Source organism: Coturnix japonica, chromosome 3, assembly GCF_001577835.2.
Source record: "Coturnix japonica isolate 7356 chromosome 3, Coturnix japonica 2.1, whole genome shotgun sequence".
Taxonomy (NCBI): Eukaryota; Metazoa; Chordata; class Aves; order Galliformes; family Phasianidae; genus Coturnix; species Coturnix japonica.
The window spans coordinates 97,805,109-97,875,924 of record NC_029518.1 but is presented as its reverse complement, the minus strand read 5'-3'; the positions used below and the strand labels follow the sequence as shown (position 1 = coordinate 97,875,924).

General features: G+C 47.3%; 2 protein-coding genes across 4 annotated transcripts; one reads left to right on the top strand and one right to left on the bottom strand.

The window, feature by feature from the left end:
* Positions 1-14,579: 14,579 nt before the first annotated feature.
* BLK (BLK proto-oncogene, Src family tyrosine kinase) lies at positions 14,580-47,983 on the bottom strand. 3 transcript variants are annotated; one of them, XM_015859871.2, is made up of 14 exons: positions 47,515-47,983; positions 34,474-34,576; positions 33,148-33,196; positions 27,325-27,418; positions 26,446-26,544; positions 25,659-25,762; positions 22,883-23,032; positions 22,254-22,406; positions 21,671-21,850; positions 21,052-21,128; positions 17,488-17,638; positions 17,011-17,142; positions 16,331-16,583; positions 14,580-15,214 (listed from the first exon to the last, which is right to left on the bottom strand). In XM_015859871.2, exons 2-13 carry the CDS (start codon positions 34,573-34,575, stop codon positions 16,375-16,377), a joined length of 1,500 nt encoding a protein of 499 aa, XP_015715357.1. In that variant the 5' UTR covers position 34,576; positions 47,515-47,983; the 3' UTR covers positions 14,580-15,214; positions 16,331-16,374. The 3 variants fall into 3 exon arrangements, with proteins under 3 accessions (XP_015715357.1, XP_015715356.1, XP_015715358.1); XM_015859870.2 differs by lacking the exon at positions 14,580-15,214 and having other exon boundaries at positions 16,008-16,583; positions 47,515-47,982; XM_015859872.2 differs by lacking the exons at positions 14,580-15,214; positions 47,515-47,983 and adding an exon at positions 40,395-40,636 and having other exon boundaries at positions 16,008-16,583.
* A 4,678-nt stretch (positions 47,984-52,661) lies between these two features.
* On the top strand, positions 52,662-70,332 carry FAM167A (family with sequence similarity 167 member A). Its single transcript, XM_015859869.2, has 3 exons — positions 52,662-53,121; positions 59,952-60,447; positions 67,833-70,332. The coding sequence occupies exons 2-3, from the start codon at positions 60,076-60,078 to the stop codon at positions 68,094-68,096; spliced, it is 636 nt and encodes a 211-aa protein (XP_015715355.1). The 5' UTR covers positions 52,662-53,121; positions 59,952-60,075; the 3' UTR covers positions 68,097-70,332.
* The last annotated feature ends 484 nt before the right edge of the window (positions 70,333-70,816 follow it).

The window sequence follows — 70,816 nt, the reverse complement described above, 5'->3', positions numbered from 1 at the left end:
ACATTTGCTAGTGGTCAGGGTTGGGAAAGAGCATGCAAGCAGATAGAGCTCTGGTCTCACTCACTGCGGCTGCTCAGATGTTTTTGCCCTTCTTTTCATGCAGATGAGCTCAGACCATGGCAGAGGTCAAACTAGCATATGCTATCTTTAAAAAGCCCAGAAATAAACCAGAGAGTTCTTCCCCAAAGCCCTTCCTGTAAAGTGCTTTCTTCCTCTTGGCCTAGCTGTGTGCCAGTGTTTCTGTTTGCAGTACATGGAAAACGTAGTGAGTGCACGTCAAAAATGCTGAGGAAGGGTGACCAACCAAAGAAACGAGCAGATAGCATGGGGTAGCTCTTGTTTATCTCTCACTTGGCTGAGGAAGAGAGCTCTGTGAGCTCCATTGGCTTCATTGCCCATGTGAAGTCTTTCTCCCCACATTGCCACCCCAGTCCTCCAGTGCTGTCTCTGCCCCCATCCCCATTAGGGCCCAGTGGGCTGTCGGAAGCGTAATGGAAGAGAGAGCTTTCATCCATCATAGACCTTGAAGAGTTCAGCGAGGCAGAGCCATCAGAGAGGAGAAACATTCCTCCGTGAATCCCCTCTTGTCTCTCGGGTGGGAAGGGGGAGGAGGAGGGAGAGATAAGGCCAAACTAATTTGTCTTTTTTAATTGGCTCAGAATACTTGAACGAAAGCTGGTTTGTTATCCTTGGCTTTGCTCTGGCAGGCGTCCAGGATGTAGGGCAGAGACGGAGGCTTCTGAAGAGTTAACCTCTCCTAAATATCCTATTAGGATCCTCTCCATTTAATGTAAGGACAATGTAAGCAGAGACAGAGTGGGAGGGCCTCCTCTCTTTTTTTTTCCCCCTGTTCCTATGAGGAACCCAGCCTTGGAAGGGACACGGGGACATGCAGAATAGCAAAGGCCCAAGGGTGAGATTCTTCTGGTCAAATTCTGCTGTGCGCGTTGTAAACATCCAGAGCTGAGCTAATCACCCGGGGCTCCCTTTGTAGTCGGAGCAGAGAGGCAGGCACTTCTAAGGCACAGCTCGTCTCAGCCTCGGACAGGCATCTTGGAGAGGTCAAATGGTTCATGTCTGCAAGGGGCTGCGGTGACTGGAGACAGAGCCTGGAGTCATTAGCTTGAGCAGAGACATCCATTTAGCTGCTCACATGTGGGCGCTTGGTGTCTTCTGAGATGTTCTTGTGCTGCTCAGACACATGTGCAGGATGGAGGGATGTGACACAAGGATTGTGGGAGACCCATACCAGTCCTGGAGAGCAGCTGGAGGCTGAGGGCAGCAAAATCATGGAGTCATAGAATAACAGTCATACAGGTTGGAAATGACCTCTAAGATCACTAAGTCCAACCATCTACTAGCACCAATATTACCACTGCCCACGTCCTTCAGTGCCATATCTCCACATTGAACCCCTCCAGGGATGGTGGCCCCATCACCTCTCTGGGCAGCTGTGCCACTGCAGCACTGCTCTTTATGAGAAGAAATTGTGCCTTATATCCATCCTGAAATGTGAATTGATGCCTATTTGTGTGAATCCCACTTCTCAAATCAAAGCCTATTGCTTGGGCTCTGGATGTTTTGTGTGCACAGCTGGGAAGAAGAAGTTCCAAAGGTAGACTTGAGGCCAGACAGAATAGCAAGCATATAGGGCTGAGTTCAGGGCTACATGTGCATGGACTGCTGGCTTTCAGAACAACCCTGAGATTTCCATTGTGTTTCTCACATGCAGAGCTCAGGCCCAGTGTAGACATGAGCAGAAAACAAGCAATGCAACTAGCTTTGGTTTCCCCTCATGCTCAGATTCTTGGTCTCTTTGTAGTTAGTTACAGTCACAGGTCAAGGCTCGTGCCCTCAACACGCCTTGGAGCATCAGATTTGCTTTGGTCTCTGACAGCATTACTGCAAAGTAATTTCTCTCTTCAAGACATGCAGCTCTACCAAGGCAGTGCTCAGCAGCATGACATACAGTTTGGAGGCCTAGGGTTAATTCCATGCTCAGTTATAAATTTCTCTACATAGAGTTGGCAAGACGAATTGATTTAGATGCCAAGTTCCCACTTCCCCCCCAAATAAACCACCCCAAAAAACGTGGAGCTTTGTTTCATCCCTGAAATGGGAGAATTTACATCCCTTCTAGATGATATGTCATCTTAAATCATATTAATTAACAATGTTGTTTAATTCATATAGAGGTCCAAAGCCCACCACTTGTGCTGTTCAGTTGTGTTCACAATGATGGAATCGGGGAACCATAGAATGGTTTGAGTTGGAAGGGATCTGAAAGATCATCTACTTCTGTTGCCTTATACAAAGGATAGTGAAGAATGTAGATGTCAGGGGTGGTTTCTTTTGTCATAGCTTTGTAGGACAGCCAGGGCTGGAAACCCCTGCCCCCCATTGTCAATGACAAACGCCTGTTAGATCTCACCCACTGCAACCCAAGCAATGCCACCATATGACAGTCCCGATCCCAGAGTTTTGCTCTTCTCAGATCTCTTAATCTGCTTGTTTGACAGATCCAGGCAGATACAGAGGGTGACCCCTCAACCAGACGTGGTGTGGGTGCCCATGGAGCTGGATTGCATCCCTCGCTCCTCCCCAAAAGCCCTGAGATGCCTGTGGTGAGTCACATTGGGTGGCAGCTGCCATAGTGTCAGGCACCGTGGAAGGCGACATTGCAATGGAGACTCTCAAAAGCATTTCTCCTTCTGAACCACCTTGTAATTAGAAGTCCCTTTCCTTCCCTCCCCTCCCCTCTCCCACCTTTCATGTATCTGAAGGAACATCTCTCCCCGAGTGTCTGCTGGCTAACCAATACTTCCTCCTTAATCTGTTCTTTCTATTTCTTTAGTCATCATTCTCTTTGTATTTGGGTTGGTTGGGTGTTTTTTTTGGGTTGTCCCCAGTTTGACCCCTTTTCCCTTGCAGCCAAGGCCTGGGAGGGGGCCCAGTCTTTCCAGCACCAAGGAGATAACTCCAGAGCTAACCTCAGAGATAATGCCAGGACCCCTCAGAGCTCCCCAAAGGCTCAGACACTTCCCAGCCTCTGTGGGGCCTGGGAAAAGCATTTCCCATTAAAAATAGAGACTGGGAATGGTTGTCAGTGTGCGGAGGTGGGACATCCACATTTTGGAGACCACAAGTTCCAATTGTCAAACCTAGGTCTCTGCAACTGTGACAGATACAGCCAGTACTGGAGTGGGATTTGGTTGCCAAAGGGGTGGTTAAAGAGGAATTAGGCACATCTAAGGATCCTGCTTTGGGGGTGGTGTAAGTTCTGTGCTGTATCTGCTGGCCCTGTGTTGATTCATCAGCATCTGTGATGTTTTTAGACTTCTCCAGCGCCTTTGCTCATCCAGCTGAATGCAGCATAGGGAGTCACTGGCACAGGCTGCCCAGGAAGGTGATAGGGTGACCATCCCTGGAGGGGTTTAAGACTGTGGAGATATGGCGCTGAGGGACGTGGTTAGTGGCCAATATTGGTGTTAGGTGCACAGATGGACTGGATGATCTTGGAGGTCATTTCCAACCATAAAAATTATATAATTCTAAAGCTATTATGAAGAGAATTTAGACATGCAGCTCAGAAGAAGACATTGTTTTGGAGACATATATCAGCCTTAATCCAAGCCTGAATATTGGCTTAGCATGACAAGTCTCCTACACAGCTCCACAGCCTCCCCTGCTCTGTTTCCACACCTACTTTCCCTATTTCCACCTCTTCTCCTTGTAGAATCATAAGATCATCCAGGTTGGGAAAGACCTTTAAGATCACCAGGTCCAGCCCCAGCCCAGCCCACCATGCCCAGTGTATCCCTCAGTGCCACATCCCCATGGTTCTGGAACACCTCCATGGATGGTAACCCCCCCACCTCCCTGGGCAGCTGTGCCACTGCATCACTGCTCTTTATGAGAAGAAATGTTTCTGAATATCCAATACATCTCATGCAAAGACTCCCCTTGCCCTGCTTGGTGGAGGCACTGCAGGACCCAACTCCCCTATGGCCCTGAGCATCCCTTGGGAGCAGGGCACTGAGTCACCACCCATCTCAACCTCAGAAGAATCTCCACATCTGACAGTGGGGCTGCAGAAACAACTTCCCTCATCATTATTAGCACTGCACTGAGCAGAGCCCATGGCTCTCACAGACCCCTCCTTCCCCTTCTACATCTGGCAGAGCTGGGCACCCCCAGCCCCCTGAGGGCTCTGACAGTAACCATACCGCAGGGGCTGTCACTCACTGCAACGTTGGCCAGTGTCAGCCACAGTTCGCCGTAATCTCCCAGTGCCAGAAGTGACAGCTACCTTTATCCACATCCCGGGGATATAAACAATATTGTGAAATAATGACAAGGGGAGCATAAGCATCAATATCCTTCAGCTGCTTCAGCCTCCCCCCCCCACCACACCACTCTGCCCAGAGTAAGTTCCTGAAAAGCCTTGTTTCCTAATACCTGAGGTTTTTTTTTTGCTTATTAGCCTTATCTGCTGGAGCAAAGTACCTCAGTGAAAGACATTTTTGGGGGCTGGTCTTTTTTTTTGGGGTGGGGGGTTTGGAATGTTTTTGTAATCCTTGCATTTATAGGCAAAGACAAGGAGATCAAAGCCACCCGGGGTTTATAAAGCATGTCAGGCTGAAAGTTGGACATCAATTACAGTGATATACACATTGTCTGGACTCATGAGAAAGCACTGATTTCGCCCCATCCCCTGCCCCAAAGCTGGTGGGACTCTGTGTATGACTTGTAATTCCTGCTAAGTGGCCAGGGATACACAAGCAAAGGGAAGGGGATGTGGTGGTTCCTTCCAAGTCCTGGCACCATGTGCACTGAGTTTCTTGGTCTCTGCTACATATGTGCACCCAGCCACATGAAACAGTAATTCAGAGTGAAGAAATAATTGAGATTTTTTTTGCTTGAGGTGTTTTTGTTTTTTTTTAAGCAGAGGGGGATGCAATACTGAAATTCAGTTTTCCTCGTGCTTTTGGGGAGGTGAAATGCCCCTCTTTTGCAGCATAAATTGTTTTGTTGTGACCTGAAGGAGTGACTGAGCATTGTAAACAGCTTGCAATTTCTCCTTGATTTCCTACTGAGAGTGGTTTGGATTCTGATCCCCAGCAGGATCCCAATACTGTCCCATAGTGGACAGTCCCTCTGTGGCACTGTGGAAGGGGCAGTAGAACCCTGTGGCTGGATGGACTGGGAGAGGAGATTTCAGTTCACCACCCTTCCTAACCTCAGGAAATGGAAACCAAAATCATTTGCTTCTCAGGAAGGAGCTGTGACCCCCCCACCTCCAACCTCTTTGCTGAAGTTGAACAACTGGATGTATCAGAGAAGAAAAGTGACTTCTAGACTATAAGGATAGCCAAGGGAAGGGAAGGCTGGCCGTGCATTTCATCTTTATGGCACTGGCAATCCCTGATCTAAAGGATTCCTTCTCTCTCTGGTCTTCTGTAGTTTCATAGAACCATAGAATCACTGCAGTTGGAAAAGACCTCTGAGATCATCCAGTCCAACCCCAGCCCACTCCCACAATGCCCACTGACCACGTCCCTCGGTGCCACATCTCCACCTCCCTATGCCAATGCATCACCACTCTTATGGAGGTCTCACGCTGAGGGATGCTGGATGCACATCTCTGTGGTATGAATTTCCTTCATGTCTTGTTTCCAACCAGGCTAGATCACGCAGGATCATTCTCCTGTAGGTGACTGGAGTAAATATGAAAACAATCCTGAATATCTGAGACCCTAATAAAAGATCCTGGATCTAAATATGACCAAAGGGAAGGCAAGGGGGTGAGGATAATGAATGCAAATTGGATGATTCATCCCTAAATTAGGTCCTGCTTTCATCTCATTTTCCCTGCTGTGGTTCAGATATCCTCCAAGTGTTTCCTGGCAATCCCTCTGCATTTTTAACATCATCATTTCATTCATTTACCCCAGCGTTCAGTGCTCTTCCTGTGTCTTGTGACCCATAGTTGATTGCAGTGAGAGTTATTCCTCAAGAACAGAACAGGAGACAGTTGTCCCTTTAACCCTCCTGGAAACAAAACCAAACCAAGAAATACTCCAAACTCATCGATGAAAAGTAGTGCCATGTCCTTCTGTCCTGCTCCAGGAGCTTCATAGATGGGATGCTGTTTGTTGCAGATTTGCTGCAAATTCCCTGTGCTTATTTGAAGGTTTCCCCAGGGACTTGATATGTGGCACATGGGAAGGAGTCACAAAGCATTGCCTTGCCTGTGTGCTCCCCAGTGTCCTCTACTCCAGGACACCACTGGTCCAATGAGGTGGCTTCCTCTTAGCAGCCAAATTTGGAGAGAAGAAAGAAATGGAAGTGGACTCAGTCTCGGAGATGTTCTTTTGGCCAATGCCATTTCTGCATCTTGCAGGCATGTGGGGATGATCCCTTCCAGATACTGAGAGTCTTGATCAAAGTGTTTCTCTCTGATCATGAGTCATATAATAGAATTGTGGAATCTTTAAGGTTGGAAAAGACCTCTATGATCACCAAGCCCAACCCCAGCCCACCCTCACCATGCCCACTGACCATGTTCTTCAGTGCTTTATCTCCACAGTTCTGGGACATCTCCTGGGACAGTGACCCCACCACCTCCTTGTGCAGCCTGTGCCAATGCATTGCCACTCTTGAAGAGAAGTTCTTCCTAATATCCAACCTGAATGCCAGTCTGAGGATATCTGACCCTTGTGGTTTACCCCAGGTCCAAATCTACAGATACACTGATGACAAAACTTCTACTGCTGTGTCAAGTTATCACTGATATTAGTATGAAAGAAAATGGAAAATAAAGGGGTATGACCTGATCTCAAAACAATAGGATGAGAGCCTTTGCTTCCCCTCTGTTCTCTATATACTTCTCTTTGACTCAACTAACCAGCTTTCCAATCAGAGAAAATGTCACCTGTGTAAGACGTGGAACAGATCCTTCTCTGGATAGACGTGTGCATGGGGATCCGGTGGATCAAACTGAAGACCATCGTGGAGAAACTGGGCTTTCATCATCTACTAGGAGCTTCCTTAAATTACACTAAGGTGTGGCGTTTGGTTATCAAGAATAAACTCACTGTGACTCAGCAGAAGTCTTAGTTTATGCTTAGACCACAGGGTTCAGGTGCTGTTGAAGCAATACATGTTGTGAGGAATGGACTGGGAGATGTGTGCTGTGATCTCTACCGTTGATTCGAACACAAGGAGAAGTGGGAGCAGAGTGGTCCATGATAAGGATTTAACGTCCATTGTGGGAAGCTTGGCCTTAAGGTCCATATTGTCACAACCTGCTCAGCTGCTCTGTGCCACAAGAACACAGCAGCTTCCATTGGCCCCACAGATGTTCCACTGCCTCCAGCTGAAACCCATTGCTACAAGGAACTTCTCTAGTCTCAAGGCAGTGAGATTCCTCCTACATGTTCCAACACCTCAAGATCAGAATCCAATCTAAGGACAATATCTAATCATTTATACCTTTGCATTGAACAATATTGTGGCAGAGCACTTTTTTAACTCTCCTTTGCTCATCGCGTTCCTTACTACTACAAGCAGTGGAGGTGAGATCAAAAGGCATGGAGGCATTCAGGTCATGCTAAAACAGACACCTGTATCCATCTGAACGCTCTTCATGCTCCACCAGTTGTACCGACTAAGAGGAAGAACCAAACAGGCAATGAAAGGCTTGCTCCTATACAAACACAGATCCACTTTTTCAGGAGAAAAAGAAATAATAATGTCAAATATTTCATTTTCTCTTGTTTTATTACTTCATCTCCAAGGAGCTGAATTAAGGATGCACAGCTCCTTTCTGAGGCTCAACCACTACACAAGAAAAGGCAAGAAAATAATCCTTGCAACTCAGGGCAAACTGCTTCCAAGTTTTCCCAATTTTCCTTCTTTTGGGGGCTGAAAATGCCTTGCCAAAACTGACCTGAACTCGCAGAGACCGGATCTGCCAAGAAACTGCATTTTTCAGTGAATTAATGATTGTCATGAAAAATTTCAGCGAGCTCAGACAAAGCCCAGAGCAGTTTTGAAGAGATAAAGTTAAAATGGTGCAAAAAGTCTTCCCAGACAAGGCTTTATGGCGAGCTCCTTAAAGGAATGCGCGTACCCAACTCCCTCTCAGATCATGGAGAGTGAGCACTTAATTCCTGGATGGCATTTCGTGCCTGAATGGTGACGACAGCTTCTGACAGCAGAAGGGACCGAAGCAGTGACCACAGAGAGCAGAAAGCCTCATCCAATGTTATGCACACATTCCCTCATGGTGCACCAGCCAATGTCAGTGGATCTGTCCTGCATGGTTTGGCCTTTCTCCCTAGGAGCAGATTTCTGCACGCGGCAGCTTCCTTTAGCTATAAAATGCACATTCTGCTGAAAAATCCCAGCAACCAGCTCTTCTCTTTGACCTTGCTTCATTTTCAAAGCAAAGAACAGCCCCAGCATCCTCCCTCATCCTCCCTTCCATTTCCCTCTTGGCAAAACAGAAGTGCATATATTTTTCCTAGGACTCTGGTATCTCTGCCCAGAACATGCCATAGTGATATTATTAACTCTATTTTCTCTTCCTCTTTTTTCTTCATGGAAGAGCTTTGAAAGCCTTCTTTTTTTTCCTCTCTCTCTTCCATCTGCATCCACATCTGCTTTGCCCTTTCCTTCCCTTCCTCACTCTTTGATAAAAATCCCTGGTCTGATTCCAGCAAGCTGCCAAATGCACGGAGCTGGGCAGAAATACCTTGGCCCATTAAATCACCCTTTTTAAATAGCTCGAGCAGCGAATGTCAGCTTTCCCTGCCAAACAGCTCCTTGCCTACCCATATCCGTCCAACCGTGCCACAGCCAACCTCCCTGCTGTTGTCACTCTTGTTCTTGACTTGTGCTGAGAAAAAGCAGCTCCAAAGCCAGCCAGATATGTAGATGTCCCCTGCAACAACAGGAGGAGGTGTAAGGGAATAGAGAGAAGCCAGGGAAGGTTCAGGTTAAGTATTAGGGAAAACTTCTCCCAAAGAGGGGCGATGCAGTGGAACAGAATGCATAGAGAGGTGGTGGGGTCACCAGCCCTAGAGGGGTTCAGTGTGGAAATGTGGAACTAAGAGGCGTAGTCAGTGGGAATATTGGGGGTGGGCTGGTGTTGGGCTTGGGGGTCTTTTCCAACCTGAGTGATTCCATGATTCTGTGATTCTATGATTGCTGAGCAGGTTGGAATATATTTCACCAACATGCTGAGTGTGGGCTGTGTGCTGTGTTCAGGGTCCTATTAGGGGATGGATTGTTTAGTTGTGGTGTGCCTGGGGGCCCCTCTCCTCTCCTCTCCTCTCCTCTCCTCTCTCCTCTCTCCTCTCCTCTCCTCTCCTCTCCTCTCCTCTCCTCTCCTCTCCTTCTCCTCATCCTCTCCCTCCTCCTCTCCTCTCCTTCTCCTCTCCTCTTCCTCTCCTCTCCCCTCTCCTCTCCCTCCTCTCCTCTCCTCTTTCCTCTCCTCTCTCCTCACCTTCCTCTCCTCTTCCTCTCCTCTCCTCTCCTCTCCATTGGTGGTAGGTGGACAGTTAGACTGGATGAACTTAGAGGTCTTTTCCAATATTAATGATTCTCTGAGTTCTCAGTGTCCCACAATTGTAGACAACTCACATTAAGGCAACTTTGCTATGATGAGACTTCAACTCATTTCCTCTTACCATACCTCTCAACTATGGAGACAGAAGGGAAGAATGTGGCTTTAATTTTTGAGTCTCCATAGGGAATTAGATCTGAGTGAGCTACAGCCTGAACACTGCATGGGGAAACAGGTGATCAGTGCCACAAGCCAGGGGGAATCCTTTCCACCAGAACTAACAGGGGGCTCAGATCACAGTGGGTTAATAGTCTGTATGGAAACAAAGTGGGTATTTATTTGGACTACATGAAAATCCAGTGTTATACCAGTAAGACCATGCTCTGTAAGGCACACAGTGCCTTCTGTCTGAAGGGAGTAGGCAAATACACCCATATTGCTGCTAATCTTGATGCTGGCACCTTCCTTGGACACAACTGCTCCATGGAAGCCAGCAGCTGGAAGAGGGGGCTCCAACCCATAACATCCATCCCCCCCAGCCCCCCAGTGGCCCTCTGGTCTGAACACACAGCACTGTCCTTCCCACTGCCAGCCAGAAGCCAAGGTCCCTGCGGCAGGAGGGCCTGACGCAGGCATCCCCCCCTTACACCCGGGTACAGAACATTCCCGTGATGGGGAGGGGGGGGTCTGGGTGCAGATGCGTGCCTCCTGTTACCTTGAGCACAGGGGAACGGCTCCGGAGCGAGCGGGGGATACGCTCAGCTTGTTTTGCAGTCCTCCTCCGGGCTTGGGAGGAGGAGGAGAGGGGACGCCAACAAGGATTGCATGGGAGACTGCGTTGGAAAGAGGAGGCACAGCTGGGCTCTGTCCCGTGGCCTTCACCTCGCCGCTTTGCTGGGGAAAAGGAAAGGGGAGGACTTGGCTGGGGAGCGCTTTGATTTCTCCTTCAGACTTTGTTCTTTCCCAGGTGGAGGATAATGGGAACACAGCAAATTCACTCCAGCAAATCAAGCATTCGCTGGTCACAAATGCAAGCTGGGCAGAATGAGTTGAATCCATCCTATTAAGCTCTCTTCATCTTGAGAAAGCAGTGGCCACATTCAAACTGACTGTGTGGAGATGATAACCCCCACACCATGCCTGGGACTCACCTGGGTCAGTGTTAGTTGAGCCAGAACTGTGCCAGCCTCAGCACAATGGTCATCTTGGAGATAACATCTTAAAGGGTTTTTTAGGTGTTTCAGCATGAGATAACACAGCAAAATGAGCTGCAATGTGGTGGTCCTCTTTCTCCCTGTCCATCTTTGTGAGTTCTCCATGCTTCAGAGGGGACAGTGGTTGGGCATCTCCCCTGTGCTGAGCAATCCTGACATCCAGTTCTTCTGCACCCAAGGGGGACGAGGCTGTGAGAAACCCCCTGAGTAGAACACAGCCCATCTCCAGTGCTCAGACCCCTTTATACCTGTGTACAGGGAGCTAAGACTGAGATGCAGGCAGCATGATTTACCCATTAGCCTGAGTTACTTCTGCCTCAAGAGATAGCTCCAGCTTGGCAGGTCTCTCCTTGGGACTGGGGTAGTGTAGGTATAAGGTGAAGGATTTAAAGTATCCCCCCTTTTGTTTTAGATCAAACACATAAGAAAGAGACTGTGTCAATGCTTAGTGATTTTGGCTCCAAGCATGCATCTCTCTCAGGCTTCCAATGCTGTGTGAGTGAGAAGAGGGATGCAAGTTTGGGGGGGAAGGGTGTAAATTGCTCACTGAGGATGCTATCACATCAAGCTCAGTGTTTACAAGCTGCTGCCAGGTTATTGAAGATCAGAGAGTCGCTGGCTCTAAACACAGCTACTCCTGGAGTGCAGCATGTCGAAGCTGGTTGATACATGTCCACTCACTGCCCTTGGGTTGACCTTTCAGACCCCAGAGTTATCAGAGGGAAGCGACCATGCGGTGGGGCTGGGGGACCACCTATGGTGCGACATGAGCTGTGCAGCGATCTTGTCCAGCTCAGGGAGACAGGATTTGGAGATACAGAAAGAACAGGGGGCTCCCCATCCATAGAGATCCAGGGATGGGGGCCTATATGAGCTCTTAAACACCTGAGGAAAATGTGGTGACAGAGGTGCTTTGTCCCAGTCTGTCTGGTTGGGTTTGAGTAACCCCTTCTGCAGTGCTGGTCCATGAAGTGTGGTGACTCAGTCCACCAGATGAAAGACAACATCAGTGACTTCCAGCAAAACTGGGCTTAGCTGGTCTCTCTATACCAGTCAACTCAAAGCAGCTGGCAATTAGATTGTCTATGCTGTAAAACTGTTAGCATACTCCCATCATCAGCTTGGCCCAGGTCAACCAGCTCTGATCTGAACAATCCTTGGGAATGAGTCCGGAGACAGCACACACCAGACACCATTGCCAAAACATCTTCTGGATGTGTCCACTCTGCTCTTGAGGCTGTGAGGGTTTAATAGTACAGACATGAGCAAACCAGACCAGCTGGCCTCAGGGTCAGAGGACGAGCCCAGTACTTTTTCTGTTTACCAGCACGGCCATAATGAGTGTGCTCAAAAGTTCAGCGTACAGAAGAGTCATCACCACCCAGAACAACCTTAACGGGGTTTGTCCTGCAGAAGGGAGGCCATCAAAGTCTTTGGTTGACGATGGCGAGGGTAGAGGTCATTAGATGAAAGTTGCAAAGGCAAATTGCTGGTGGAGGTGGAAGGTTGGATCATACGTGCTGTATTGCAGGCTCCAATTTCCAGTGTAGAAAGGCTTACTATGATGCTCATAACTGACCTCCTGGATAGTACAGGCCAGTTGCTCTGCAGGGTAGGTTTGGAGAAGTAAATGCAAGGCAAAGGCTCTCTTCCCTCTTCAGAGCAGGTGAACATCCCTCAGCTTGCAAGAGCACATGCCCACATCAGCTACCAGTGGCTTGTGCACTGACATTTGAGTTCAGGGCTGAGTTCAGCCTGCATGAGATGCCCTAACTGGTACATTAAGGAAACAAAGATACTCTTCTTCTGATGGTTCCTGCTGCAAGAACAAATGTTTCCTTGGGCTGAGTGGCAAGGTGGGATCAAGGTCCTGACTCCATTTACCAGCCAAGCCCTTTGCTGGCAGACCGAGCATCACACCCCTGAGCATCCCCAACCCAGGGCAGAGGTCTGACCACACCACTGCCCATGGCTGCCTTTCCTGCTATCTCCACCCTGTGGCTTCAGCCTGCCCTGGAAAATAAATAAATAAATGAAGAGAAAAGAAAGATAAGGAGAGCAGGAAGAGGGATCAGGTGAGGACGAGTTAAATATAGATTCAAAAGGCTGAGGGAACTCTCTTGCTATCACAGAGACAATTAGGATGAGTGAAATGCCTGGCTTGGGTACAAGCTGGGTGACAACTGGCATGCAGAAGATGGTGGTGGGAACTAGAGGGTGCTCCAGGGACATTCTCTTTCCTTCTGCTTTGCTGGCACTGCTCTGGAGCACAGTCTTATGGCTGAGAGGTTGGCTATGACTCCTTATGAGCAAAAGCACAGGCTGGATGGGAAGCTGAATGCCCTGGTGCCAGCTCCCAGCACCATGAGCTCACCCTCAGGCTCGTGCTGGAGCAGGCTGTGGGAAGTTGGCTGGCCCTTCTCTCCTATGCTGAACAAGCTGCTAATTTTAACTGGGAGTCACCTTGAGCTGATGGTGGGGAAGGAAACACTGGAGAAGGGATGTTTGGCAGCACCCCTAGTGGGGTCACAGCAAAGCCTGTCTCCAGTGCTGTGTGAGTGTGGATGCTGCAAGATGAACAGAGAAAGAGTGCAGGAAGAGTCCTGGGAGAAAAGAATAAGAAAATTGGTGATATAGGGTCCTGAGTGTCAAGAAGAGTGCTCCCCCAGGACCTTTTCCTGATGTTCTTCATCACTGAGACTCTTTCTGTGTGTTTGTAGAGCCAGAGGAGCCTTTCCTTGGGTGGATTTCCTGGAGACTCTGTCTCTGCTTTGCATCAGTATCACATCCCTACTCCCTGTCACCTACACAGCCTGGCAATGTCACATCGCCACCCCTCTCCTTTGGTTAGAGAGTGCTCAGAGATGGCCACCCACATCTTTCAGACCCAGCCCTGAGCATCCCCACCTCTGGGGGACTCTCTGTCCTCTCAGGGAAGCAAGCCAGATGAGGTCCTTGGGCTGCCCTGCCCTCCCACTGGCTCTCCTTTGCTGTCTCTCTTGCTCCCACCTCTCCCCTTTGGGCACCTGCTGATTTTTCCATGTCTTTCTCAGCCCTGGCCCAGACTCCAAGTTTCCAGATGCACTTTCCACTTTGCTAACATGTCCCAGCACACAGCTGTCACCTGGAGAAAGTGCTACGTTTTGGCCAGGGGAATATTTCCATATTTACAAGGTGGACAACTGAAAAACACCAGAAACTTTCCATCCGGAGCCTCCAACCACTTGTAGGCAGGGAGTTAACACACACCTCCACACCAATATAAGAACATTAGCTGCACAGGTGGAATTTTTAGGTCAAGGATGTGGATGTAGTGATGAGACCAAGACCACGTGGGGTAGAAATAGCACAGACAGATAATGGAGGTCTGGGTCTTTCTGTATGAGGAATGGAAAGGCCATTTCAAAGGTCTTCACAAAGACCGGCCGGCACATGGGGGTGAAATGAAAGGACCCTCCTGGTTGTCCTGTGAAATATATATCATTAAGTACCTCTTTAAGCCCTTGTCTGGGCCATTCAGAGAGCTCATATTCTTTCTAAGGCAAGGATTACCTCTTATCTTGTAAAACACCTTGCAGAACCTGATGCCTGCACAAAATAAACAGCATGCTCTTGTTGGGAAGCTTCACTGCCTCCTTGTGAAGTGAGCTGTTTGGGTAGCAATACCAGTGCTGCAGGTCAGCAAAGGATCACAGAGTGTGAGATCCCCAATCACTTGCAGCACCTTTGCTGCCCATGGAGCTCAAGGTCTCTCTTAAGGCTATGAAGACTTCTCAAGCCCCATTCGCCTTATGGAAGGAAGCAATGCAAGTTGTTTCTGTACCTGGAACTACGAAGCCAGGTGAGTGTCTGTCCCATCCATTTGTCACAGGTGTGGCAGGGAACAAATTCAACACATAGTTAATTGAGGTCATGATGTCCAGTGCAAAGGAAATGCAACTTTCTGCCTCTACTTTGTTATGTTCACCCTGGGCTTGGCCACGTGTTGTTACTGGCCATAAAAATACCCAGTTCCTTTCTAAATTGAGCTACAATACTTGACTCTTTGGCCTTGGGTGATAATGAAACGCACAAGTGTTTTGCAGATACCCTGGAACTCTCCTACCCTGTTTGTTCCAGCATAAAAGATCCACAGGAGTCGTTTCTATTTCAGCTGTATTTATTTGCAGCGTGCCTTATCATTAATAAAAAACAAGTGGACCAAGACTGTTTAATCCCAAGTTAGCACCAGGCTCTGCTCACATATTGCTCAGGAGGCCCAGGAGCAAGACTGTGAAGATGGAGATGGTGGGTTTGTTGGACTGGTCAATGTAACCACAGTTGTCTGCTCCCACTAATGCTGATTTGGAGGGTTTCTTCTGATGTCCTGGCAAAGCTGCATCGTCCTCCATGAGGGGCAAAGCTGCCTGTGGTTCTGCTGTGAAAGGCACTGGCATAGCATACGTGTGATAAAGAAACAGCTGAGACACCAGGGCTTGTTTCACCTCCAGGTTTGGACACCTGGGAGGATCCCACTGTCCAACTAACAGCATCTAATGCTCTTTTATGCACCCTGTGCTTCCCCATCCAGCTGCAGTTGCAGTGGTAGAGGGGTGTATGTCTCCCATAGACCCCTACTCATCAATCCTAGGGCAGGATGTGGAGATGTCCTATAGCATGAATCACCAGTGATGTATGAAGAGCTTTGCAAAGCAGGAAGAGTGAGGGAGGATACTATTCTATTTTATTTCTTATTTTTATTTTATTTTGTTCCGTTTTTATTTTATTTTGGGGCATTTCTGTATCATTTTTTCCCCTTCCCCGCTGTGCTCGGAGCTCTCAGATTCACGGGGAAGTGGGGACATCTGGTGGCCACACCACAAACCTCTCCCCTTCTCCTCCCTGGGCTGGGAGGAGGAATCGAAATCATCAAGGTTGGAAAGATCAATCAGGATCACCCAAACCAACCATCATCCCGTACCTGTGCCCACCCTAGACCGTGTCTCAGTGTCACATCCATCCTTCCCTGGAACACCCCCAGGGATGGTGCCACTGCAGCACCACTCATTATGAGAAGAAATACCTCCTAATATCCAGCCTGACCCTCCCCTGGCACAACATAAGGCCATCACCTCTCATCCTGCCTCTGTTACCTGGCAGCAGAGCACAACCTCCTCCCAGGGAGCTGGGAAATGGGAATGGGAAATGCAGGAGCACATTGACATCCTGATGGAGGAATAAAATAATGGAAAATGGTCTCTCCAGTTCTTTATTAAGGATTCAGGTTTGTCACCCCATGCAAGGATGACTCCAGAGTTTGGAGGCCTGGTGAGACCCCAGAAGGTGCAGAGAGGACACATCCCTGTTTTGTGGAGGGGTCAGTGGCTTTGCATGCAGCCCTGTGCTATCCTCCAGGCAGTGTTCCCCCCTTCCTGGGGGCAGAGGGATGGCAGCTGGGGGCTGTGACACCATCGTCTTCCCTCATGTCCCTCCTTTCTCCCCATCTCCAAATCCATCATAGAAGCGCACGGGAGAAAGGGAGATCCTGACAAGAGCCATCACCAACCTGTGCAGGATGGTTGCTTTCCTCTGTCCCCAGGTGCCGGTGGCTTATGGCTGAGGTTCTGCCTCATACTGCTTCTCTGTGGCTGTGTAGAAGTCCTCAAGGACAGACTGCAGGTACTCGAAGGTCGGGCGTTCCTCAGGTTTGTTTCGCCAGCATCTCAGGATGATGCTGTAGAGCTCAGCTGGACACAGGTCCGGGCAGGGCATGCGGTAACCCTGCTCCAGGTTGCGAATCACCTCAGGGTTGGTCATTCCTAGAGAAGAACACAGCACAGCATGGGTTATTCAGCATTGCGGGGATGTGGGGACAAGGAAAGACCAGATGCTGGGCTACAGCTGAGTATCACCCCTGTCTGCAGTCCCTCATCCATCCAACCACCCCACTCCCAACTCTCTTCTTCAGGCTTTGTCTGGATTGGAAGTACCCATCTGCATTGTCTCCAGGCATAAAGCACCAGAAGCCCCCATTAGATGCTTTTAAGCCGTCACTAGATTCCTTGAAGCCATCAGTAGATGCTTTGAAGACACCACTAGGTTCTTTGAAGGCACCAGTAGATTCTTTAAAGCCATCACTAGATGCATTGGAGCCATCAGTATATGCTCTAAAGAAATCAACAGATGCTTTGTAGCCATCACTACATGCTTTGAAGCTGATGGATGCTCATCCCCTACTCACCATACCTGGATAAGGGATCCTGCCGTAGGTTATGATTTCAGTTAAGAGGATCCCAAAAGACCACACGTCAGACTTGATGGTGAAAACTCCAAAGTTAATGGCTTCTGGTGCTGTCCATTTGATCGGGAATTTGGCTCCTGCTCAGTGGAAGCAAAGGGAAATATAGGATGTGAAGGTGCCCATGGGCATGGGCAAGGTATTCCCCAAAAGCTGAGCCCTGAGGAGCTGCAGTGTGACTTACTGAAGATATTATCAAGTTAGGAAGATGTGAACAGACAACAGCAATTGTTGCTTTAATTAAAAGGTTTTTTTCTACCTGACAACAGTTTGTATCTCTCTGTTCTTTCCCCAGTAGAATCAAAGCTATTCAAGCTTTAATGACTTTTTGACATGGTCCCAGCCCAGCCCTTGGATGCCCCATGGTAAGAGGACTGGAGATAAGGGAAACGAGACAGTGAGGCAACGCAGGGAATGACACCCACCTTCTTGTGCCAAGTATTCATCCTCAATGATCCTGGCCAAGCCAAAATCAGCAATTTTGCAGCAGAGTGTCTCTGAGACCAGAATGTTGGCAGCTCTCAAGTCACGGTGGATGGAGTTCATTCTCTCAATGTATGCCATTCCCTCTGCCACCTAGGGGAGGAGAAAAGAGCCCATCTTCAGCTGTCACCTTCCCATGGACCACTTTGTAGCCTGTCTGCATCTCATCCACCTTTTATAGATGCACAGCTTGTATGTAGGGTTGCCCAAATGCCTTCACATGCATCCGACTGCATCTTTGGATGGATGGGTGGATGGATGGATGGATGGATGGATGGATGGATGGATGGATGGATGGATGGATGGATAAATGGATGGATGGATGGATGGATGGATGGATGGATGGATGGATGGATGGATGGATGGATGGATAAATGGATGGATAAATGGATGGATAAATGGATGGATGGATGGATGGATGGATGGATGGATGGATGGATGGATGGATGGATGGATGGATAAATGGATGGATGGATGGANATGGATGGATGGATGGATGGATGGATGGATGGATGGATGGATGGATGGATGGATGGATGGATGGATGGATGAAAGGATGGATGAAAGGATGGATGGATGAAAGGATAGATGAGTGGGTAAATGGATGTATGTATGTATGTATGGATGGGTGGGTGGGTGGATGGATGGATGGATGGATGGATGGATGGATGGATGGATGGATGGATGGATGGATGGATGAGAGGATAGATGAATGGGTGGGTGGATGGAAGGATAGATGGTCAGATGGATAGATGGACAGATGGGTGAATGGGTGGATGAACAATCAGATAGATCCACAGACAGGTAGATAAACAGGAAGACAGAAACATCTGCATGTACACAGATATTACCCACATATCTATGCATATGTGCAGCTCTACCAGCATGCAGCCAGTCTCTCAAAGCTTTGAACAGCCAAGTCAAGTAGAGCAGGAGCATCATTCTGTTTTGCTCAGAAGTTGTGACTTTGAGTTGTGTCTGTAGTGAGCTGCAGAAAGTTGAAGTTAACCTGAAGCCACATCACTGGATTCTCAGTTTCTGCCACAAGACTGTTGCTTCTAGTTGGGATTTTAATAATCATTACTACAGATTAAATAAGTGATATTTTTTATATATATAAAAAAAAAGAATTAAAAAAAAACAAACAACATTGAGAGAGCTTGTCTGTCTCTCAAGTCACAATACTGAAATCCAGACAAATCTGGGACAATCAGAGGCTTCTCAGCATCCTCCTCTGGTCTCCCAAGTAGATCTGCTTCCAAGTAGGGTGCAGATCCATGGAGAGACTTCCACAATACAGATCAGACTCATGTTTTAATCCTTTGGGTTGGATCCAGATTAGGAACCAAAGACACAATGTAGCTGCCCTCAGATTCCTATGGGTTGCAATAGAGCAGAAAACCCAGGTATGTGTAGCAATACGACTGATATAGATCCCTTGTCCTGGGCATACATTGCCTTCTTCAGTCACCCTACTTTGGGAGGTTCTGGCTCCTGAGATCATCCTTCAGTCTTTAGCTTGTTGGAGCAGCCCTGGGGTCATATCTGGTGTGAGATGAACCCCCATAAATGAGGGCAGTGATCTTTTACCACTGAGTGCTGGATGATGTGACACGTGGGATTCCAAAGCTACTGTATTAGCCAAGTCCAGATTTGGGCCAGGCATTTTTCAGGAGGAGTGGATGCACACAGCCCTGCTAATAATGGTTAACACCTTTCAAAGCTTTTAAACGCCTGTGGGTGATGGCAGAGCAATTTTCCACCCCATACAGATTCACATCAGCATCTTGACTTAAATGTGGTTTCAAACAGGATACTAACACATACTTTCCAATGCTGCATTTCTAACCTGCATCAACACCCCTTCTGTGCATGTGCTGCCTTCTGTAGTGGAAAATGGAAGAATTGATGTCATTTCCTCTCCTGATCTAATGAGATAAGAGCTGGTGATAGGCTCGTTCCAGACCAGAGATCTTTCAAGCTTTCATTCTGAAGAGTGACCACAGGGTCAAGTGCATCAGACCAGTGTTTTCTAATCTTAGCCCCAACGGATGCTAGTGGATCCAAAACTATGATTGATGGGGCTGGATGCCTGTTGGGTCATGCTGTCATCCCAATACCACTGATAGTCATAGACTGCAAACTGTCTCAAGAGACTGCTCTCTTCCTCCTCTTCCTCCTCCTCTTCCTCATCTCAGAGCTACTGAGTGTCTGAAGTCAGCTGAGGAGGGAAGGGAATGATGAAATCTTCAAACTGACACCCACAGCATGAAGGATGGGCAGAATCCTTCTCACGCACTTCAGGCAGCTCATGTTGGGCACCACATTGCTCAGATGTCTGGGTTTTGGCTTTCCTGATCCTGGAAGCCATGGGCAGTTCAGGGTCATGCAAATAGTGTGGAGGGGTTCCCAGAAAGGTGCTTCCAGGTGAGCATGGAAAGAGGATATCAACATGAACCCAAGTGTCAATGCCAACTATATGGGGACTGTTCAGCTTTCACCTCTGAAGTGGATGGGTTTTTGGGCAGCTCAGACCACCAGGTCACGTTCAGGGCTCAAAGCCTGAGCTCAGGGAGATATTTGGGTTCTCAGCTCTGGAAGTTGCATTGGAAAAGGTCTCTGTCAGGGTTTCCTGCAACCTCAGTACTGTCAGACTTATACAACCCTGGTGCTGGGGCCAGGCGAGACTACTGCCTGGAAATGCTCTGTCATTCCACATGTTCAGTATTGCTCTCCTCTTCCACAGTGGCATAAATCTCCTGTCAAATCCAATGTTTCTCAAATAGTGATGGATTTGGATCATATGCTTCTCATCAGATGTTTAAAACAAACCACAGGCGATATCTTTCAAGAGATCAAATAGAAGAATGAAAAAAGGAAAGGAGAAAAGTAGGGAAGGGAAAAGTGAATGAGAGAAAGAAAGAAGAAATCAATGGAGAAATACTAAACAAGGGGGCTACAGATGGGTCTATAACTATTTACATTTACAGCCTGGGGATGCTTACAAGGCCAAAACCCTATAAAGGCAGAAATTATCTCTCAAAAGGAAGGTCATTTGCAGTTTTGAGGGGCACAACATCTTTTATGCCCCATCATCAGGAGGGAAGAACTGAGGAAAGCCAGCACGTTTCTACAGTGAAAGTCTCTTTGTTCAGCTTTCTTTTCCTTTTGGTCATAAGAGAAACAACCTTCTTCCTGCTCACTAAGCCATAAAAACAAAACAAACCAAAAACAAACAAGCAAAACTATAACAATAAAAAATAAGCAAAAAAGAAATGTCCTTCAGAACTGCATAAAGTTCCCCTGAGGGCCAGCAGAGCGTTGCTGATGTGACATGCACATTAAGATGAGGGCTGAGAGAGGAGCCCTCTGACAGCATACCAGGAGGTGCTGTTTTCCTCTGTGACACTCGATGCTGGCACAGATGTACTTCAAACTTGCAACGATTTCACTGGGACAAAAACAAACGATGGCCTCCATTTCATTGCCAGTGGATGATCACTAACCTGAGCAGACATATCAATGAGTTTGGGGAGATTCAGCTGACTCCCTTCCTCTGTCTTCAAATAATCCAGCAAGCATCCTGCAAAAAGAGAAGAGACCGCAGTGAGCCTTCAGAATACATCTGTGCATGTTCTTTCTCTGGTGCTTCTCTGAATGGGCAACAAATCTACCCACATCCTGGAGAGAATCCAAGGGAGGGCAGTGGGTGTCCCCTGCATCATCTTCTGTAAGTGCTCTGAAAAGCAGCCAAGTTACTCCATGCACACACCTTTGCAAAGTGTTAGACATTCTTCACCTGATGCCTCGTGGTCAAGAGGGGCAAAAGGACAATTTCACCATGAGGAGAACAAACTTCTGCACTTCCAACACGAATGGGGGGAGATCAGAACTTGAAATACTCTTCAAGTGGAGTGCCACCATCTTGTGAAGGGGCTTATGGAACATGTAATCATGTATTTAACCAGAGGGTCCCTTCCTTTTCCAGAAACAGTCCCCTAGATCATTTATTGCTTTTCTTATCAGTTCAGCACAATGTCCACCCATTATACGTGGGAGTACCAGCCAGCTCATTGACCTGATTTTGCAAGAAATCCAACAAAAGCATTTGGTAAGGCTCCTTACCATTGGCCATGTACTCTGTCACGATGTAAATTGGCTGCTTTGTGACTACAGCATAGAGACGGACCAGCTTGTTATGCTGGAGCTTCTTCATCAAGTTTGCTTCTGCCAAGAAGGCATCAGGGTCCATGCTGCCCTCCTTCATGGTCTTCACTGCCACCTTGAAGTTGTTCTTGTAGTAGCCTGCAGGGAGATAACAATGCACTGAGGAATCCTGGCCTTTCTGCAGGCTCTGCTGGGCCACGTAAGGAAAAGAGCTTGTGGAGCAGGGAGCAGAAAACCATAGCAAGAGTTTTCAGCCTCCCAGCAAAAGGGAGTGGTAAGTCTCAGACCAGTAGGCTCTGAGCAGCCAGCGGGTATAGGAGGAGATTGGAGAGGCATATCAGTCACAACTTCCCTATGAAGCCCACTCTGAACCATGCAAATACAACCTCTCTGGTCCTTCCCAAGAGTACATCATCTACTGCTGCAGATGTACCCACAAATTAGCTGTTCATTCTTCAGGATGCCCATGCCCAGACCAGCCCTGTCTTCAGGAAAGAGACTTTTCTGTCTCCTCTTTCCTGAATGGGGTTACTGTACTTACCCATCCACACTTCCCCAAACTGCCCACTGCCAAGCTTCTTCACAAGTTTCAGAGATTCCCGTGGGATCTCCCACTCATCCTGTGCCCAGGGCCTCTGGGGAGCCAGGGATATGCAGGGAGCCATGAGCCTCTGGCACAGACCATCTCCCCTCTCTGTGTGAGCAAAAACCATAAGACAGTTCAATGGGCAGTTCATCAGCAAACCTTCAGCCTCAGAGCTAACCTGCTCCTCCTTGAAGAGGAAAAAGCCAGCTTGTGGGACAACTCCATAAACCCACAGTGTTTCAGCCACAGGGATCAGCGCAGCCAAAATGGATCCAATTAAAGGAGGAGGCTCAAAAAGAGTCATAAAGGAGACTATTGTCTTGCTTAATAAGTCTCAAACCTTCCCAGACATTCCTCTTGCATATCCATTCAGTGCTCAGTTCTCTTGGTGACTCCCTGGTTACACTGCAGTCGGCAGAGCTCACCCTCATAATGCCCAAGGACAAAAGACAGGGCATGGGAGCCCAGTTTGAAGAAGAGCATCTTGCTCATGAGGGTGGATGGAGCAATGGTGGTGACTAGCAAGCCCACCCTTCCTCTACCCACCTCCTGCTAGGAGTCAGTAGGGAAGGAAAGCAACTTACGGCTGTAATGATGGATTAGCTCTGGCAGGGTGGCAAAAGTCATCCTTGGGGAGATGTAATAACCTCCACCATCTAAAGAGCGGATCCTGTAGTGTTTGATGATATCCCCATGAGCAGAATCGCTGTCTCTCACAGACAAGGAATAGGCACCTGGAGGGCAAGCAAGAGAAGAAACAGTGAGGGCAAGCAGCAACTCAGGGACCAGCAACCCTCTCTTTTCTCAGCTGTCTGCAGCTGTAGGCACTTCTCCCAGCCCTTGCTGATTCCTTCTCATCAGGCTCCAAAGCTGCTAATTTCCACCTCTCCAATGCATGTGAAGAGGGTGAAGTTTCACCAGAGCTTGACTGGGCCTGTTGAGGTTTGGTTGGGTAAGACTTGTCTATGTGGTAAACAACAGCCCTGTGGAAACCACATGGTCATCAAAACCCCATCTTTTTAGGTCATTATAGACTTTCCACAGCTTCCCTTTTTCATCTGAATTCTCTCATCCAGACAAAGCAAGTGACTGCAGACCAGCTGGTTTATAGATACAACCCCTTGGTACAACCACAATGTTGGTTCATGGGAGAAAGAAGGTAAAGAAATAAGTGTCCCTTCTCACTGCTATCCAAGGTCCTCATATCCCTGTCTTTCCCTATAGCCTAAACCCCAGTCCTACTCTCATCTGTTTTCTCCTTGTAATGGGGTTATAATCCAACACATGTTTATATATATATATATATTTTACACAGAAAGAAACCAAAACAACCAGAACAAAATGCTGCTACAGAGCAGCAACTTCATGCTTATGTCAGGGTAAATTTCAATACAGCTTAGCAATGTTAGTTTTTCCCCCCTTAGCCTGGATCATATTTCCAGAGAAAGTTGTTATAAGCCTGCTGGGCTGTTAAGAATCCAATACGTCAACTGGGTTGATAGGTTGCCTTTTTAACATCTGAAAAGGCAAGGCTATACATGTTAAAAAACATGTATCTGTCATATAGGATCATAAGCAGAAGTGGGGCATTCCATGCTGACTGTGAAAGCCTAATCCTCCACATGAGGGGAAAGTCTGGCAGCACGTAATGCTCCCTGGCTGGTGTTTCTCCATCACAGCATCAGTTCTCACTGCAGTTTCCTGCACTACATCTGGAAACATTCCTTGTGCTGATAATTTAAAGGAAATAACAATAGAAAATCACTTCTGTGGACATTTGCTCTATTGCTGTTTGATTATGTGCCTTGACAAGTAGGTCCTGGGAGGGTCTACAAGTTTTCCATGTGCAAGCAGTTGCTTTGGGATGAATTTTGTTCCAAACTATGAAATGCAGTCACATAAACTTCATGGAAGACCCGCTGGTTTATATGCAGAGCAAAGGAACCCCAAGACTGGAAGCGGAGCACTTGGGTTTTATGGAGCCCTGCAGCATCCTCAGCAGTGCAACAAAACACTCCGGCAAAGAGCCGAAGAATGGCTCATTGTTTACAGCCCTTGTCTTGTTAATTAAGGTCTATAACTACACAGCTAAGAATGTCTTTCCCAGAGAGAGATGTACGGTTCTTGCTGGGTGCAGAGAGGTGATGCTATAGGGCTTGTGTCTGCAGTGCTTAGCATAACTGGCTAGAATGGATTAACCACATTCATGCAATATTATTATTGTCATTATTATTATTCTATTATTGTTGCTGTGGCTGCTGGTGATGTGTTCAAGAAATGTTTGGATATTGTGTTGATGAATATGATTCCAACCTTGATAATTCAGTGATTCTGTGATTTAATTTCATGGTGACTGAAATAATGTACAGGCCAGGCTACAGCTCATCCAATTTGGGCCTATAAGGCACGAATCCAGAAGAGCAAGTAGCATGCATGGACATGGCTTGGGGCATGTAGGGGTTTCTGCAGAGCAAGGTCTGCAAAAGGAAGGAGCCAAACATGGTGTGAACCCATCTGCAGTGACAACACACAGCCCTGCAGAAGGGAGTGCAGGAATTAAATCCCTGTATCTTTCAGAGCAGTGATGTGCAGAATGCAGCAGTGACAGGGGCTCCAGGCATCCTCCAGGCCAACCTATCACCTGCCTACTACCTGGCTAATCCTCCTCCTGTCTTTAATGCTAATGATTGCATTTCACCCAAAGCCAGAGTTTGGTTTGCTGGAGTGAGTGCCATGGAGCTTTCCCTGTCATTCACTGTGGTTGGCTCCTGTTCCCCTGGGAAAAGTGGTGTAAGGGCAGAGCACAAGAGCTGGGAAGCATCTGTTCTCTCTTCTCTCAATGAGAGCAGAACATTTAATACGTTACATGGAGCCACGTGGATGGCAGGAGCCTCATCCTCCCTAGCAATAATTAGGATGGACAAAAGGGGTTACAGCCTCTCAGCCACAAGGTCTTTCCTTGTCCTGCAGTCCTGCATCACATCCCAGCACAAACCTGGGCTTACAGATAGGTCCACATTCTGTGCTGGGCACAGGCTCAGAGCAGTGTGGGCAACACCAGATCTTGCTCTAAGTCTCAGAGCCTCCTGTTTCGGGCTTGGGATCATCCCACAGGGGCTCTCAGCTCCTTTCTGTTTAAAGAGTAGCAAGTTTGGAATGGGAAAAGCACAGAAGGTGCAAAGGATTCTGCTTCAAATCATACCAAGGGCTGTTTAGTCCCCTAAACACAGGTATCGCATACCTGTGAGATGTTATGGGACATCTGCATGGGGCTGGCAGGTATGCTGCAAAACTATATCTATATATTATGGAGCATCTGGATAGCTCTGAGATGTCCAGCAGTTGCTCTGTATATCTCACCTGTGCTGGTCTCGCTCTCTCGAACAAGGAAGGAGCCGATTTTGTTACCAGAAGACAACAGCAGCCGTTCAGCATCTTTTCTGCTCAGAGTCTTAAAAAACCACCTAGGAGACAGAAAAGGTAAAGCTCAGAATAAGAAAAACGACATTCTTTCCAGTTGATTTGTTTTGTTTTTTTTTTTTTACTATTACACTCTGAAATGGAGGGTTATTTTTATCAGTAAATAGATTTCCATTTGCTGGAACGTGGCAGTAATGAGCTGTTTTTGGTGTATAAACAGCAGATTTCTGTCACTTCGGGCTTGTTTCACTGCCTAGCAGTTTGAGCAAAGCAAAGAGCAGAATTTGTTCCAGTGTTGCTATACACAAGCCCAGCCAGAGCAGGGACCCACAGGCCATGTGTGAAGCAGATACATGGGTTAGAGGTGCTAACTGCCATTAAAACATACCCCCTGGATACAAAGAGCATCTATGCTTTGATCCCATTTCTGCATGCTGAACTCAGTAATGGCTGGGTCTCTCCAAGAGGCGATTGCCAAGGTGGATCCCAAGAGGGATTACTGGGGCTAATCCTCTGTAACTGAATACCATCAAGGAGGATAAAAAATAGAGAAAAAGCTTCTCCTTCTTCTGCTTTGATACAAAAACAACATTGGATCAAATCTTTCTTTGCAGGGAGCTAGACACAAAGTCCACATCTCGGCTAAAGCAACAATTAGTGTCAAGATGCTGTTTTGGGAAGGAAAGCCCTGCATCAACCTTCACCCCTCATCAGCTTATGCACTTACTTTTCCTGTTCCAGGCTGTCTACTAGTGCAACGAAGTTGCTGGGGATATAGCCTTTCTTCCCACTTCGTAGGGATTTGGCCAGCCACCAGTCCCCCTCACTGCAAAGCAAGAAGAAAATGTGTCAGTGCCTGGAGGAGGTTTCACAAATAGGTAAGGATTAGAGGACAACATGGTGTATGGGGTTCTGAGCACTCCTTAGGGGAGATGTTAATATGTGAAGTCTCTCTCATTCTCCTAGGATCACCACTTGGTTGAAGGCTGCTGAGAAAAACTGTGTGGCCTGTCAGCAGCTTCTTGAGGTCACGGCTTCTTTCCATTGATGTAGAGGAAGCACAGACCATGACAAAAAGCCATCCCCCTCCAGAGGGACCACTGGTTCCAAGCTCCATGTGTCCATTAGGTCTCTTCAGGAGGCCACCTCACAGGACAGCCAAGGACAGAGCAGCCCTCCAAGGCTAAATGGGACCAAACCTCACTGCTGCCCTATTATGGGTTGGGTAGATGAACAGCTGGCCTCCTCTCGTGAGTTTTACAAGAAGATGAAATGAAATCATTCATCTTCCTGGCTCAACTCTGTCCTTTCCTCTGACTACACCCAACCCACATCCTTTGCAAATGCACGATCAGCACAAAATATGCAATGGGCTGCGTTAGTTGCACTCATGCAACTTCTGCACCCAAGTGTACTGGCAGGGGAGAAGGTCCCAGCAGCAGCCAGGCATGGACACAACCTGACCCCAAAGTGCCTGCAATCCCAGGAAAGCAGTATAGTGTCACCTTCTACATCTCCACAGCTCTGATGGGCATCAAATTCATGTCTGATCCCAAAGTCCCCACCTTTGCCAGCCTGGTTGTGCTCAACTTTGAGCATCCCTTACTTGGAGAGGATCTGGAGTTTCTCCCCCTTGACCAGCTCCAGATCACGGTCACTTGAAGCAGCAAAGTCGTACAGTGCAATCACAATGATGTCATCTACAAGAAGAAGCAGCATATTGAATTCAGCTCTTTACTGGGGGGTGACACACAGTCAGCGGTGCAGTGAGGCACTTCCCCCCTCGCACCCATGACCCCAAAGCCAAGATTTCCCCCAGCCCATCTTTCCTGCCAGCCACAACCTCTGCTCAGAGCTTAAGCTATTTTACCTGTGTTTCCTGTGCTTGTCTTTTTAAAGCCCTCCAGATCCACACATACACAAAACCCAGAGTGTCAACAAGGAAAAAGTGTTTGTGTGGAATAAGAAAAGTCGTAAATAATCTGTCAGTGCTTGGCCTTGGTTCTACATAACAGAAAATGAAATCTGCTGTGGCAACATTGCCCAGGGATTCTGACTCAAAAAGAGGAGGTTTTCTTGTCTAGAGAAAGGATGGTGACACCTCAGTTCCTGCTAGTGGAGCCCATTGCAAGGGTCCAACTCTCCCTCGAAACACTCTCTGCTCGGATCATGTCTCTCCATCCCTTTTACATGCTGTTTCTTGCAGATGTGTCACCACATGTAAGTCATGCTGCTGCCCTCAGCTCCAGCACTCAGCTGCTCACTTTGGCTCAGCTACAGTTCCCAAGAGGGCAGTGGTTGCTTCAGCATTTCCTCTCTCCAGACCCAAAGACCAGTGCTCTGTGTCTCCCATTTCTCTTGCAACTCACTCAGGCCAAGGCTGTGAGAAGGACTGAGTCCCCACCCCCTACCCTGACACTCTGTGTTAACTACATCCGTGTTGGTCCAGCACATTTTGGGCAGAACCAAATGAATTTCTGCACTCTCTTGCACACAAGCTGCACTGTGCATGGCATTGCATGTGTGCATGAGGCTGCTGAGGGAAGATCTCTGTGGGATGGGGGATCTCTGTATGGGAGCAGAGCTGCTACATGTGCATCCCAGGTTGTGCTGGTGCTGCTCGTGGAGAGGTTGTGTGACCTTTCATGTGCGCTCGCAGCTGCTGAACCAGAAAGGAGCAGCTATTTTGGGGCAGAGCAAAACCTATGAAGGTGATCGGCATGCATGCACAAACACAATCACTGAACCAAAACGTGGTAGAAAAGTAAAAGGGAAAGGAAAAGGGAAGAGAGAAGGGAAAGAGAAAAGGGTAAGGAATGAGCAAAATAACAACAAGAAAAGAGGGACAAAAAAAAAATGGAAAAGGGAAAAAGGAGGAGAAAGAATAAAGAAGAGAAAAGAAAAGGGAAAAGGGAAAAAGAAAAGGAAAAGGAAAAGGAAGAGGAAAAAGAAATGAAGAGGAAAAAGAAAAAGAAGACAAAATAGATGCTTGGCCATGGAAAGCTTTCATCTTGTCATCAGCCTAATGAATGCACCAAGAGCCACGGACAGGCTATACATAGCATTTTTCAAAACAGACTGTCAAGCCACTGTCTCTATGTGACCTTTTCAAATAATGCCACCAGCAAGAGAGCCAGACTGGCCCTTTGTCATCGGCAGATAAGATGTCTCTGGGGCAGCTCGGGTGCTGTGTCTGGGCAGGACCCGCTGGCGACTGGCAGGCAATGAGGGATGCGGAGGGTCAGCGTGGGAGGGCTGCAAGGAGGGAAAGGCAGCAAACCAAGCTGTGAGCAGTTGCAAGGAGGAACTTGGAGGTGCAGAAGTTTCGGCAGAGCCATGCTCTTTCCTACAGGAGGGGAAAAGCATGGCTGGCTGCAAGGCTTTGAAGTCTTAAAATAGCTTGCACGGCTGGGAGCTTCCCTCTGAGGGATCTCAGAGCATCTGGCATTAGCACTGCATCCATCTACTTGCTGCCTCCGTGAGAAAGCAGGTGTTATCTCAGCTTCTCCAACACAAGAGGTGCCAGGCGTGCACTGCTGCAAAGTGGCTGGACAACGTGCCATCCATGTGCACTGTCCCACTCCAATTGTGAGTGAAATCATGCAGCGGTTCTGCTTTTCCTTTGAAAAGTAGAAGTAAATGTCAAGTACGGAGTGGCTGCATGTTCGAATAAAAAAAAAATAAAAAATAAAACACAACAAAAAAAAAAAGGAAGAAGAGTTAGAAAAAAAGGTAGTTTTGAACTTGAATCAAGCAAGGGAAGTGCAAATAAACAAAACCAAAAAGCAAAACCAACCAACCAAAAAGAGAGAAATCGAGAAAGAAAAGGATTACATTTTGCAAGGACAAGAAAAGGTTTTGCACGGTGAAACAATTATATGACTCCCTCTTATCCCCTTTTCAATGTTTGCATTCAGAAACACGGCATGCTGAAGTGAGCAAGAAGAAAAGTGCTGTCTCTGGCCAAGCCAGCAGGACTTGCCGTCTCATGATGAAAGCAGCTCCTTCCCTCTCTGAGTCTGTCACCCTGCTGGGAAACAGCGCCGATAATGCTTTCTTGGCCCATTTGACTGAGTTAGGTCATGAAGCTGTCGGGGCTGCTGGGAGTGACTGCTTTGCAGATAGTGCTAGCAGCACAAGGGCTTTGATTGCGAGCCAAACGCGTCTTGGCTCAGTGCTGCTGTCAGGAAAGTGAGATACCAGCTCAGTTTGCATAGGCCAAGTGCCAGTTTGATGGCTTAATGGAAATGATTCAACCAGGCTTCCCACCACTGCCCCATCGTGAATGGACAGTGTCTGCAAGCATCCTATGGTGGTGGAACCAGGCTATGGTTGTGCCAGTGTCTTACAGAAGATGGTGAATTGGTTTAGAGCTGTGCTAAAGTGGCAGCAGGGTTAAATACAGTTGTGAGGCACTGAAACAGAGAGAGGTGGGGGGGTGACCTTGGGTTGGAGACAGCCATGGTCAGTCTGGATGGGGCTGTGAGCACTGATGGAGCTGTGGGTGTCCCTGTTCACTGCAGGGAGTGGGACAGATGGCCTTCAAGGGTCCATTCCAACTCAAATGATTCCACTATTCTGTGACACTGTATTGGCTCAACTAAGAGATATGCTGTTAAAATTGGGTCCTGTCTCCCAGCTCAGCAAGACGTGGGCTGGTTCACCAAGGTCTGCTTGGAAAGTGTGCCTTCAGAACATAAGCTTGCAGTGAAGGAATGCTTTCTGCCAGATACGTTTCTGCCTTCTGCATCCATGCACCATTTTGACTCAGTGAATGTTGTTGCAGACAATTTCTGCTTTCCTCATAACATCATATAAAACTGTAATGTCTAACTTTTAATTAGGAATCTGGAGCATTCACTCTTGTCTTCCTTCCCTCTCTTACTTTTGATTGAGAATGATAATTTTTGTACAAGAACTCCTCATTTCTCAATGAGAAATAAGCCTTCCTCTTTTGTTTCCCAGTGAAGCTCACAGCCACATTTCTTGTTGCATCCTTATCAAACTCAAATCCATCTTCAGGGAACAATAAAAATGACCAAGAATTTGGATGTTAATTTTGCAGTACTTCAAAGGACTTCAATTTCCAGAGCACACCCAGCTTCCCCCTTCTGAAAATGAGACCTGCTTATACTATGGTTAGTCAAAAGCAAGGCCAGAGGCTGAAGAAGTTGCAGTTCCTCAATTGGAAGAAATGTCCTCGTGGAGAAGCTGATTCTTTGTGCACTCTTAGGTTATGATGATGCATGATGAGAAGCATCCGAAACAATCAGTTGTTTCCATCAGTAGTGCTTACATTCAGCTGTGAGCAGCTGAAAGGGCGATCGTGGGTGTTATTCTTCCTATCTTCTACATCTTATCTATCTAAAGCAAGCTGAAAGCAGCAGCTCTAGAAATGGAGCTGGTGTGCTTGGACCTGGACTTTGCTGTGCTGAGGGTTTTGGAAGTACAGAATTAAAGGTAAGTTTTGACTTCACAGAGTGGAGGAAAGACCCAACACCAACCTTAGAGGCACTGTGAGTGCTTAGGGATGTGTAGTAAAATGAATGAGAGGCTCACACGATGGAATAACCCACAATAAATAGTGTGTTTGCAATGCTGCCAACACAGTTATACACTTCTTGCCTATCTTCATGCTACTTCCATTAAGACAAATAATGACACCTCCTGTCATTATTAGGATCTATTAACAAAAAATAGATAATTTCTGAAACGTCAGTGTGAAATCTTGAAGCTGTGAAACAAGATGCACTACAACAAGAGCAGAAAGAGAAAAAAATCATAATGAAAGGGAAAGAGAAAGGGAAGGGGAAAATAGGGAAAAATTCAAATGTCTCAGATGGTTCCTATCAGCTCATGTTGCTGCACAGGACAGAGGCAGACATAGCATCATCTCTGGAAACTTAGGCACCAATAGAGAAAAACAAGAAGTTCCTGAATTTTTAGTGAGAGTATTCCTCCAAAACTGGAACCATACCCAACAAGCCACAAGATTTTTGACATCTACAAATTCTAACATGGTATTTTTTAGCATCTTTCCACTTCTGCCTTCTGGCTTGAAGCAGAAGTAAAAGGCGCCTCTGAAGACTATGTCTGTCATGCTTCTAACCAGAGCAAAAACTATGCTAAAAAAAATAAGCACAAAAAACCCAGTGATGTCTGCTCAGTTGTGGTGGTAGAAGAGTGTGACCATTTGGAAATGTGCCCTGATAACCATTTCTCCAAAGGAAATATTGTTTCTGGAAAACAAATACTTGGACAGAAATGCACTCAGATTCCCATGGATGAAGAGCTACATTCCACCACGTGTGTCAGCACAGGTGTGGGACTGAATAGCACCAAACCACATCATACCAGAACATTTTAATGTTTCCATTTTGACGTTCCTCTGGTCACCTCAAAGCAGAGGCATCCAAAAGGACAAGGAGAATGGTTTTAAACTGATACAGGGGAGGTTTAGGTTGGATCTTAGGAGGAAGCTTTTCACCCAAAGGGTGGGGATGCACTGGAGCAGGTTGCCCAAGGAGGCTGTGGATGCCCCATCCCTGCAGGCATTCAAGGCCAGGCTGGATGTGGCTCTGGGCAGCCTGGGCTGCTGGTTGGTGACCGTGCACACAGCAGGGGGTTGAAACCAAATGATCATTGTAGGCCTTTTCAATGCAGACCATTCTTTGATAAGACCATGAAGGCCAGGTCTGCTGTTACACTGATTATATCCATCATCCCTCTTTTTCCTTTCCCCAGGCCTATCTCCCCTTCTGCTCTTTCATACATATGAGAAAATATTGTGATTTACTAACCGCTTCCCTCCAACCTTCCTCTGTATTTTTACCTTCTTTTAATTCTCTCGGTCTGTAATCTACAAAATCTCTTTGACACAAATAACTACAAGCTGCTTTCAGAGGCTGGGCAGAGGTAGCAGAGGGCTTCCTGCTGAAAGGCAATCATCGACCAAATGCCATCTGCAATCTGCAGATAATTGCAGAGGTGGCTGAAGCCAACAGCCAGGATGCTCCGAGCATCCTTATTTTGTACTTTCCTTTCTTCTCATTCTCTTTGTAGTCTCTCTCTGCTATTACCTCTGAAATCTTCAGCTGGCTGGTTATGGCATTCACGGGTTCTTGTGCTCCAGCAGAGGGATCTCATGCAGTCAGCACCTCAGATCTCACTTTGCTCAGCCAATGAAGGAGTGCATTTCTCTCTTAATTTCTTCAGTGAGTGGGAGAAACTGGCCGCTATCAACATGTAGTGATTTAAACTGATTCTTTCAAAATGAACCAATAAACTCCCTGCCTGGCAACACTAAACTTACAAAAACCACATGGCTGTAGCATGAGACCTCATTCTCAAGACCTGCTGATGGAGGACCACCCCTTTGCAAAGCCCCACGGGAAGGTGAAGGAAACAGCAATTGAGCTCAGCATCTTACCTTGTGCAGAGGCTTGGTTTAGATGAGAGAGGCTGATAAATTGTCTGCCCTTTGGTAGAAATAGAACAAGAAAAGAAGACATAATTACTTCGCTGTGTTTGCAGGAGGACTTGCTTTCAGCTTCAGAGATGAGTGGGAACCCACTGCAGCCAGTCGACCACCCCCACACCCAGGTCCTTACACGTCTGGATGGTTTTAATATGTTTTGCTGTGAGGTATTCTTAGATGGCCTGACTGTCAGCTTGCATAAACCTTGACTGCCTTGTAAATAAAAACATAACTGCCTACCCATTCATTCAGACCCTGCTCTGTCTAGCCCTGATGCCCAGTCTTGGACCAGTGGAGGATGAGACATGAATGGCCCCACTGAGAAAAAACTGTTGCAGTGTTATTCAAAGCAGAAAACCTGGGATGCTCTTTGCTGTGATTGTCCCAAGGCTTGTGGAATATGTTTTGCTCAGGGGTCTGTTTTAAAAAGAGTCAGTGACTCTTTAATAAACTAAGACCTATTGAAGGGAGTCTTTAACCACTGCTGGGGATATTTATACGTTTGCCAAAGAATTGAACTACAGACAAAGAATTAAAAAAACACTCACTGCTTCCAATCCATGCTACTCTTTGACTTCCTGCTTAGCAGCAATGCATGGAGGAAGGAAAGGAGGACTGCTAATGCCTCCCTTCTGTACAAGCTTGAGACCTGAGAAGTTTTTCACATCCTAGTTGCACCCAGAGTTTCTCTTGTGCTGGCATCTGACTGCACTACTGACAAGGGCAGGAAGAGAGAAAACATCTTCATGTTCCACACAGTGAGAGGCAGCTAGATTAAGTGATTTCCCAGGCCTATATGTGGAGTTTATTATTTGAGGGCGCCAAAATCTGAACCCAGTAGCTCACTGATCTGTGCTCATGCAAACATGGGCTGTTTGATTTCACAGGGAGCAGCAGGAGCTCAGCATTTCTGATTCTCAGCCCAACACAGATTAGATGCAGACCCTCTTTATCAATTAAGCTCCTTGCCCTCCCTGATAGTAAAGCTTCCTCTGTGGCTTGCAGCTTTGAATCTTAGCTCGAATCTGACCCATCTTTGTGCCACTTGCAAGTCAGCATCATGAGCCTGTATTGCAGAGAGGTGAAGGCAGCAGAGTCCAAGTGATGCTTGGCACAACACAGTGCTTCAGAGCACCATCACTGTGAGCACACTCAGAACAAACACATCCATAACATGAAGAGAAAATGGAATCCACTTTACAGAGAAAAAAAAATAGAGTAAGAAGGTGATGATGGAACTGTTCACCCCATATTAAGGACACAAAACTGGAGACTTACTTTGGGTGGGGCAGGAGGAGGTCTACTCCTGGTTTTCGGATTGCTTCCTGACGTCAGTTTCTCATTGGACATCAGCTGGTTTTTGCTCCCGATCAACCCCATCCTGGAAGAAAGAACAGAAAGTATTTTATGATCATATTGCTCTTGGGGAAGGATGTCAGCAGTGAGAGACAAAGCAGCCTTCTCACTCATGAAGAAGAAACTAAAGATGTGAATGAGGGGCAATGGGGCAGAGGATGGATGAGTCTAAAACCATCCCATCCATTGTACCTATAAAGTGTGAGCCTAGAGCTTGATTCAGTTGGCCACGTGTAATGCCCCAGTACTATTTGAGATGCTCTAAGGTATCCCAAGGTGTGGTTCTCCTGCTCATCCTGAATTATGTTTTCCAGATAGATGCGGGTTAGAGAATGCACATCTCAGGCACCTGGAGAAGCACTAGACACAAGTTAATAATCTCTTTCCATGAGATTCCTCTGGTCCACTCTAGGTCTTTCCATACTTGCGCTTGAGGCCTAGTTTAATTTGCAGCCCTGAAATGTAATTTCAGGTCTGATCAATAATCCCAGCATAATACTGGGTGTAAGTAGGCAAAATAGCCAAATGACAGCAACCTTAGGCTTCTCAGCTCCCTAAACATGTAGAGAGCAGTCAAAGCCACCATTACTGAAAAGCTATTAGTATAAGCATATAAAATATCTACATCACTACATCATCCAGCACCAAATTTTGCCCTGGTCCCAGGGAGAGAAGGTGAGGACTCCAAGAAGATGCAGGCTCCAAGAAGATCAAGAGATTCAAGAGAAGGGGAGAAGATGGAGACTCCAAGGAGGAGGAGACCACAAGCTCTTAGATCATGACCCCAAGAAGATGAGCAGAAGATGATGAGCCCCAAGAGCAGAGAAGTTGGAAGACCAGAATTTCTTTTTTGAACTGCCTTCTCCCTTCTACCTCTGCTAAAATGAGGAAAATGGGTAGACCCATATGCATTATTTTCCCCAAACAAAAGCTTTACAGCATCCATCCATACATCTCCGGTCTTTTCTCATACCTGATCCTTCAGGTGCTCCATCTACCTGTAGACAGACCTCAGCATCTCTCAGGGCAGAGACTCAGTGCAGCTAGAAGGTGGCCCATTGAATCAGCCACAGCATTTCCTGCAGCAAGTTCATTTACCTCCAGGTTGCAACCAGGCTTTGCTTTGCTCAGAAGATCTGCTTGTCATGCAATGGTGCATGGTTTGTTAAGTGAGCTTTTCCTTCTCTTCCACTTGCAAACTGCTAGAAGATAACTTTCTGCCTGTGTCTTTGATTCTGAATGGTGTTATTTACCAGGATAATAAATGAGAGTAACTCAGGTTCTCTTTTCGCCCAGGGAATGGAAGGGCGTCATTTGAAGTCAAGGCTGAATGACAGTCAAGGTTCCAGTACCAAGGTTACCAGTCTTAGAAAATCACCTCAGGGTCTGCCTTTGCCTTTGATACACATCTATGATCTTTGTTAGCGTTGTCTCAATACCCACCACAGGATCTTTGATATGCTTTGCCCCTAAATGGGAGATGCTGACCTGGCAATTGCTATCCTTTCTATGGAGTTGGGGTATATGAGAAATAGCAGAAGTCCACTATAGTTCAGCCATCAGTCATGTCACTGGGACTGTTTCATGAGAGGATCAATGAACAATATGCAGGATGGAGAATGCACATTTTAGGGTCTTGAGTCACTCCCAGGGATGGCACTGGTGGAGCAGTGTCAAGGGAAAGCATGGAGAGATGTCAACTACAGCAAGTGCCATCAGATGACAAAGGGCTTTGTAGCCATCCTATCTATACTGACAAGGACTGAGGAGAGCAGGGACCATGCTCTGAGCTCTGTGTCCACAAAGTGTTTCTGTGTCCAGTGGAGCATCCTTGGGACATCTGGGTGTCACTGAATGACTTGGGTTGAAAGGGACCTCAAGGATCATCAAGTTCCAACCCCTCTGCTGCAGGCAGGACAGTGTCCCACCACAGAGCTTTCTCCTCACATACATACAAGTGTCAAGGACACGTCTGTGCAAAACCAGACCAAGAAGCAAACAACTTGTCCCATCTCAGGCGGGAAATAGAACTGGTGAGAAATCTCCGGTAAAGGTCATCCGCTCCCACCCACGTCTTTTCCTGCACTGCACACAGAGATTTGCACAGCTCTGGGTAATCATAACCCCTACAAAACCCAACGTTCACACTGCCAAGGCCTCTGGTATCCAATGAGACGATCCTTCACATCTGAAGGTCCTAGATGTATCATCAAGTAATGCCGCAAACAAACAGTGGCCAAAACAGAACGCTGCTTGTCATCTCCCAGCACACTGCTGGTGAAGCTTTCATTTGTTTAATTTCTTTTTGACCCTCGAAAGAAGGTGGCTGATGGGAACACACACTGTTCAAAGCATTACTGCTTATGGTTAATTTCTTTTTAAATCAACATTGCATACAAAAAAAGAGAGAAAGATTGAGAAAAATAACTAAAAGTAATTAATTGCCCTGGCATTTTATTTGCTCTTTTTTGTTGTTGTTTTGTTTGGTTTGGTTGTTTTGTTGGTTTGTTTTTTCCTGGAGGAAAAGAGTGCTGAAGAGAAAATAGTAAGTCAGAGAAACATGAAAACTTCCTCTTCACCCATCTAAAAATGTTTGTCTATGGGGCTGTGAGCAACCTGGTTTAGAGAGAGGTGTCCCTGCCTACAGCATGGGGTTGGAACTGGATGACATTAAAGGTCCTTCCCGACACAAACTATTTTGTGACTCTATGATTTTTAATAACTGAATGAGAGGAAATCTTTCTTCTTTCTAACAGTCATTGAGTACAGAGAACAAAATTATTCATCGCATTGCTAATACTCAACCAAAACGTTCTCGCGTTCACTCTTTTTTTCACTCATTTCCTCAAGTCTACTCAAGTTCAAAATCGAGACCATTATTTATTTTAAGAACATCTTTTTAAAGCAACCAGAATTCAAAACCGAATAAAAGTATTTGATGCAATGCAAAATGTTACAGATGTCCAGCTCAGTTGCTGGTATATTTTGAGAGAGTCAAGTGAGCCCTTGCTGAGCAAACTGAAAGACACGGGACGGTGAGCTCTGTGCAGCATCCATCTCTGAACAAATGCACAACACACATGCACATCACATACATGTTGGATGCTTGGATCAGACAGAAGGTAATTTTAATGGTCTTTAGAGGGGACATTTTGGCTCAAGAGAGCTGGATGCAGGTACAGATGTTCCTGAAACAATGGTCCAAGGGGGAGTTCTGAAGATCTCATCAGAGCTCAGCTCAAGCAAAGCTTCCATTGACATCTGGGTGACAGATCTGTGGTGGAGAATCAAGGATGTGACTGAAGGCCCTATCAGTGCCCATCTTGGAAAGGGTTTGGAGAACATGTCCTACTGGAACAAACCATAAAGCTGTGCCTGAAGCCCCATTAAAGAGTCCAGCAGAGGTGAACACAAGTCTTTGCTGATCACAAGCTTTGGAGATCTGCCTTATCTCAATCCTCAGCCTTCTCAGTGCCTTACGGTATCAAGAAAACAAGATAGTGACAGAATGGACCTGCTGTATGCACACACTCTGTATCTGTTGTAGCAGATAAGAATAGGACAGAGGTACCTGTGCTAAGCCAGGTGCGGCAAGCATGACCTAATTTTCCTATCCTCATTATGATAAGCAATCCTGCATCATAGGCATGCCATCTCCTGCACTTGGCTTCTTTCTGCTACCCAAACAAATGTTGCTTCTGATGTGAATGCAGTAATGTCTTCTGCAGTGGGGATGTGGATAATACAGATGAACAGCCTTGGGATTGCATGGGCGTGCATGGGGAAACAACAAGACCGAATCTTGCAGAAAAGCAGAAGTCTCAGCTCTTTATTTGCCTCACCCCCATGAAACTGTGCCATGGAAAAATAACTTATGGCCTGAGCAAGCCAATAGTGTTTTACTTTGGGGGCAGCTCCAAAAACCCCTAAGAATGGTGAGATCACAAAATGAGCCCCTTTACGTTCAGACTTCAGAGGGGGTCCAACAGAGTGTTTTCATAGGTGACCAAGATTAAATATTTCACTTTGTTTTAAAATATCAGAGAGTCTTTCTTAAGAAAATGCACTTAAAAGGAAATAATAGCATTAAAAACAAAGAAACAAACAACAAAAAAGCTATAAGAGCATATTCTAAAAATGAAGGGTCTTCAGTGCTGAAGTTCTCTTTCTCCTACCAGAAAGGATGAATGAAATCATCTCACTTCAGATACAGTGATTTAGTTATGCCAGATTCACAGTTTTGCATAAGTGAGGAGAAAAAAGATCAGTTGAAATTGCCCCCCCCAGATCTACGCATGTCCCACATGCATTAAATACTACAGAAGCTTTCTTCTCTCTGAACAAAACAGTTCATCACATTTCCAAACTAGGCAACCTTGGATTGCTTTGCAAGACACAGCACCAAAGAATTACAGAAGAGCTTGAGTAGATCAGCCACACAAATGGGAACAAAGAAGCCATCAAAGCCATCACTACTGTGACTGCTTTCCAGTTTTGCTGGGGTTTGGTAAATATGTTTTTAATGCTATGTTTAAGTGTGTGTGATTAGCGGGTCTGTTGCTAGGAGGTGGTTAGAAGTCAAAACTGAACAACAAGAACTGTGCTGTGCTATAAACAGCTTCAGTCCCGCAGAAGGTCTGCCTCAGAAAGAAGGTGGTGCACACAGTGCTGCGTCCCCAGCTAAAGTCATGATCACCCCTATGACCAAAAGCTGCTACTCACTAGGAGAGACCAGAGCGTGCATAGAGGAGTTAGAAAAGGAATGTAGAAAGTAGAGCTGGAGAGCACAGAGCTGGGAGCATCATGGCCTTTGTTGGAGAGTGAAGTAGATGCCTATGTTACGTGTTGCATCTACACAAAATCACAGAAGGCCTGGAAGTTTCCTATTGGTAAATCTCAAACAGTTCAGGTTGGATGTTAGGAAACATTCCTGAAATAGTGGTGATGCAGTGGCACAGCTGCCCAGGGAGGTGGTGGGGTCACCATCCCTGGAGCTGCTCCATAACCATGGGGATGTGGCACTGAAAAACATGGTCAATGGGCATGGTGGTGGTAGGTCAGCATCATGCTTCATGATCTCAGTGGTCTTTTCCAACCTTCATGATTCCGTGAGCGCCCTTTCAAGATGCTTTCATCATGAGCTCAGCCCCCATGTTGTGATGGCCAGGTGGGGATGGATCTACAGGAGCTGACATCCTGCAGCATGGAGATGGAGGTGTGTCGGAGAAAGGAAGGAGGACAGGGCCAGGAGAAGCACACAGAACTCTTAGGGTGCCAGGAATGTCTCTGGGGCTTACCATGTATGAGGGATGTTATCACAAAGCTGCATTGCTGCATGACAATTTCTGTTGGCATTTCCATCCAAAGCTTGTTCATGGGCTATGGGAAACTACATCTCCAGCCCTTCTTCTGAACACCTCTGATTGCTTGGAAAGCCAAGTCAGAAACAGCTCCTGAGCTCAAAACCCTTCCCCTGCTGATCACAGCAGTGTCCAGCTCCAGCCAGCCTCCCCCACATTTACACTTCGATCTCTTCCACCGCAGGCCCTGGGGGATGGGGAAGCAGGGGGATGGGAGGACCAAGGTACACACACCTGGCACTCATTTCTCTCTTTTAGCTGCAAACCAAGGGAAATGCCTCCCTGAAAACCACCCCTTGGGGCTGGATTATAGCAACCTTTGGTGCTGCTCCCATCTTCTCTCTCTGTCCTATGGATCGAGGGGGAAGGAAACATGGCAAGGAGATATCAAATGAAAAAGGAATAGGAAAGAGGAAGAAGGTAGAAGAAAGCCTCTACTAACCTCAGGGAAACGTTCAGAGGGATGAGATGAGCCCTACTTGCCTGTTTCCTATGAAGCTGCTCCTGGAGACCCGACCCGATGGACGAAGCACTGGTCCGACCCATGACCGATGCTCCATGGGGCTGAGAGCCTTCAGAAAGCTTCCCTGCTAGAAATCCCTGGCTCACACCACGTCCCCACCATCCATAGGGCTGAGAGCTCTGAATGTTGCACCCCCAGGTATGCAAGGAGCAGCCTGATTTTGTGATCGCGTTTAATGGACTTTCTTTTTTTAATCACGTCTCCGTGTCAGAACTGACTCCTTTCTTCCCTCAGAGGATTCCTTGCTCTATTTTAAATACTGGCATGATCCATCCGGGAGGGGGGGCAAGTTGCACTTCCCAGACAATCTGGACAAAATAGCACTGAGGAAGGCGAGAAACTCAGAGAGAACCCAGGCACAAAACCCAGCAAAACCCGCAGGCTATTAACAGCTGTCATTAAAACAAGCTACGATGATGGTGAATGGGTTGTGTTTCCACTATGCAAACCACCAAACTTTAGGAAACAGCTGAACAAACGGACTTTGCAGTGATTAAAAACAGAACGAAAAAAATAATAAAAATATAAAAGACCTTTTTCAGATGAAATGCCTTTTGTTCCAGGGAGCCCCAACCCTCTATGAACCTACTCAACCATAGCATTGAGGGGGCAACACAGTCTAATGACGTAGACCTGGACAGGGACTTGTGGGTGACTCTGAAGAAGTGACTTTCTCATTCTGCCTCAGCACGCTCAATAGGAAGGCTGAAATTTGTCTGTTTCTCAGGAGACAACTGTTGTATAAGGAACAAAATTTGTTCCCACTGACTCCTGAGGCTTCCCATAGGGTGCCTAGAGGGATTCTTTCTCTGGGGTATTTTCAATGTGTTTGTGGAGCGGACTTATTGGGCCACCGTTTGTTGTCTTTAAGCTGTTGCAAGGACAAAGTCCCCCCCCCACCCCAGAAAAAAAACACTGAGTGACCTCAGTGGGTTGTTGCATGCTGTGGTTTTGTAGCATTTGGGTCAGCAGGAGGGAAGGGATGCTGGGTCTCAGTGTTCTTGAGGTTGGAGAGACCTCATGCTTTGTAGTTCAGCCGCTCTGACAGGGAAGACAAACGTAAGCTGACATCCGCTCAGTGCAGTGCACAGCCCCAAAGTCACCCTCATTCTGGTGATGTTGTTGGCAGAGGAAAGGCTTCACGGGGCAGTTTTGAGATCAAAGCAGAGGACCCTGAATGGCTGTAAGATCCAGGGACAGGACAGGGCTGGCTGAGGGCTCAGTGCTGTGCATGTAGAAGCATGGAATCATATGACCACATGGGGAAGTTGGTCCAGGATGCAGGTGCCCATTGCCCCAGTGCTGCTCATGGGCATTGCCTCTGCAAGTGATCTGTGCTCCTGGCAAAAGGAGAACACCCAATGGAGGGCTGCAAGTCTGCAGGACCTTAGGCTGAGCCTTAAGTAGGAATCTGTGAGTACTTTATCTTCTCTGGGGCCATTAACAGATAGCTGGCAGAGGCCAAGGTCAGCGCGGGTTCTCTCTGCAGACAACCAGGGCAGACACCCACCCAGCTGCCCCCAGCCAGGTGTGTGCAGAGCCAGGCTGGCTGTTTGCATACTGAGGAGATGCAGAAATGAGGAAGCCCTTGCAGATCTGGCAGACTTCTCCCTCACCAGCTTGCATTCTGCTGTCCCCACTCTCCTCCAGCTAAGGGCAGAGGAGAGGACATAGAGGCAGAGGGGACTAGGTTGGGGCTGGATGTCAGCATCAGGGCTAGCAGGAGCACTTTGAGCTTTTGGGAAGAGCTTTACTCTTTGGCAGAGAGCTCATCTGAGGTACCTGACTGCTCTTTGCTAAGCAAGCTTCACTTCCTATTCCTACAAAAAAGGAAGTTGCTTTTTTAGAAGGTGGTTTGCCATCCACCACAGAGGTAGGAAGGAGAAGCTGCCATGAGGTGCAGCAAAGGTTTAGAAATAAGGCTGCCAAGTCATCTTGGGAAACAGGGCTGCAGCACAGCAGCTCCAGACAGAAACCTGCTTCTGATTTGAGACACATTTCCAATTCTGGCAATGGGGAAACCCAGCAGCCACAGCCAGGACGCTGTGCAGACCTCTCCAGTCATGGACACATTTAAAGCAGCTCAGAGAGAGAAATTTAAATAAGCAGAAGAGGTAAATCTATTGCTCCCTAAAATAACCTGGATGTGATACTGGCTGTTACCTGCAGGTCAGCCCTTCATCTGTTGCCTCCAGGGTAAGTTGCCCACTTACCATGTCTGTCCCTCACCTCCATGGTTCTTGAATAACCCCAGGGGCAGTGACTCCACCACCTCAATGGCTCTGTAAGAAAGATCTCAAGGACCTACCACTCCAAATGACTAATTTAGCCTAGTTTATCATCTGAACCTTCCAGCTTCCGTTTCCCTGGCAGATTAAAAGCTAATTTAATGCAACATAGTGCTGCTTGATGAAGATGCTGATGTGTGATCAACAACCCTTCAGCCTCCATTTTCATAGGAGCCATAAGGATTCCCCAAGTTGGAATGGACTCACAAGGATCATTGAGTATAACCCTTGGTTCCACACATCACTACCCAAAATCCAAGGCAAACTCCTTGTTAGGATTTTATGGGGCTCTCCCTTGTTTAACTTGTTGAATCATGTGTGAGCTGCATGGCTACCCCAAGGGACGGGGATGAAAACATAGCAGTAGCTTTGGCAGAATCTGTTCTCCTTGCACCCGGGAGCCTGCCCATGTGGGACAAGATCTCCTCCCCAGCCCTCCCTGTCAGGCTGCTCACATCATGCTTGTTCTGGTTATTTGCGTCAGCTGAGACCCCGACTGACTAGTATTCTCCCTCTGGTGCTGGAAACAAATGAGAATTTCTAATGCATGTTTGCTGTAGTCATGTCTCAAAGAGCTGCAGACTTCTTCCTCTGCGTCTCGAGTGCTGAAGGCCAAATACGTAACAGACAACTAGGAAAAAACTCTGAGATAAATGTCAAGTAAAAGCTTTTATATCGATTTCTCCTTTTGGTTAACATGGCCTTGGTTCTCCCTCCTTCCATCACGTGTTTCTGACAATGCCTTTATGTTTCCACAGATCACATTTAACCTGTATTCAAAGCCCATTTATTGCCATAGAATGGCTTTGGTTGGAAGGGATCTCAAAGATCATCTATCTCCAGCCCCAATTTTGAGCTGTTCTGCCTCTAATAGTTGGTTTCAAGCCATTCATTTTGAGCAGTTATTCACATAAATACAGAAGACATCATGGCTCGGGTTTTGGGTAGGCACCAACGTGACCTGAGGAAGGTCCTGCAACATCTTATTTCTTCTGCCCACAGAAGGGTTTCCCTTTTCCCCACTCCTTCACTGAGAAGCAGGTACCCCTTTATGGAGGCAACGTGTGCAATCTGGTGGTCCTTCACCACTTGTCTCCTTTACCTGGGGAAGTACAGGGTCTGAGAAAAGAGCAAACTATGATCTTCTGTGCACTAGGATATATCATAGTGCAGGAAACGTGGACCCTGGTGACTTGGACAAATAATTGCCTCATTTTCTACTTGGCCATAAAGACCATAAATGACACCAGGAGTTTGTGTACCCATCCTCCAAGAGTTGCATATCCAAGTGACACAGATGCCCCAGACAAATGAGTGATTTCTCACTCTTCTCCTCTCATCAAGGAGGCAAAGGACTCATTTGTATTTCTGCTCAGTCTCCTACGTGCCTGTCATGCCAGACACGAAGGATCCTGAGCGCTGCTTTTTGATCAGTAACAGATTTCTCTGTTCCCAGAGGAGCAGAATGTGTTCTATGAGATTCTGTCAAATTAAACAAACAATTTCATAAGTAAATACGAGTTTGCAGGGGGTAAACAGCAGAGAGTTTTGAAAAGTTCGTTTCCATTCAGAAGCGATGCGTGTTTCACAGGGTTGTAGGTTCTAGGGAACCCATTCAACATGGGCTTGGAGATGATTTCCATAAGGTCCTTCCAACCCCTATGATCCTACGAAATATAGGACTGATGCTTAAAAGGTCATCTAACCTGTCCAGTGGGCCTATATCATTTCTGAGAGACTGCCTAACTTGTGCTTACAGACTCTCAGTGATGGAAATTCATTCCCACTGCTCCCCAGGCAGTCCGTCCCAGCCCTCCTATTCTTACATCTTTAAGATGACTTCCTAATCATCAGCACTAATTACCTTCACTGAAAGCTCCATCTGCTTATCCTGTCCATCACGGACGTGAAGTCTATTCCCTCCTTTTTATTTGCAGTGCCAACGACACATCAAACAGCATCACGCTTTGCAAAAACCCTACATTGTTCACCCTGTCTGCACCTTTGCTCAGCTGTGTGCCTCCGCTTTGGGCATTTTATAACTGGGTTTGGAATCCTGAATAGGCGAAACCACAATGTTTTCCAAGTTAAAACTGACCGACATTAACAAAAGCAAAACTACTCTGCAAAACCCCAGAAACATTGTTCTCCAGCATGGTTGCAACATTTTCTTGGAAGCAATTATAATTACGAGCCTATTTTTTATTTCGACACGAGGAATTGCTGTCTTTTGGGCTTCATTTTTTTGGGGGGGGGGGGTTGGAATTTTTTTGGCTGGCTGGTGGAAGGAATTCAAGTGGGTTTAGCCCTGATATGGAAGACAGACTGATCTCTGAGAAACACAGGACTCGTCCAATATAAAGCACTGGAGGTCTGCTTTATGTTCCTGCCGGGTAAGCTGTGCTTTAACATTTATTTTTAAGCAATAACCATGACCCTGAATATCCTGTTTCACGCAGGGATGTACTTTCTTTTGAGTTCCATGGTGACATTTGACGGTGTAGCTAATTCTTCCACAAGTAGCAGGACCCTGAGGCTGTAATCTCTTGCCAAGGCCTCTGGAAAGGGAGAATTCCATCCATCTTTATCCCCTCCACTACTTCTAATCTCTGCTGTTTGCCATCTGCTGTAACCCTAACACAAAAGCTGACTCGCACCATAGAAGATGAATAAGTGAATGGAAAATTTGGGGTTGCCGATGGCTCCAGCAGGATTTAGCCCCAGAGATCTTGCAAAACATTTGCCCGTGATTGAACCCTGTGGGTCTGCAGGGAAGTATTGACTGCAAGGGAGCTCATCCACATGGAGTCAATGCTTGGTTGCCTCCTGCGCCTTGTCAAGCAGGAAGAGCAGCAAGAAAACACCCTTCTTAACATAGAAAAAATGGACAGAATTATAGGAAGAAAAGAAGACAAAAAAATGATGAAGTAACAGTATGACCCAATGCTCCTACCCTGCCCAATGCCAGGCCATGACTCCCATCTAACTCACAGGACCTGTTTCCAGATGACAGTGGGGGATTGCTGGTGAAAAATACTCCCTTTCCAAAAGCCATGTCTGCACTCGAAGACAGCCTAATTAACTCCCTGGAATCTGAGGTGTTAGCAGAGGCTTCATGTAGAGTGAAAGGCTGAATACACGGTTAAGAGTCCCAAAGCAGAAATAAAAGAGCTGATATTCTTGTCTGTAATAGACGCTCAAATTGGGACAAAGCGGAATGCTTCAGTTTCTTTAATGCTCAGTTTGAGATATTATGGGCTTATCTAACAGGGGCTTAGGAGAACACCAGCCCAGGGTAGAAATGCGAGAAAGCACACCCCATGTTCTCTTAAATAGAACATAGGAAGTTGTTATATAAGCAGGAAAAAAGAAAAGAAAATAAATAAATATTGGGGCATGTTGAAGAAATTTTCACTTAAATGTGTCTTGAGTTCTTTCTCCTCCATCAGAAAACTCAGCCTTCTGCCTTTTAGCTGCAACTGAGGTGCAGTGGCAGCCCTATCTTGGCAAAGCAAATCAAGAACAGGCCGAACAAATTTATTTTACAGATTTCTGTGCACCAGCATAATGACAGCACTGCAGGAGGACCAGGAGAAAGTACAGAATGTGTGCAAGAAACCACGCGTTCTGCAGCCCTCAGACCTTCTGACAAAGATTTAATTAAACCTTCATGTAATGACTGGTGGAGCATATTAATGAGGATGCCTTCGCTGGTCTGCAGCTGTCTTTTTCTCCTCTTAATTTCTTGCTGTCTCTTCTCATCCAGCACATACCAGACCTGGAGAGACATGTGAGTGCTATGTGTAGCATCTTCTCCTGGCTCTATGAAGATTCATAATCAACACAGTTTTGCAGCATGCTTGTGGGATAGGCAACAAGTGCCCCCATTTCACAGGGAGGGTGGCTGAAGTGCCATAAAAAAGCTTGAACTTGCCAAACTGGCCATGAAGCCTTAAGCAAACAAGCAAGAGCAGAGCTCTGAGATGCATCACCCCATGTCAGTCCCTCCTGGAGGTCTCACAGTAAGCACAGTGCTGTCTGAGATGTGTAGCCAAGATTGAAAGGCAGGGAGGTTTGTGTAGGCTTTGCATGCATGGGAATGGGAAGTGACCAGAGGGAGAAGCATGAGGCTTAGCTTTCCTATAACTTCCTTGGGGTACTCCAGATTGCCAGAAGCTTTGTCCACAACCAGCTTTATTAAACTGCTGTTGGTTGTACAAGGCTGACTGGAAGAATGAAAGTACATTTCTTACCTCCAAAAAGCCAAACAGCTTCAGAATAATCCGATTTATTTGTAGGGCTCAACAAAGCAAAGATCCTCAGCCCCCAGTGACCCCCTTGGCTAAATGGGAATTAAAGCCTCAGCCCTTCTCTGCACTATATGCAGCATCCAAGCGCTCAGTTCAGCAACCATTGCCCGGAACACAAGCATTAAAACTTTTACTTCCCTTTGCCATTTTAAGAGCTTTCATCTAGTTGTTTTTTGTTTCTTTTTTTAGGGGAAAGAGAATGATCAGTGCTTCTGGCTTAGAGCATCACCCCCACATCAGCGGGTGCCCAGATTCCAGGTGATACACGTTGCCAGAAGGGAAGGGAGAAACGCGTGCCATCCCAATACACAACCAATTCCCTTTGACCGTCCCACCAAACAACTTTAAGGGCTCAGTCACCACTGATGCATGAATGACCACAGACGGATCGCATCTTGGGTGCTCTAAGAGGATGCACCCAATGGAGAGGTGAGCAAAAAACAGGCAGCAGAATGAAGCAAAGGAAAATTATTTGCACTTACCTTGTCTGGTCCTTTGTCAGATTAAATCATAGCCCACTTGGTACAAGTTGTCTACCAGAGTTTGAAGATCTCTTGTAGGGTGCAGACTTCAGACCATAAGCTCTCCTTGATAAGCTTTAATCCTTACAGCACATGGAAAGAGAAACCCTAATTCTTCTTGGTGTTGTCAGTTGGCTGCTGTTAGTGGCTTCCTGTCGACAACAGCTGAATGACAAATCACACAGGCTTTTACACTCGTAGATATTGTAGGACTGGTAGTATAACCACACTGCTCATTTAGTGCTAATGTTAGAAATGTGGCCACCCCAGCAGAACCGTTATCCGCAAAGGCTCAGTGGCAGCTAAAAAAGACTGTTCCTCATCAACAGATGCCCCGAACTGCTCTCATTCAGGCTGATGTGAATTGAAAGACACCCATGAATCCACAGGGCGTTAAAACTTGTCTGAAAAAGGGGAGGAGAAATATGGGTCCTTCAGTTTTCTAGATTGGCCCGCTCACAGCTCAGAGCACTCTGGGCCAGTGGTAGGGGTGGAGATATTTACTGTGCACACTTAACCTTTGGGAGAGCTTATCTCCAATCGGGTTTTAGCCTGAGCAGTTTCCCATTTTGTGATTATCAAGGTTACAGTGCTGTAATCTCAATCACTTTCCATTTGAGGTTCTGCTTCTGCTTCACATCTCATCTAAAGAGAGCAGTCTGGTTCCTCCTCGGAGCTATGTTATCATTAGGGCATGGGGAGGAGAGAGATGCAGGAGACAGATGCCAGCATGTGATCATTTATCTTTATGTAATGTCTCCTAAGATCTTCCTCTATGGTCTTTGGGCATAGATTGCTTCCAACCACTCCATGTGGTGAAAGGTGATCATCCTCATTTTCACTCTCATCAGCAGGATTTCAGATCTTCAAACCCACCTGATCTCCAGACCCCAGCTGATGTGCATCTCCTATTGGTTCTGCTGGGTTTTGGATGGAGTCTTTGCTGAGTCAACACAAATCAGACCAAGACAAACACAGGGATCCTGCCTGAAGCTGGTTCATCAATCGGTGTTCACCAACTATGTTTTGAGATGATTATGATCTTTATGATGATTTGATTATTTTCACTTGTTCTCTGAAGCTATTGGCCAGACTCAGTTTGCCATGCCATCAAAGGATGAAGTGAAATTGTTTTGTTTTCTGTCCATCAGATACACCCAGGAAATCTCACCCAGTTCCTGCCATGGAGGCGAGCAGATGCTGACACAGAGACTAAGAGGGGTGCTAATGACAGGGATGCTGCAGTCCGCATCTTTGGAGGACACTGCTGTGCCCCAGGACAGCTTTCTTACAGCTTCTGTCCCTGCAGATGCTGATGAAATCACTGGGGAATTGAGCTGCCCACACTGTGCAACCCACCCCATGCTGTGGCACTGGTTTTGCTCGAAATATCACAGTGTGACACTGAGCGTGAACTGAGAAATGGATGAATCCTAAGGAGCTCTTCCACCATCATCATGTGGCACCTATTTGTACACGTGGGGCCTCCGTGACCTTTGCAGAATGAGCCACCAGGTCCTTTGGATGTTACCTGGCAGAAGAGGTCCCATATATATGGGACAAACAAGTCTGAACTGGTGGTATTGATCAGAAACAGCATGACAAATAGAGAAAGATGTGGACATCTGAGATATCTCACATCTCCAGATCAAGGGAAGTAAGCATAGGAATTCCCTCAGTGAGTACTCCAGGAGGTGCTCAGGGTTGGGTTGGATGGGGTACTGGGCTGCCTGATCTGGTGGGGGGACACAGCCCATGGCTGAGGTTGGGTCTGGATGATCTTCATGATCTTGTTCAACTCAGTGATCCTAGAATTCTATGATTCTATCTAAATCTCAGTACTTAACCCAAGATGGACACAGATAATTCTGGAAGGGAATACATCCCCATCTTAAGGCAGTATCTGAGATAAGCTTTCCTTACCATTCCCTTCCTTAGATCAGGAAGCCATGGTAACAAATTTAGGCTAGACAGAATATTTGAGCTGAAGTCTGGGAAGATGGTACCCACCCCAATCCCTCTATGGTCATGTTCTTCAATGAAGATGTCCATTAGGCATTTTACTAAGTAGCCTTACTGGAAAACCAAGTAAGACTGGAAGGGCGATTCTTGGTTCACTGGCACTTCTGGAAATAATTTACGATTATGGATGAAAGTGTATCACACATTCATTTATTTTTTTTCCAGCAAGGTAGAGAGGAGTGGAAAAAAATACACTTTGTTCCTGAGATTTTAAATGCTTTTTCTTCTTTGGGCTGCTGCAATGAACTGAGGTCAGCAGATTCTCAAAGGAAAGCAGTTAAAAATGAGCTACTTCAAATCCTTGGAAAAGGTTATGGTTTTCTTTGGAAATGATTTTCAGTTCTTCACACCTTAGAGAAGCTTTTGGAGTTGAAGGGGAGAACAATTTGCTACCTTAACACATTTACAAAGGCAGTTCTGAAGTCCCCAAATGGATTTTTGTTTAAGCTATATAAAAGAAAGAAGAGTTGGTGGGCTCCAACCCTTTCATTGGGGTAGTGAACTGCAGTGAGACAATACGAAGGGGCAAACAGCAGTTATCCATAGGGTGACACCCAAACTGTATTGGGTCCTCCATGTAGAGGTCCCCAGTTAATCCCTTCATGCCATGTTGCTTTTCCATGAGAATGAGGAAGCAAAGCTTGGAATCATAGAATCATTAAAGTTGGAAAAGACCACTAAGATCATCATGTCATCATCCCATCATCACCATGCCCACTAGACCATATTGCAGCACTAGGTCATTTCCATCATCCTGGGCATCTCCTGGTCCCTCCAGATCAACCCAGTGACCCCTGGCCATGAACAGCCATATATCCACAACCCCCTGCACTCATTCTGTGTACGCAATGGTTTCCCTGCAGTGGCCAGAACAGAGCATTAGCTGGAGACCTGCTGCCCTCTGTAGGTGCCTCCATCCCATTTCAAAGTTGATGAGCACACAAGGAGCTCTCTAACCATCTCAGAGGACATTCCTGGTGCAATGGTTAGAAGCAGCTGGGGTAGATCACTAGTGGTAGCCTCTCCTCATTCCACTTCTGGCAGGCTGGGTTCCAAGCACTTTGCTTTGTGGAAAAGGCATTTAGTTGGTGACCAATTAAGAAGCCACCACTGATGCTCCTCCAAGACTCTGAACAGCTGCCCTTATGGAAGAGGAATGGCCAAAGATTAAAAGATCAAAGATTATCCAGTTCCCATCCCTGTGCCATGGGCAGGGTTGCCAACCACTAGATCTCCGATGCTAATCTCAGGTGCTCATCACAGGTGGTTGGGGTTAGAGCTTCATTACAGAGGGGGTTTTGGTGGAAGGAGAGGAACAACTCCCCACCACAGGTCCTTTGAGTAAAGGCAGTGAGATAAATTCAAGCCAAAAAATACTAAAAACCCATGAGAAGACTTTAGAGGGATGTGGTTCCAGCCTTTCACTGGTATCTTATGGCAGCTCATTTGAAATCCATTACACAACTAAGTTAAAAATAAACATTTACAGAAGAGGGAGCGGGTGGCCATGTGTGGTCTGTTACAGTAATGACAGAGATGTCCAGCTTTGGCAGCAACACCTCTGCTCCTAAACTAACCCATACCACAGCTTCTCTTCTTTTAGGACAAGTGGGAATGGTTTGAAACTGAGACAGGGGAGGTTGAGGTTGGATCTTAGGAGGAAGTTTTTCACCCAGAGGGTGGTGACACACTGGAACATGTTGCCCAAGGAGGCTGTGGATGCCCCATCCCTGCAGGCATTCAAGGCCAGGCTGGATGTGGCTCTGGGCAGCCTGGGCTGCTGGTTGGTGACTCTGCACACAGCAGGGGGTTGGTCTTGCTCACTTCTAAACAATGCTGATCCCATGTCAAAACTACACATCCCTGGACCTTGTCTATGTCTTGATATTGTTTAGTTCATCCAGAGCAACCTGATCCAGTGGTTGGTGACCAGTCCATAGCAGGGGGCTTGGAACTAGATGGGCTTTAAGGTCCCTTCCATCCCAAGCCATTCTATGATCCCTTCTATGATCACAGACCCAGGGTTGTTTTGGTGAGATGCTGCGTGAAATTTGGTGCTAAGACATGAAATGCAGCTACAGTCCCATATCAGAGGGTTTGAACAGCAAGGGAAGAGCTCTCATGTCTCTCTAATCCCCATTCACCATCAGCAGCCCCTGGAAGGGTGGGTGTCAGCTGCCAGGTGGCTGGGAGAGCTGATTGCCAGGCTGTTTGCATATGCATATCTGAAAATTGACAAAACGAGGGTGCTGTCCAAGCAAAATAATAATAATAATAATAATTGCATTTGCATCAGAAATGTGAAAACGCTGTTCTTCACTCTTTGAAGTCTGCATTGCTGCATCTTGCAGGGCTGTACTCTACACAGGAGGGGCTGCGGGGTGTGGGGAGGGGGGTCGGGATTGCAGCCTGGTGATGGGATTGTGGAGATGCTGGGCTCAGGGAGGGGCTGTAAATCATTCCCCACTGCCCTGGGGGGTGGGGGGAAAGAAAAAGAAAGGAAGGAGGCTGGCTGTGGGAAGGGGCCGGGGTGATGAGGTGTCTATGGCCAGCACTTAACCCTTCACACCACTGTGTTTGCAGACACTGCCCCGAGATGCTGGACGTGCAACAGCTGCATGTGGGGACAGACGTGGTGTTCCTTTCCAGAGTCACCCCAGGTGTTGATCCTTAACCCCTGGGGGAGGAAGGAAGCTCACGGTCCCAGAGTCACCCAGCAACTGGGCTCGTGTTTCTATGGGTCCCTTCTTGGAAGCAGTTAAAATGGTTTCCAGCCCTGCTGGGAGAGATGTGGGAGCAACAGGGGCTTTCCCAGTACAGCAGATGGGCAACAACTGGTTTCTGGGTGGTGCCAGCAAGCAGTGCCCTGAGTTACCCACCCTAGGGCTTCCCAGGGACTCCCACTCAGCCTTGCCAAATTATCCCCATCCCTTTTTGCCTTCCGTATGCACGCTCACCTCTAGGCAAGCATTTGAGAAACACTATCTCTGAGCTCTCCCTAGTGCCAGAAGTCCCCGGCTCTCTATGGAACATGATGAGAACAGCCACGGGGATGCTGTCCGAGTGCCTCCTGTGGGCTTTTTGGGGTCCCTGCCCTTGCAGCAGCCCTCCATTGCCAGTAGCATCCCTAACCCTCCTGCCTGGAAGGAGGATGTCTAGGACCCGGGCGATACGGCTCCTCCCTTTCAGGTCTCTCCAGGGTTATTGCTTGGTGGGAGGTAGGTTCGGGGCTTGGTGGTATGAATGAAAGAGAGACAGGAAATCTGGACTGAAAAGCTCAAACTGGAATAGCTCGCCTGTCTCCAGGCAACAGGCCTGACGCAACCACTGGAAAAAAAAAAAAAAAAAAAAAGTCCCTTAAATTAAGAAGGAAAAAAAAAAAACACAACACACACACACAGAGATTTCTGAAGCGAGACAGGGAGGAGGATGAGCCAGTCTCCTGAAGGCGCTGGTGACATCGCTCTGCAAATACCAAGTTGGAGCCCCGCGGAGGAAGGAGGGAGCCAAGATGTCCGTGCAGCGCTCCTGCTGAGTCCCTCCCTGGTGAGTTGGGGTCGGGGAGGGGATACCTGGTATGGGAGCTGTGGGAAATAGGGCTTGGCAAGGAGCAGGTCCTTGGGGAGAGAGTGTTGGGGTGGGGGCAGTGGGGACCCCCCCCCATTGTGGAGCTGGGGACTCATTCCTCTCATTCCAGCTTGGCCAAAATCGCTTGGAAACATCCAGACTGGTGGCACCCCAATGGTTGGGATGGGTGGAAATCACTGCAGGGCTTGCACCCCTCTTTGCAGAGGGGATTTTGCTCGCAGCTGGGGATACGTGAGGGGCAGCCACCACCTCCCAGGGAGCAGAGGGGGAATCTTTCTCCACCGGCTGTGGTGTAACAGAGAAGAGTCTGTCCCCTGCTCGGGATGATCACCTGTTGCTCCCTCCATCCCCTCCTGATCTGCAAGAGCCCCGGAGGTGTTTGTGCAGCGCAGACATCATGGGATGGAGCCTGCTGGCCTCGCAGGGTGGCACTACCTGAGGGTTCTGAGGCAGGCACGGCGCTGAGCAGGGTGGGTTTCCACCTGCTGAGGGCTGACCCTTGTAGATCTGACTGAGAAAAAAAAAACAACAACCCCTAAAATCATCCAGAACTTCTACAGAGCCCTCTATAACAGCTCGGGGCTAATTGCTAACATGAATGATCAGCCTGAGCCCCGACAGCGCCGGCACAAAAGCACCCTGATCCCAGCCCCAGTGTAGAGCTGGAGGACCCCTCCCTATTTCCCCACCATGCTCCCTGCATTATTCACTGCTGCTTTGCCCCTCTGAGCTTTCCCACATTGGAAACCTCGGTGGAAAGAGGGGGAAAATGAATGAAAACCAAGCGCCTTGTCGGCAGTGAGGGGCTGTGTCTGGCTTTGTCTGCCCATATCCGATGGATTCCCCACTTCTCAGTGGGAACGAGCTGTGGGTTTCCCTCCCCCAGATATCGTTTTGGTTCCATGGTTGTTATTTGCATGGCGTGTCCCCTCTGCATCCCCGTGCCGATTCCATGGGATCCGAATGGTGCACAAATAAAACAGAAAGGGAAGGAGCTCACAACAGCCCCGCAGCCATTCAGGTTTGAAAAATGTATCTGAAACACTGCAGGAAATATATATATATATATGTATATGTATATATTTATAAATATCATCCTGAGAGTAATTCAGCCTTTCAGAGGGGAGGGAGCAAGGGTCTGTTTGTGAGCAACCTGCCTTAAATGAGATATTGAACAGTAATGTGAGGACCAGCGCTAGAAATGCTGGGGAGGAGCAGGTCTGAGAGCAGTGCTCCTTGCTGCTGAGGCAGTAATTGGATGGGACAGGCAGCGTGTAGAGGGGATTAGGGGGTCGTGGGGGCTGATGCTGCCCCTGATCGCTTTAATTTGGAGCTGGAACAGGGGCTGCTCTGGCGCTTGTTTCTGCAGGGGAAGCTCAGTGCGAGGCAGAATGAAGGCAGGAGAAAGGTTTGTTGTTTCTTACCAGGAATGTACACTTCTCCTTCGTGCTGCATTGAGGGAAAAATAACTCCGTGTGACAGCCCCCTGGGAAGGGAGCATTTCTCAGCCTGATCCAGCTCGTTCCCAAGGAGCCCTGGCTGCTCTGGCACAGAGGTCCCTGCCCTGCTCTTTTTGTGGGTGAAACCCAGCAGGGTAAGGGGGCAAGTGGGGAAAACAAGAGAAGGAAGGAGCTCTGCCAAACTACCCCCTGGTCCTTCAGGGGCCCCTTGGGGAGCCGGGGTGAGGTCCCAAGTCCTGCTGGGACCTTGGGGCAATGCCTGGAGGGGCGACACTTAGCTAGTCCGTGCTAAAAGGTGGCTGTTGTGGATGGAGTATTTTTACCAAGGGGATGCAAAGTTGCTTTTCCTTCTGCAGCCTAACCCCCTTTCCTTCTAATAACAATGATACCTTGCTTTATGCGGTGGGCTGAGAGGCAGAATTGCCCTCCATCCACTTTCTATGAAGCCTTCCTGGTCTGCAGACGGCTCTCACTCATCACCAGAGGGCTGGTTTGCAGGAATGCCAAACATCTGGCAAAGCCTGGGCCATTTTCATGCTGGGTTTCCACCCAACCACTGGAAATCTGCTGATGGAGGGGAACTGGGCTGCTCAGAAGGTGGGGCTGCCAAGGACCCAACAGAGGCAGCCTCCATCCTGCTGCTTCAAAAGCAGCCTGCTATGATTTGTGCAAGGAGTAGGCTCAGAGGCAGATGGGGATGAAGGAACAGAGGTACTTCTGACACTACCATTGAGCCTGGAAAGGAATGCCAGAGGGAGAAGTGGTCCCCTCTTCTTAATATTGTCCACTTGTCAGATTTGGCTGCAGTCCCCCACTGCTCTCTTTCCTCTGTTGCACCTGGGCCAATTTTGGGGGGCTGTTTGGGCAGGAGGTGCTGGGGTGAATCCTCACCCTTCCTCAGGCCACACATGACATGAAAAGCCCAGTCCTTCCCTCCTGCTCCCATGTATTTGCAAATGCCAAGGGCTGAAGGAGCAGGATGGGTTGCTGTCCTGAGCATATGAGCTACCTGAGGGTGTTTGGGGGCATGGTTCACAGCCATAAATGCATGGGAACATCCATTTAAGTCAGTAACCCTATTAAGTCAGTATTCCAGACACAGCATGATGCAGCTCTGAGATCACATCTCTCAACCCTCAGTCAGCTCAGGGACAGAAAGCTGAGCTTCTGTCATGCATTAGACTAGAGGTGAGTCCATGTGTGAGAAGGGCCACAGGTAATACTGATATCCCTGCAAGTGTGGGGGATTCATCAGACCTGGAGCTGCACTCATGTTCATGATGCCCAGCTTGGCCATTTGCAGGCTTCAGGATCAGGATGATATTTGGGCTGCAGGCATCTTCTGATGGGAGGAGGGTGGCTGGAGGTCACTTCAGGACAGGCAAAGAAGGCATCCCCTTCACCATCCCACTGCCAATCTGCTGCAGATTACAGGTCAGCCATCCCCATCTTTTTGCTCTACCCCAACAGCCAGCTCTGCTCCACTCCTCCTGCTCTATTCTTTGTAAGGTTTCATCACCCACCAAGGATGGTGTTGGCAGGTGGAATTTCCACATAGGGTTGTCTTTCTTAGAGTGAAGGGCTGGTTGTGTGGCTCATAAAGTGACACCCATACAAGAGTAAATGGCTGCCAGCAGTCTGAGGACCTCATCCTAAACACCATACAGGGCATCCCTGCTCTGATAACAGTCAGAGTATGGACATACAGATGGGAATGAGACACCTGAAGATGTTCAATATATCCCTGAAGGTCCTCCGAGTTTGGCTCCTGAATGCCACACACTTGTGTCCAAACCTTGTTTGCCACATGCCAGAAGTGTTATCCATGGTCCTTGATGGCACTTCCTCATCCAGCTAAAGGGCTTCTCTCGGCACGAGCTTTGTCACACACTAAGCTGTGTTTTTATTCTCAAAGGAGATAAGCAAAGTCATGTAGATTCTTAAAATCACTGCTGCTCTTCTGCAATAAAAAATGGTATTACTGCAAGTTGACGTCCATCAGGAGTAGTGAAAGGAGCAGAATATTTTTTCCCCATGCCCATTGTAACTGATGGCTTTATTTATTCTGCTTTTTTCCTCCAATTTTTATCCTATTTCTCCTTCTTTTTTGTCTTTCTTCCCCTAGACCTCTTGCTCCCTGACATGTGACCTTCCAAAGCACTGCATGCCCTTATTTATGGCTCTAAATTGAGCAGGTTGTAAATGTGCAAACAATGCTGCTTCCTGAAAGCCTCACATTCATTGCAGAGCAGGGCATGGAGAGCTGACAGGAAGGCAGAGATGTATAAAACTTCTCAGGCACATAAAACTCCCACAGGGTGTAGCATCATTTTATGATGCTACATCACTTCATGCAGTCTCCCTTTTGACCATAAACAGCACCTGAATTGTGTTGTTTTCCACCACAAGTGAGATAAAGCAAAGATCATCCTCCACTCCAGTCCACCTCCTACTTCCTACCTGATCTCATCAAGGGATCGCATGGTTCTCTCATTGGATGGGTATAAGGATGCCTGAGAGTGCATGGTGGGGACAAGGTCTGCTGCATCTGCTTTGGGGATAGAGGAATTTCTATAGTGAGACATCATAGAGGCCAATGGTGCCAATGGACTTGTAAATGACTGAGTACAGGACTTCAAGAGGTGTGTCAGGTGTGGGAGAGGGAAGGGTTTGCTCTGCTGACTTGCAAAGGTGTAAAAGCCAAGCCTGAGGGCATGCTTTCTCAGTGACTCTCGGCATGATGGGACTTCACACCCCATCCAGATGACAGTCCTGTTATTTCTCCATCCTGTTTACATGCTACTGCTAATCCCTTTGCATTGCAGCTTGCCAAGTGGGTCAATGAAGCTGACTTTTCCATGGAAGCCTGACCCAACAAGGAAACGAAAGGCATTCTGTTGACCTGGTGAACTGATGTGTACTGTACATTCAGGACTGATAGCTTACATGAAAGGAAAGGGGGAAACCTGTTGGGTTTTGGTCACCATTTTGGTGCCAACCTCTTGTTACCCCTAATTTGGAATGGCATGAACCAACAGAGAACAGCTGTGATAAAGAAGACATATCAAGGGTTAACCACTCCAGTTCTTTTTCTTATGAGGAAAGTGAGCCTGGAGGCCAGGTTTGTTGCTGGGAATTAACTAACTCTGGGGCAGCGGGCAGGTTTGGATTACACACAGACATTTTTCACACACGTACCAATTTCAGAGCTCTCTTTCTGCAGCACATCTTTCACCCAAGTCTGAGATATCGATATGAAATTTGAAGCAGCTCCTTTCTGCCTATTTTCAGTTTGGAGAAGCTGGAGGACAGATGTGCCAGTCTGGGGTCTGTGCACTGAATGATGAGAAGTTTCAGATTGCACGTGGGAGATGTAGGATGGGCTGGAATAGTGCAGGAGTATCCAATCCCTCAGCAGCCAACACAAGTTGCTGGTTTGAGCTGGAGACACAGTATGAAAGAGTTTGTGGACTCTGCTTTCATCTTGTGATGTTTGACAACATCAGCCTTACAGTAAGAATATTATCTCTGTTAAGGAGCACCAAATCCAGCAGCCCGGCATGTTTAGCTTTTGACAGCTGGATGTAGCCACAGCTAGCAATCTGCATCCCACCAGAGGCAAAAACACTTGGTTACTTAATGCCATCATAGAATCATAGACTGGCTTGAGTTGGAAGGGACCCCAAGGATCATCATGCTCCTACACCCCTGCCACAGGTAGGGCCACCAACCTGCAGATCTGGTACTTAACCAATCTGCCCAGGGCCCCATCCAACCTGGTTAAGGTCTCTGAACTCATTAGGTGATACCCTTTATTGAATTTGATGGGCTAGAATACAGTGCTGGAGCAAAATTTGTCAGTGTGCTCTCAGCTCGGTGCACAGGTTGGTGCATGTCCTCATCCCCTGAATGAGCAGCCTTCTTATTGCCCCTCCCTGCTAGTTATTTTTCAGCAGAAGAAAGAAAATCGTGCAGCTCCAGGCATGAGAGCTCTTGGCTTCAGACTGGTGTAGTATCTGGGCTTGCTCCCACTCACCGTAAAACCCTCATTAACATAAATAGGAGCAGGAACAAGACCACAACATGAGTAATTCTCCACCCCCAGTCTGTCTGTGTGTATATTATCAACTACTCATTCAGCCCATGTGCCTCCACGCAATTGTGGGATAAATCTTGCTCGCTGTTGGTGTTTATTTTAAATCGAATCTTCTTACTGAAAAGGTTCGAGAGGCATAATTATGGTCTGGGTTTCAGAGCTGCACACGTCTTTGTGGGCATACATAGCAGGGAGGAGAATGGCTGGGTAACTCCTATGGCTGTGTTTGAGTGCATCCAGCTAGAAACTGCGTACGTCCTGGCTGGTCTTTCTGGACATGTTACCAGGCAGGCAGAAAGTATTTTGTTCTGTGTTTGACATGTAGACGAGAGCTCTGGATCTATTCCTAGCTCAGCTGCAGATGAATATATATGACCTTGAGAAAGTCTCTTATCTGATCCCACCTGAAATGCATGCAGCAGTTGCCTGTGCTTAACTCCCACAAGGGTATTCATGTCCTGGCTTTGGCCCAAGATAGCTGACCCTCTCCCAAACACTACGGAGTCGCAGTTCAGAAGTTAGCATGGGTGATGGACCATTTCCAATTGGTAGGCTGGGGACAGAGATGGAAACCACAAGTCCAAATTTCCCTGAGAGCAAACATCTGAGCCCAGACACACCAGTGTCCCAGTTACTCCCAAAACTGGCTGGGGGCCACAATCCTGCTCCAGGCTCACTGGATGGGTGGAATCTGATTCCCACAGCTGGAGGTGGGTATCCTTAGGAAGCCTAAATATAAACCCGAATCTGTGAAACTGGGTGAGAAAATAAAGAAATAAGTAAACAAATTAACAAGTGAAGACACTTTTCCAGCTCTCCTTTTGACTCCAGCTCCTGGGAGAAGTTTGTGTTGCCTTACTTTATCTGTTCCTATCTTGCATAAGTGAAAAGAAATAGGATTGCCAAGCAGGACACCCCATCACCCAGCAATAGCCACTGCTGCCTCCAGAGGATACTGGGCAGTATGATTTGGCCTTAGAAAGGCATGTGGATGTGTCCTGACCTCACTGAAAACCTTTTCAAAGCCCCTTTAAGACTGGAGATGTAGGTAACCAGAGCTCCACTAAAGGCTGGAGCCTGTCTGTTCCTGCCCCAAAAGCAGATAGCTGAGATGAGGTAACGCACCTTGGCACTGTGCCTTTCCCAATGCCAATGCTCTGCAATAGGTATCTCTCCCTTCTTGCTCCCTTTTCCTTCTAGAAGTAGAAAACAATCCTCTGCTTTTCTTCTAGGTGTTCACCCAGGTTTGGCGTGGGGCTTGAGCAGGAGCTGTCATCCAAGAGCTGACCATCAGGGCATCCCACCCCACCTCCGACCCTTGGAATCCCACCACATGCATTTTGACCCCCAGGGAGAATGTCCCTACCTAAAATCCAGATAGAAGAGGCCCTGGACAGAACAGATGCTGGCACTGGAAGTGCTGTTCCTCCTGATGATCACCTAAGGAGCCTAAAGGCCTTGACCGAGAAGCTGAGGCTGGAAACAAGACGTCCATCCTACCTGGAGTGGAAGGCAAAGCTGGAGGAGCAGGCATGGAAGAGCCCCCAACCCGAGGGGGATGAGGAGGGGAATGAGGCCAAAAAGGGCACAGAGGACACTGTCCCTATGAGAAAGGTGCAGCTGCATCTCAACGGGAGCCCTGCCCAGGACAAGGTGACACTTACCTCAGGGAAAATAGGCGACTTTGAGAGCATTGATGAAGCTCTGACGTGGCTCAGGAAGGAACTGGTAAGTGGTTTCCTGTCCCAGATAGATAGCACTCTTTTTTCAAGAGAAAAATGAATGAAATGAGTAGCTCCTTTTTCCCACCTGCCTTCAGCACCTGGTGGAAAGGCAGTCACTGCAACCTGCTATGGGGGATGTGGGGAAGGGAAAGGTGAATGGCAGCATCTTGTTGCCTCAAAGAAGAAGCTGGACCCAACTCAGTGTCCTTGCTGGGATCCCAAAGGCTCAGGGAATTCTGTAGCTTTTATTCGTCGAGATTTTCAGCAGTTTGCTTCTTCTGCTACTCTAATCAACACTCATATGAATACAGAAGATATGACACCATGAGCACAGGGATGTGGCTGGTGCAATAGCCCTTCTCTGATGGGGATGTTGGAAGGCAAGAGCAGAACTTCAGGAATCCTGGAATATAACAAAAGTGTTCTGAGTCGATCTCATCCTTTTGGGATGAGAGGTGATGGCCTTAAGTTGTACCAGGGTAGGCCCAGGTTGGATGTTAGGAACAATTTCTTCCCTAGAAGAGTGGTGCTTCACTGGCACAGGCTGCCCAGGCAGGTGCTGGGGTCCCCAGCCTTGGAAGTGCTGAAGAAGTAGAGAGATGTGGCACTGAGGGACATGGTCAGTGGGCATGGTAGGTATGGATTGAGATTGGACTGGATGTTCTTGGGGGTCTTAGAATCTCTGGGTGATTCTATGGTTCTATGATTCTAAAACCACTCAGTGCTCTGGAGAGAACATCGTCTCTAATCTCAGCCCTAAACCCAGGTCCATGCTTGCATCTGTGATAAATTCTCCTAGTCACAGAGGACTAGATGTAAAACCCAAGTCTCAAAATGCCTGAGGGCAGTAAGGGACAGATTTCTCCTTAGAGCTGCAGTGTTTAAAGAGTTTGCTTCGTTCTTTGGTCTTCTGCCAAAACTATAAATTGTCTTAGAGTCCAATTCTACCCTTTAGGCTGGGGTGTGGTACATTCAACATCATCTGATGAAAATCTGAAGATGAAATTAAGGAAGAAAAAGGGCAAAGTAAACCCTAATTTTTCCTCACTTTCCATTTTCTTCTGCCTTAATTATACCAGTCTTTGCTGGATTTGGACGTGACTCATGTAATTTAGAACAATTTCCCCAGAAGAGAGAGCACGTATTTGACTGACCACACAGCTGAACAGCTATGTTGGAGGCACTGCTGTTGGCCAGAGCTGCCAGCGAGGCCATCATTTCACAGAGTACTGGAACAAAAAGACACATTTCACATTACATCTCAAGAGTAAAAAGATATATTTTATTTTATTTTATTCATTTTATTTTGGTAAATTAACAAGCTTCCGTTCATCACAACCTGGATTTTTCCTTTCTTACCACCGTTTCATGATAGTTAAGCAAACAGGGAGGCTGAGAGCTTGGATATGGTTGCTTCAGTCGCTACATCTACTTAAGGCAGGATTATGGAATCCTAGAATCCTAGAATCATAGAATCATAGAATCATAGTATCGTAGAATGGCTTGGCTTGGAAAGGACCTCAAAGATCATCTACTTCCAAGCCCCTGCTGTGGGCAGAGTTGCCAACCACTAGATCAGGGACTAGGATCCAAGACCAGAAAAGCCAGGAAGGGCTCCAATACCCATCCATTTGTTATGGTCACCCTAAGTGGGAAATAAATCCTTCCAGTCTTCCTTAATCTAAGAGATGAAAAAGGAAGGAGGCCAGGGCTCGGTGCCTGTGCTGTGCTCTGGCTTTCCTTGCTCTACCATTACAGATAGAGCTAATGTGAGTATCTGGGCAACTTTTTGAAGAGCATCCAAAAATGATCCAGTAGACATAGCTGGGGTGAAATCTGCTTCTGCCACACTGCCTCCCATCACAGGATGAATTCTCCCCAGTCTATGCCATCCTCCAAGAGAGGGCAAATTAGTGTATGTAGGATTCATCTACCCAATGGAAGGGCAAAAGCTGCTGCATGTCCAGAAAACAAATAGACCACCAGCCTGTGCTCTTAATGGAATGCAGCAGTGCAGGATGTACATCTCCATCGCTCATGCTGTGCAATCCTATCACAGCTACCAGCACATTTAGGCAGGGCTGGTTCATTAGCATGGCCCCAGCATGGTTCTGGCTTGTACCACTTAGCACCCTGCCAACCAGCTAGAGCTTCAGGAGTTTACACATGCTCCCAACAAGCAGTTTGTATTAGATCACCCAGTTCTGGAATCAAAGTGAATTTAATGTGTATACCCAGATATCCACTTAGGCACGATGCTAAAGAATAGGCCATAAGAATTAAAGCTACCTGCTAAATCTGAAGCATTACTCCCAGTTCACAAAAAGGGGGTCATCCCATGCTGCAGGGAATTTGCATCCATGTGTCCAGAATCTGCTCATGTTCAGGTTCATGCAGGTTCAGGCTCCTCCCATTCAAAAGCAAAGTAAGGGACAAACCCAAGGTCTTACTGAGCATCTGCTGCTCTTGGACTTTCCCCCCAGGTGACCCATCTCAGTGCCCAATTCTGCCATTTGCACATGAAGATCTGGCTCTGGTGTATAGGACCGAATAGGCTCACTGAGCTCCAGCCAGCCCTGTCAGCTGGCACCTGCTGGGAATCTGGCCCTGAGAAGCTGATTTATTCGGACATGCAAATTCCTGCTCTTGTTTTTGCACTGAGAGGCTCTGTGTAGGTGTACGAGCAAATTGCAGTACTCAGCATGTGTTGAACTGCCTGAAGGCTGGAACGGTTCCCTTCCTGCCTCTGTCTCTTCTCTCCTCTCTTTGCCTTTCCTATGTCAAATGTGTCTGCTTTTCATCAATGCTGAAATGGTTTAAAACTAAGGGATGGGAGATTTATATTGGATGTAAGGAAGAAGTTGTTTACAATAAGGGTGGTGAGGCACTAGCACAGGTTGCTCAGAGAAGTGGTGGTGCCCCATCCCTGCAGACAGCCAAGGTCAGGCTGGATGGGCTCTGAGCACTGATGGAGCTGTGGGTGTCCCTGTTCAGTGCAGGCAGTGGGAAACATGGACTTGAAGGGTCCCTTCCAACTCAAACCATTCTATGACCAATGTCTTGCTGGTCAGACACAAAGAAAAACCATTCTGGTGTGCAGAGGTGACTGGACTGGTGGAGGATGAAGCCTGAGAGTGGCTGAATTCCCAACGGATTTCTTCCAGTGGATTGATCAAATATCATTTGACCCTAATAAAACAGCCAACAAGGGCGGCATAGACCTTAAAGACTATCAGCATCTCCATTTCAGATCAATTTGCCTTCCCCGTCAGGAGCAATAAGACTTGGCAACATGGTCCAGATATTACTCTGTTTTGACATCCAATATTAGTTGAACAAGAGCTTTTAAAAGAGATTTTAGACAACAGGGTGACACCAAAAGTGTCACCTTGAGCTTCACTGCTGAAACAATGATCAGGTGCCTTGTTTTAGACTATGGACTGCACCACAAGGACGTGAGCATCCAAAATTAGCCACAGCAGGGTGTAATCTGAGTACCTTAGAAGATGAAGCCTCTAATCTAAACACAGACCAAATCAATTTCTCTGTGAAGTGTTTTGGCAAGGGTCTAACAACTGGCCTGTGCTCAGTTCCGAGTGGTTGCACCCAGTTAGGAAGGCACCACTTCAGCTTTCATTTTCTTTTGATCTTTTGGATCCATGGAAGCAACCAGTTCTCCACTGATCATGACCTTGAGCTTCACAGACCACAGGTTGGGAACATGGGACACTTCTGTCTTGGGAAGAGGTCCCAAGGAGCTCCACGACGCCTCCATGCCCTGGAATGGTCTCTGCTCTTATTTCCTTCCATAGCAGCAGGGTAGGAGGTGGACTGATGGCAACTAACAGTCTTACTGCAACCACACAGACAGCCCATGGTTAGAGACAAACTTGGAGACAAACCTAGGCTGCATCCTGAGCTACACCTGAATATTTGGGATAAGCCACCTAGACTGGGCAACAGGCAAGGCCACATGCAGAATATTCCCTTCCTCCCTCACTTTAAACATTCCTGGAAGACTCTGAGGTCCAACTCAAACAGAAAATCCTTCCTAAGACTCCCTCATTCAGACATCTGTGGTTCTGTGATTCAGTCTGCTGGTTACAGCCAGTCCTCTGCCAGGAAGGACTTGAGTTTGGTTCCCACTCACAGACCCACACAGCTCTTTGCCTGCTGGAGCTGGGCCAGAAAGAGGCAGGGGATGATGTTAAAAAGTGGTTTGTGCAAGCAAGAAGTACGTGAGATTGCCTCTGCGCTTGGCATGCAAGACTTGGAAATGATGCACGGCTGCTGTTGGGTCTGCCCTGTGAATTCCTATGGGACACTGCAGAGTGTGTGGGATCCGTTGTTGTCCCATTGAGTTGCATTATAGTAGCTGTCCCTGTGGGTGAGATGTGTAAACCAAAAACCCACAGCTAGCTGTGATGAAGCCCCTGTAATCCCATTAAGTCTTTCCAGGAAGCTTTTGGAGCTTGCTGATCTAGCAGTTTTCCTCTTGGAAAGAGGATTTCTAGTGATGGTTTGGTCCTTGGTGTGGGACAGCTTACATGTCTCTGGTACTCATGAGAAGCTTGAAGGAAAGGGAAGGAGAATTGGGATTTCTGGGTTCTGATCCAGATTTTGGATTTTGGGTGTTTATGAACAAAGCACATCACTTTCCTGTGGACTGCCTAATCCTGTCCATCATCACCTCCTCAGACATGGCAAATCCTATATCTCCTTGTGGTAATCCTTTACTAAGTCATTACAAGACGTTGTTCTTCATCCATCCTCTTTGTGTTCCTGGAGGGCAAAAAAGGACTTTTCCTCCCTGGAAATCAGCATCTCTTGCCCTGCTTCCCCACTGAATCCCAGAACATTGCAGTTTTCGTTCCTGCCTTTCCACAAAGACCTCTCAATTAATTTTTAAACCCTTTTCATATTTTCCTTATCCCACGTTCATCAAAACCTTTCAAGAAAGCATTTGTTGACGTTTCTTAACGTAGCTTGATGAACTGACAAGAAACGCTGACCAAAGGTTAGTCCAACAACATCCGTGATCACCTTCCTGATTAAACCTCAAGTCGCGGAGCTCATTGTGAAACATGAACATTTTATCATTGCAACTCACATGGGAGAAGAAAAGCCCCCCACTCTGCTGAGCGCAAGGAAACAGCAGTTTTCAGAGGGCAGGAAATTGCCCCATCACTGCCAGCCATTCAAAGGGAAATTCAGAGTGAGATTTATACAAAAGCAACTGAAACTTCTCCAGGCAACAGAGCTGGAGTTCAATTCCTGGCTGAGAGCACCAGGAAAGGTCCTTCATGGTGTCTCCATGGTGCAGGAGGGAGAAGAGCCTTGCTTGGCTTGGATTAACTTCCATTATTTATGTCACCTCTTGGCTTGAGCTCTGAGCATTGCAAAGGGCTTCCCAACAGCTGCAGAAAACACCTTGTGCAGAGCCAAGCTGTTCTCTCTGAGCCTTTCAGCCTCCTGAAGCTTCACCTTGCTGTGAAACTGGCAGTGCTTTAAAGGCCAATCCTGGCCTCTTTGAAGGCATTGCCTGAAGCAGGAGGGATTGTGCCACAAACAGAAGCAATGGCAGTGCTGCCCTGGTTGATAGATTGGTTGCAGCATCCCCTATTTGTGTATCAAAAAGATCTTGTGTAGAAATACCAGGGCCACCTGCGGAGCACCCTGATGTGAATTTTACCTCCTCCTTTCCTCTCTGCAGTTCCATGTTCCAGCCACCAACCAGGAATAAATTTACCTCTCACTCCAATCGTCTGTACCCATAAACAAAACAGCTTATTTTCATGCCTGGGGGCAAACTGTTACGACCTGCCCATGCCCATGCTGTTAGGATCCAGGCAAAGTGGTTGCATCCCAGTGCCTACCAAGGACAAACCCTACTGTGTCCACTCCTGAGGAGTGCCTATGGTGAATCACTTAGGGCTGTGTGATAGACTTCAACTCAAAGGATGCCAGGTCCTTCCTCACAATCAAGCAGAGAGAAAGACTTTGATGCCACGCACAATTTCACATATTAATGTACTTGTAGCCTGGGTCTATTTCTGAACTTCTCATTCAGACCGTGGGGAGCCAAGAAACCAGTGATCCAAAGCTGTTCCAGGCTCTCAGCAACCTTATTGTAAAATTTTCCTTTATATCCAATCTAAGTTTTCCCTCTTTGAGTCTGAAACCATTTATCCTTGTTCTGTAACAACAGACCCTGCTAAAGAGTCTGTCCCTTCTTTCTCACAACCCCGCTTGAAATACTGAGAGGCTGCATGACATCTCCTGCACAGGGATGTTGCTGAGGACTGCACATATCTAAGGAGACACTGGGAGTTAAAAATAGAGACAAACCCTTGTTACCTGAGTGTTTTTTCAGCTTGTACTGCTCCCCCCATGTTTCCAAGAGTTAAAGATTGATTCAAGCCACAGGGTTCACCCTGATCTGTTTGGCTTCTTTCCCAGCACTCCCTTTTCTCTGTGGCTTTTGTGGTTTGTTGCTGTTCTGAGAGGAGGGATGTGGGGTGAGAAGTGGGGTTTGTCTTCTCTGCATCTGCTCTTATGACTCTGCTGCTTCTGCTTTCCAGATGAAGGCTGATGCTTGCTGTGAATCTTGCCAGGTGTTCACCTCCTCCCTTTGCCTCTCCCAGTATCCTGTGACAATTTTCTGCTCAGTTATAAGCTGGAATATGAAATAATAATAATAATAATTAAAAATCCATTTCCTTTCACCCCTTCTAAGTCTTTCACCTTTCAGAGTTAGACGCCAGAGGAGGATAAACCCTCTGAAACATTGAGCCCATTAGCCCGTGGGATAGATGCTCTCCTTCCCATGGGAAACACGGAGGCCCTATCCCAAGATCTATGTGCAATCATTGAGATGAGCCACAGGGGATGCTGACAGCCATGTTCCCTTCTGCCATGAACCAGCACGGATTTACACAGTCTGGAAACCTGTGCCAAGTAGTTGGGGATCAGTTCTCTGGGGTTCTTTTAATTGGTCTTTTCCACCTCTAATTACTACTTCTCACTCTGTGGCTGCTGCCTTGTGAGGAAAATTAATTTGGGCTTTGCTTGAGGTTGAGATGGAGGCTCTGAAGCTTGCACTGACTGACATCCCATTCAACAGCCTTGGCATGGCTGGATTTAACTCCAGTTTCCCAGTGCTCCTGGAAATCTGACCAAGCACAGACTGTTAATGCTAAAGATTCCCCATCCTGACCCGAGATGCATTGCAGGGAATACCCTAGCCTCCTTCCCAGCTCTTTGCATCTCTTTCAAAGCTACCTTTCTCATGATTTGCTGCAGCCTCCAGCAGGGACTGCTGCGAGGAATGCATTTGCTGTGCCTTTGCTGATACCCTCTTCCTTCCCCACCCTCTGTCATGTGTTCCAGGCAGAAATGCGCCTGCAGGACCAGCAGCTGGCCAGGCAGCTGATGCGCCTCCGCAGCGACATCAACAAGCTGAAGATCGAGCAGACCTGCCACCTCCACCAGCGCATGCTCAACGACGCCACGTACGAGCTGGAGGAGAGGGACGAGCTGGCGGATCTCTTCTGTGATTTCCCCCTTGTCAACTCCTTCAGCCTCTCCACGCCTCTCAAGCTCATCGGGGTCACCAAGATGAACATCAACTCGCGCCGGTTCTCGCTGTGCTGAAGTGGGAAGGATGAGGGAGAAAGAGAGAGGTTTGGGCAGCGCCAGGGCACTCTCTGCCTGATGGCTGGGCACAGAGAGGCCTCAGAGGGGCAGAGGGATCAGGAGCAAATGGGGAACCCATCGCTGGTCTTGGTGGCAGGGCAGGGCAGCAGGATCTGGCACCAGGATGGCTCCGAGATGTCCATTGGGAAGACAGGACCTGCAGGAAGCACGGAGAGCATCTGAGCCCAGCATTTGTTCTTAGCCTGAACTTTTGCAAAGTCCCTTCTCCTCTTTATCCTCTCCCTGCAGTAACAAAGAGGTGGATGCATCTCCAGTGTGGTCTGTTGTATGCAGAAGTCCAAGGGGAGGTTCAAAGATCAGCCAAAAAGCAAGGGAAAAACATCCCCCTTCCCCTCTCTTTTACCTTCTCCCAGGCTAGAGCTGTAGCTTCAGAAAATGCCTCAATCTTCCCTGGATGTCTCCTCAGATCTCCATCTTCTGCCTCTGCTGGTCCAGGCAGGTATAGGGTATCTGGGCTGCTTCAGGTGGAAAGATGGTTCCCAGCAGAAAGGATTCATCATGTGAGGGACAGAGGGTTAAATGTATCCCAAAATGTGGTGAGAATGTGCTTGCTGACTTGCTCTGTTGAGTCCGGTGTACTCTACCTTAATTTTGTCTGTGGTATCTATTACGGATGGATGGTGGACACATTTATGTAGCCTCTAGGTGGCCAGAAGTCACTTGTGTGCCCTAGAATTTATACCTAGAGCAATACATGTTCCTGATCTCCTGGCCAGCCACCTGCAGTTAGCTCCAAAAGCAGTAAGATAATGGATGTAGTTTACAGCGATGAAATCCCGTATCAAAGAAGTCACCTTAGGCCGACATTCCCCCAAAAGTAGCACCAGCAAATCCTGGATTCTCTGTAGCAACACACATCCATCAAAGAAAGGACATTCAAGAGGAGAAAAGGGACTTCTGCATGATGAGCATTGAAGTGCAACCACAAAGTGAAAGGGAGAAGTATTGCTGCGACGAGCTGCCATCAACAGGCTTCAGACCTGCAGCAGACACATGGGATTCCCTCCCTGCCAGGCAGTGTGTGAGATGGATGCTGTACTTTCTTGCCTTTCTGTGCACACTGCTGCACACTGTGCTGCAAGGCTAGGGACACGAGTGGTCTAGCCACAGCAGCCCTGGGACATTTGTCACCAAGATAGTCTGTCCAGAAGGTGTTTGGCTGTCTTTAGGCTTCAACACTTCTCAACCCATCAGCCCTGCTCTCTGCATTGTGCCAGAGCAGCTGAGAGAATGTGACTGTTTCCATGCAGCACCAGCGGGACATGCGAGCCAGAGCTGAGCTGGAAGCTGTGTGGCCACGTGGATGTGCCTCTGCCTGTACCTGACCGTGTCTGTGAGCTGTGTGTGTGCATCAGTAGTTGTGTGTGTGTTTGTGAGCCCACAGGCTCACATCATGAAAGGGTCCATAGCCACCTGAGAATAGGGGCTGTTTTCAACCCCCTGCCTCCAGGGGCTCCATTGGATGTAACCCCACAGCGATGCCTCCCCTCCAGTTCGTAGCTCACAGGGTGACATTTCTTTCTGCTAAGGAAGAAGATGTTTGGGGCTGGCACCAGAGCTCTGTCTGTACTAGTAAGTTAAGCAGTGTTGTGCCTGAATGTTGAAACTTGTATAGCCCAGGTACCAATAGGGTTGTGGCCAGACTGACACTTGGCCTCTGGGCAAGACAACCAGCTGTGATGCCATTTAGTTTACTAGTAGAAAAAATAGCCTTATTTCCCCATGGACATTTTGAAGGAAAAGAAGAAAGAAAGAAAAGAAAGAAAGAAAGAAGAAAAATCTCATTGAAATTCTTCTTTGTTTACTTTTTTTTAATTAAAAAAACAAACACTATTGATGTCTCATATAGATTTTCAGAGACATTTTCAATCAAAATTATCAGTGACAAATATCAGTGAAAATAATGCCTAGGAAGAGGGGGCCTGGCTCTCTCTAGGATCACCTAGAATCAAATACAGAGCGTTCCTGCCTTTGGGCTTTTGATGTGGTATCTGAATGCAGAAGGTTAGTAGAAGCACAGCCTTTGGAGGTCGTTATATACGGCATTAGGAATACCAGACGTCTGGTTTGCAGGCGTGTATTTTGTGCAGCGGGGATGGGGATGGTTATGACTGCCAGCTGTTCATCGAAATGCACAAGTTTTTTTTAATTATAAAATGATGTCTGTATTGATTCCTTGCCTCTGGTCTCTCACTGTGCTCAATGGCTCCAGTTCTGCTGGAGGGATACATGGGGAGTGTTTGTCTGGTTCCCAACCTCTAGAAGCCACCATCAGCAATAACCCAACAAGTGATCTCCTGCAGTGCCCAACTCCACAATAACAAGTCTCTTTGCAAATGCAGACAGCAGTAGAAGGATGGAGACATGGTGTGAAGCACCAGGTGGTCCCTGCGGCTCTGAACTGCAAAGAACCAGCCTGGTGTTTTCAAGATGTGTGCTTCTGCAAGGTTTCTCTATCCATGCACATCATTAGGACATCTCTACGCCTACACCAGAGGGTTACATGTTTACTTTACTTACAGGTCTAAACATATTAATGTGAAACCGCTGAGATAGAAGCTCATTTGCTCTCAGACATCGTTCTGAAGTGAATAGTCCAAATATTTTCCCTGTAATGACCTTAATGAACCCTCTCTTCCATTGATAACAGCTAGGCC

Excerpts from the sequence above, each read along its gene's own strand:
- FAM167A (XM_015859869.2), top strand. The coding sequence starts at position 60,076 with ATGTCCCTACCTAAAATCCAGATAGAAGAGGCCCTGGACAGAACAGAT. Across the intron at positions 60,448-67,832 it reads CGTGGCTCAGGAAGGAACTG|GCAGAAATGCGCCTGCAGGA; the intron begins GTAAGTGGTTTC and ends CATGTGTTCCAG.
- BLK (XM_015859872.2), bottom strand. The coding sequence starts at position 40,471 with ATGGAGCATCGGTCATGGGTCGGACCAGTGCTTCGTCCATCGGGTCGG. Across the intron at positions 21,851-22,253 it reads GTTTGGGGAAGTGTGGATGG|GCTACTACAAGAACAACTTC; the intron begins GTAAGTACAGTA and ends ATCTCCCTGCAG. Across the intron at positions 21,129-21,670 it reads GACAGAGTACATGGCCAATG|GATGCTTGCTGGATTATTTG; the intron begins GTAAGGAGCCTT and ends CTCTTTTTGCAG.